The following is a 72,089-nucleotide window of genomic DNA, read 5'->3' on the forward strand; positions in this document are numbered from 1 at the left end:
CAACGACATCCAGGAATCAAACTTCAACCAAAACTTGGCTAAGGTGAATTTTTTTTCTTTGTTTTTGTTGAATATGTTTCGTTTCCCAGTGTCTTAGACTTGGTTAATTAGTCTACGATTCAAACAGTTGTTCAATCATCTCAAATTCTTTGGGATTTATAAGCCAGAGTTCTGATGAATCCAATCTTCTCCTTCTCACTGCCAACAATAATAAAAATCAATAAGTAGATAAAAGCTTAGATCTAAACTTTTAATCACTATGAAAGATGGATAAAATTTATGGCTTGAATTTTTCGAAGAAGATAAAAATAGCTTCGTATCATCAAAGAATCATCACCTCCATCCATTCCATACGATCTCTATCTTTCATCCCAAATTAAACCAAATCACATACAGGTTGGAGAAGATAGGTTCCATCCTAGAAGAGAGGATGCAGAGAGAGAGATTGGGATATTTTTGTAATTTATCTGTCTAGAGGGCATTTTGATAATTTGAAATACAAATTTTAAATGACTTACATAAAAATAAAAATATTTAGATAATTTTATAACTCATTTTAACAATAAATTTAGCTGTGTGTAATTTATAATTATGCATATGGGTATCATGTAATTTCGGAGATAATAGTCAATGAGCAATTTATAATTATGCATATGGGTATCATGTAATTTCGGAGAAAAAAGTCAATGAGCAATTTATAGTTTACTTTAACATAGTAGGTGCCGTGTAATTTTCTCAAAGATAATTGTTGTAAACTATCAACTTTATTATAATATTTTCAATTTGGGCCTACATCATATTATTGAGTTTAAGATCTAGTAAGTTTATCACGCATGTCAAGATTCTAGGCCTGCTTTACCAAAAAAAAAAAAAAAAGATAATAGGCCTGCTAGGTACCAGAAGATTTCAAAGGCTAGAAACCCCATCCGCGGAGAAACCAAAGCACTTGGAGCCTTAGAACATGCAAAGTTTGTTGAGGTATTTGACTCATACCCAATTTAAGTTGAGGTACTCAAGTTATACCCAATTTATTGTTGAGGTATTTGGGTCATATTCAACTTATGTTCTAATATGAGCCATCAGATTAGTTACTATCTAACGATGTAATGGGCCTTTGTAGGAGAGTCCAATTACCAATAGAATTTAGTATTTATAATATAATACTTTGTAGGAGTCCAATTATCTTAACAAAGTTAGCATTTTTATATTGAGAATGAAAGGATTTTGAAGAGTGGCTATAACGATTACAAATTTGGCAAAGCGAACAATTATGCTTAGAAAACCAAGTATAAAGAGAACCAACCGACCCACTAGGTTTCCGGTCATTAGAACAAGAACAAAACCAACCAAACTATCGATCATTAAAAATTGAGGTTCTATGCAAGTGATCAACAGCACAATGTTTCAAGAAGAGCAAACGCTAGAGGGCACCAAAGCTACCTATGCACTCACATTAGAATTATGAAGCAAGATAGAAGATAACCAAATCCTTTCACTTAAAAGGAGACATGAACATCTCTCGATCGCAAAGAAATAGAGGAGACTTGAGTGGTCATACAGGTTACAAATGAAGAAAGTCTTAGCACCTAAGACCCCCATGGTAAACAAAACTAGATCTTCATCTGACACTGGCCGAGGCTAACTCATCAACTATAATTTTGATTTTGAGAAAAGAAAAGTAGATAAAAGAATCAGATCCTTTCTTGATAGGATCTTACTTCAGTAGTGTGCTTAACATGGTGGTGCTTGTAGTGCCCATCGTTGGATGCACACCACGTTGATTCTATTCAATCTCAACCATGAATGTATGCAGACCATGGCTGTTGGATCTTGAAAATGACATATGTCACATTCAAGAATTACACAGGAGATACCCACACCACAGAAAATAGATGTTTTCTAATACCAAATTCAATGTTATATCTCGTTTTAAATGAGAGATAGAATTAAATCATATATAATTATTATTATTTTGATACTGGTACATTTTTAATAGTGGAAATAAAATGAAGTCCGCAAGAAATCATATAAAATATTTTAATCTAAGGATTGGAAAAGTTCAATGAGCACCCTTGAATTATAATATTTTTTTACATAACTAGTTAATATTACTCATTGCCACTCATTCAAAGATTTATCCAGTGAGAGTAGCAATTCTTACTTAAAAAAAAAAAAGTGTTTTGAAACCGAGTCATGCTTCAGTGGTGTGCAAGCATAGGGAAGAATAGGGTGGAGATCAAAACTTGTGGTTGAGATTTCGATCTTGACCACTCATTTCACATATTATTACAAGATAATAATATGGATCAAAAGATAAGAAAAAAAAGCATGCGAAACTGCCAATGGTAGGATAGTTGAGCGGTTAATAACCCAAACTCCCATGAGGAGGTCTCGGGTTCACACCTATTCAGCGGCACATATATTAGTAAATCCCCCAACCCATTAACATCAATTTGCCAGCCAAAAAAAATACAAAACAAGTGGTCGAGATCGAAATAATCCTCACCGGTTGACTGCACAAATGCGCAGCACAGAAGCAATTCGCTGCGATACCATGGGCGAAATAGGCAGCCACGATTCCGAACAGGTGGAAGTAGTGACAGTTTTTTTTTTTGGTAAAGTAGTAGTGACAGTTCATGTGCTTATAAAGTCCATGCCTTCTGCCAGAATCCTTATAGGTGTTCAGTTGTGGGTTTTTCAGATCTTTTCGCTTGGTGGTTGAATCTATTTAGTCTGCTTTTGAGTTTGCGTTTCTGCTGTTTCTGGGAAAACCATGGCTGCCAATCTCATGCGTGCTCTTCAGTACGATCGCTATGGTGGGGGAGCTGCTGGATTGAAGGTGATTTTCATTTTCCTTTCTTTTCTTTTCTTTTTTTTTTTTCCAATTATTTCCATTTAATTTGCCCTGTAAATTCCCTGTGTTCATTTTTGTTCAATTTATTTATGCTTGTCCAATTTTCGTAAAAAGAGACTTCAATTGGTTTATATCAGGACGACGCCATCTTTAGTTTCATCGAGAAGATGCGATATATGACCCTTTTTAATGGTTCAGCATAATGAATTTGTTTTCGTAATTCTGAAACAGATCCTTCTGTTCTTCGTAGTGTTCATCCATGTTTTGGTTTAAGAGTTTTATTTTGCAGAAGATCATAGAATTGCTCTATTTTGGAAAAATTACCAAGAAATCAGTAGACACCTAGGTTATGTGGAAAAAGCACAGTGTGTGTCTGAAAAGATACTCCCGAAGTGCGCTTTTGACTAGAAATCTTCTCATTTAAAACAAATCCATGAAGAGAACACAGACCAATAGTAGTCAAGGCTATGTTATTGACCTGAAATTTTCAAAATTTTTAATTTAAAGGAGAATAAATCAATTAAAAGAAAACCAACCAACGGTGGTTAAGGTTATTGCTATCCAACCAGCATTGATAAATATTAAGCTTTAGAGAAAAAGATTCTTTTTGGTTTACGTTGATTGTACCAGATTCCTCATGTGTATCCAAAGCCACATGCTGGAAGAAAAGATAGAGAAAAAAAGAAATTAGAAGAGGAAGAAGACAATTCAACTTTCTCACCCTGCAAACTCTTTAATTTATTATGTCTTTGTCATGCTTCACCTAACCCTAAAGGTTCATTAAAGAGCATTTTCATTGGGAAAGCCTCCTTAGGGAATTGCTTTAATGAGGGTGATTCTATGGCCATCCATTCCGTTGTCCCTTCATGCATAAACTTGCACACATATTGTCCCTTCATGCATAAACTTGCACACATATGAAATCACAGTAATTAACCAAGTAACATGAAACTTTACACAACTTTCTTCTTCTCCAGACAACTGCTGCATATTTTACTGCTGTATTTTGCTTGGTAAAATTGTATTTAACCACCGGTTCAGATTGGCCAAAGAAACTTCAACAACCATAGGCAGTTCCAGAATGAGTGATCTTCCTTCCCTCACTTACCTTCATCCTTATGTGTTCAATATGTAAGCTCCATCAAATCAATCTTCTCTAATGAACTGGAAACTTTGAGATCAAGTCTGAAAACATTCTTGAAGTTCCTCTGATGCATGGTTGATTTCATGGTGAGGAATTTAGGGATAAATCGTACAGCTTACATCTTGAAGTTCATTAAGCACTGAACCTCCAATATTATGTATGATATACATTATTTAGATAGTGATAGAAGAGTCACTTAAAAGTCCATTCAAGATCAGCTGACCTAGAAGCAAGGTCATTTTTTCAGATTCTGGTAACAGTATGGTGATTTACAGAGTTGTCCTGATGCTGTGAGAAATACTGTTGATCAGATTCAGGTTGTAGTATGATCCAGAAGTCTAGAACGGAAATGCAAAAGGATATAGACTTAGGATTAATGAAGCTATCTGAGTGCTAGTGATGGAACACAGCAGAAAGAGTAAACATTAACAAAATCATTAATCAGCACTGAACAGAATAACCAAAGTCTTACCAAAAATAAATAAATGAATAAAGAATAACCAAAGGTAAATGCATGTCCAGATCTGACCTTTATCTCTGATAGAAGGATACATAGTAGAATGTATAGAAAGATAAAAGGTTAGAAGGCTAGGTATCCACCTAAGCCTCACCCAGGATCTACTAGGTACATTTTTGAATACAGATAAAGCTTTCTTTAGAAAATCTGAACTTCTTATAGCTCATGATCGATGGGTCGTGCTTGGCCCACTGATCAAGTGCTCACTTGTTAAACGCTGGGATGACTGGTCACGGATTCAAGTCCTTGAAACAGGGTTAAAGATGTGTACATTTGATCTTCCGCAGACCAGGGTGCTGAGTGTGGGTGTCTTATGCACTGGAGGTTAACATTCCTGATGTGACCAGGTGATGTAACCCAAAATTTAGGGTTTCTTTATTTGGTTAATTAGCCCTAAAATCAGGGTTACTCCAAGATCCTCTCCTTGTGAACCAGCAATTGATGACCAACAATTGTAGTTGAGGATCAAATGGGATGGCTTTTGGAGAAGAAAAGGGAAAGCTAAAAATTAACCACTTGGGATGGCTTGGGAAAAAATTGTAATTTGATTATGGAAAGGGGCTAGGGTAAGTTAGGATTTTAATAAACCTAGTTGGTAATAGATTTGGTGCCAATTAATGGCTGTGGGATACACAGGGATACCCTAGGTAGGTTGTGGGGGAAGGGAAATAGAACTAGGATGTTGTGGCAATGGGAAGGGAATGTTTAGGGTTTTAACAAACCCAAATGAGATGATTAGGGTAATCGATATGGGACCTAAAGGGAAAATGGGGGACCTAGCGGTTGCTTATAGGGACAATTGGATGAAGGTATGGGCTTCGGCTGAGGTTCTTGATTGATCTTGAAGAGGTTCTTCAAGCTCTTGCGAGAATATAGAATCTTTCTTTCTTACTCTTTCTTTTATTTTCTTCTTGCTGTCTTTTCTGATTTCTTTCTTTTCTAATACTGCCGCAAGATCAAGAAAAGGGAGAAAGAAAACTGGCGGGAGGAGGGGAAGGGCTGGGGAAGGTCCAACGCTGATAGGGGAGGGGTTCTAGGACTGCTGCAGGTTAGGGGAGGGGTTGGGGAGAGTCTGTGATTGGGGGAGGGCTGCTGTAATTCCAGAATTAAAGTTAGAGAGGGTGGGAAAGTCTTGCAGTTGAAGGGGAAGGGAGGGGGAACTCTTGCATGAGCTACGGAAAGGGGAGGGGGCTGGTACTTAACTTGGAACGAGACTTGAGCTGCTGTAGTTTCTTTGACTAGGTGCTGCGGAAGCTTGAAGAAGGAAAAACTTGAAATGAATTGTAGAATTGCATCACACTCAGCCGTGGGATTCCTCCTAGGAACCCACGACTTACTCTTCCTTCAATTCTTCGATTTTATTCAATAACTCAAGACTAATTCAATTAAATATATAAAATTGGATATGGACTCAAGAAAATATAAAGAAAATGTAGATAAAAATAATAACCAAAAGAAGTGGGAAAATGACCAGACCACCCCTTGTAGGGTTTGGCTGGCCCACTTGGTTCGCCAATGGGCTTGGTTCTTGGCCCAATTTACTGTTCCGGGAAGGGAGGTAGCCAGGTAGGCTTGCTTTCATCCCCAGGGATCTGGTATATGAAACGGTACATAAACTGCAACTGCAGGTTTTCAGATTCTGTCAGTCTGCTAGGATCTGAAATCTGAGCTGGTCTCCCTCCTCCTCTGGTACGTCTGCTTATACCTTGCATCTACATCATATGCTTATCTTGATGGTTTGCCTCTTTGGAGCCATTTTGCTGGTCAAAATGACCTTTATATGGAGAGTACTGCTCTTTCAATTAGGGACATTTCAAGTTTCAAAATCCTCCATTAAATGGCCCACCATTTTATGAATTCTGTCATTTGTATTTAAAGAGTTAATTGAGGGGCAAGCCTTGGTGCAATGGTCAGCTGATCACAGTGGTAGCCTGTATCCAGGAATCGAAACAGCCTCTCAGCAAAAATTGTTGGGTAAGGCTGCACTGAAAAAATGCATGCTCAGACTTTGCTTGTGTGGAAGCCTTCAGCACTAGGTCGCCCTTTTTCCTATTTGAAGAGTTAATTCAAGTTCCCCTGAACTTCCTAAAGCAGGATCTTCAACCAAATTTCAAAGAATATAAGCTTATGTTGGGGAAATTAGACTGGCTGAAATTAAAAAGAGATGTTGAGAACTCACGTAGAAAAAATTTGAACGTCATCAGAGCTGGTAGGTGGCAGATATATGCATCATCAAGAGAACCTTAACCATAAAGTATTCATGTTTTCACTGCAACATCAATCGGTATAAACATATGGTGGGGCCCTGGACTATCTGACTTGTTTTTGCAGAGGTTTGATGGATTTTTCTCAATTTTGGTGGTTCTTGCTTAGGCTTTCTAACTTTTGTTTCCTCCTTTCGTAGCATGTGGAAGTTCCAGTTCCCGCCCCAAAGAAAGACGAAGTTTTGGTGAAGGTGGAAGCAAGAAGTCTAAATCCGGTTGATTGGAAGATTCAAAAGGGCATGATACGACCAATCATGCCAGGCAAATTCCCTTACATTCCAGGTAAATGCAGAGGACTTTTCTGTTATGCATTTGTTTTAGATTATTTATATTCTGCTACTGGTTTTCATGAGGGTTGGAATGGCAATGACTGTCAAATATTTCCCATTTGTAGTAAACTGTATGTTTTGTTATGAGCACTAGAGTTAGATTTCTCATGCAGAATGGGATCTGCATGATTTACTTCAATTGTGCACCGATCTTGCTTCCCAACCATTACAGATGCTACGTGTCTGACTATTTTGAAACTGTCCAATCCGATTCTTAATTTTTGATACTTGGTTTCCAATGCACCAATGCAAACCCAGGTACATCAGTTGAATGAATTTACTGGTGAAACGCTTAGTGGTTTCTCTTAATTTATGCTAGTTATACTTTAGTCATGCTGGACTAATTGCTTTTATTTAGTGGCTTAGAAATGTCTACTTCACGATGACATGCAAATGCCAGCTAGACCTAAGATGTGGAAGATAAAACCAACCCTGGTTGTCTGGTCATTTGTTAGCCAAGGAATAGACACATTAACTCTTTTAAGGCTCAATGTATGGAATTAGAGGCAGTCAGAGATGCTCTTCATATAGCATGCTCACTCCAGCTCTCTATATGTCAATCTTCACAGATTGTCAGGTGGCTGTTAGGGCTCTTCATGGGCAGGTGCAATCTCTTGATTTGCCAAGTGACAGCTTAGGGAGATTCTCAAGTTAGCTTGTAATTTTCAGTTTGTTCAGTTTAACTATGCATAGATCAAAACAATCTTTATGCAGATTACCTAGCTCGTCGGTCTAAACAATTCAGTTTTTCTAGAGTTTGGTGGCAGCGCCCCCCCCCCCCCCCCCCAAAATAAATAAATAAATGATAATAATAATAAAAGAAGAAGAAAAGGAAATCTTTTGAGGCTATGCTTTATGTCATTTAATACATTCAACAACTTCCTCTGTTCATGGACAGGGAGGTTTTAACTGTTCAAGTGGACATGCTAAGTAAAACATATGATGGGTTAATATTCATTTGGATAAAGTGGATGTTATTAGAATTTCAGCCACAACATGAATACACTATTGGATGAGCATCTGACACTATCGGTACTGTTGATTCGGAGGATCTAACCTCTGTCTCCAGGGTCATTATGTGTTCCCACTACTCCAAATATATAATAAGCTAATCATATATGAAAATAAATAACATTAATATTGCTAGCTAAAGATTTTCCTTATGTGTGGAATTGGGGTTGGTTGTTAACCCCTATGAAAGATTAGACTACGCAAACTTAGAAAAGCTTTGAGACAGGGTATGTTACTCTATGATTGTATCAAATTAGAGTTGTGTAGGCCAAGAAATGCCATTTCACTGGCAAATGAGAAAGTAATATGAAATTGGATGATGTTTGTCAGCTTAAGGGAAAACTTTTGAGCTTAAAAGTAATTCATAATTTCAAAGCAGTTGCTTGAGTTGAAAAGTATCTATTTGGTTCCTTGTACGACATTTTATCCTTTATCCTGGCTTTTATTCTGAAATTCAAAAATGAAAAGCACCAGAAACTTTGTCCTGATATTCACTCTTGATGAAACAGCTACTGACATAGCAGGAGAGGTGGTACAAGTTGGTCCTGGTGTCATGAATTTCAAAGCTGGTGACAAAGTTGTAGCTCTGCTTAGTCACTCTGTGAGTAATCACTGTCATTTTATGTACAATCTAACTCTTCATTTTGGAAGGATCAATGTGTAGCTGTCAAGATGTTGACCAGGTGATGTCTTCGTGCCACCGCAACAAGTGGCCAGACACATCCAAGGCGTCATCTCAGGCATATGGGATACCCAAATCAGATTGTCCACAATAGAAAGAAGGCATGGAAAGGGTGGAGAGTGGGAAGAAGAAAACCTGAAGGAGAAAATGAAGAACAAAAATACAAAACCTATTTAGAGCTGGAATCAGCACAAGGCATGGGTTTCAGGAATATGGTGCTAGCATTCATGACTTGGCCTTGGCTAGGTGTCCCTTGGGTATCCAGTTGCCTGGCAGCAGCCATGGATTACCATGGCACCATTGAATTACAAATTTAACTTCAAATTGGAAAGAGGAAAAAATAATAGTACTTTTAGCATTATTTACATTTGAAAGGTCACTAAATGGGTGGTCTTGAGTCATGGACTACCTGTTCGGGAAACTATGTCTAGCAACTTGAGCGGCTACCAGTTGGGCCTCTACACCTGACAGCCTAAGCTTTTTGAGGTGGATAAATCAATACTACCCTACCATATGTTTTATCTGGAGGAAAAGGGTAGTTGACCTCATAATTTGACCTGGCTCTCTTTTGTTTCTTAGTTTATTATGTGTTTCATCCTTGTTTTAGTCCTTCCACGATAATTCTTTCTTTCTTTCTTTTTCTTTTTCTTTTTCTTTTTCTCCTTTTTTTTTTTTTTTTTTTTTTTTTTTTTTTTTCCGGTTGTTGTTGTTGTTGTGGGGGTGGGGGTGGGGGAGGGGGGTGTTGGTGTTGGGTGGAGGTGGTCCTGAACCTGTACAGTTACCTAATGATGTTCTCATGTAATGTAATGATGGTACCTTAATAATTCATCCCTCATGAATAAGGAAAAAGGTCCCTTTTCGGAGAAAGATGGAAAATTGATCCACTTGGCAGCTATTCTACTTGTATACTTCACTTTGTTACATGACCCCCTGTTGTATTTCCATCATGAGGATGGAATATAATTGAGAGGACATGTTCCACATGGATGGAGAGTAAAGCTCCTTCATGATTTCTTGTATATTTGATGATTCTTATGAATCTTTCTATTGGCAGACGGGAGGTGGGTTTGCTGAGTTTGCTGTGGCCAAGAACAGTTTGACTGTGAATAGGCCTCCTGAGGTGTCAGCAGCTGAAGGAGCAGGTTTACCCGTAGCTGGCCTCACTGCACTGCAGGCCCTCACCCAGTCTGCTGGGATCAAGCTCAACAAGAGTGAGAAGCCAACAAACGTTCTAATCACTGCAGCATCAGGTGGTGTTGGTCACTATGCTGTTCAGCTGGCAAAACTTGGGAACGCGCATGTTACTGCAACTTGTGGGGCTCGGAACATTGAATTTGTCAAGAGCTTAGGAGCAGATGAGGTTATAGACTATAAAACCCCAGAAGGGGTAGCTCTAAAAAGCCCCTCTGGTAAGAAGTATGATGCAGTAATCCATTGTGCAACAGGCGTTGCTTGGTCTACTTTTGAGCCTAATTTAAGTGAACAAGGAAAGGTAGTAGATATTACTCCTGGTCCTACTGCCCTGTTTACCTTTGCAGTGAAGAAGCTAACCTTCTCCAAGAAGCAGCTGTTGCCTTTGATGATGAATGCTAAGTGTGAAAACCTTGAATTTCTTGTTGGGTTGGTGAAAGAAGGGAAGCTGAAGACAGTAGTGGACTCAAAACACCCTCTGAGCAAGGCTGAAGATGCCTGGGCAAAGATCATGGATGGCCATGCAACAGGGAAGGTCATTGTTGAGCCTTAGGAGGAATGATGTTTGGCTTTGTAACTTATGGTATGTCACTGTTTCTGTGAGTTGAGAGTTACTTGTGTAGATGTTGCGTGTAACAGAGTTAGGTTTGCACGAAAATACTCTTCACATCCTATTGTAGAAACAGCATGTGCATATGGGTTTTCCGAGTTTGGTTGTGTCAGACATGGTTGATTTATATTTTGTAATATTTTGTTAATGTATAGTATAAATCTTTAAAGAACTGCACTATCATGGCCCAAGTAGAGCTACCTAGTTGGAAAACAGAGATCTTAAATGTTCTGTCGTGGGTGAAATGCTATGGATGTGCATCAGCAGATGCATGGCAATGCATGAGATGATATTTGAACGATTTAAAACCTTGAAATCTCATCACTTGAGTTTTGTATTGATAAAGCAATTAAAAGCCTTGTTGGTCAGAAGAGATTTTATTGCTGAGAAAAAGAGAAGGCAATACTAAACTGTGCACGTAGTATACTATCATCACAAGGATTACAAATTCTCCTTCAGCTTATAAAAATGAGACTACAAAGTAAAGAAGAATATTTCGATAGAACCCAAATGACTCAGAGCAAACCTTTGTTGCAGCATCTGTTGTTAACTCTCTTTAAAACCTGAGCAAGTCTCCTGGTTTCAGGTTTACTCATTTTGCCCTGAACGTTTCTTTTTCCTTCCGTGCCTGCCGTCATAAGCCCGTGATTTTCCCCTTTTTGACCCACTAAAAGATCGCTTTTGGCTACGCGCATCAAGATCTTTGAGAACTACAGTTGGTGATGTGAACCAGAAATCCAAACCCGTGAATACAGAAGAACCAATTACCATCCCATGATCTCTAGGAGTACATCATTGACCAATCAAGGAGTTTCAAAGACGTAGACGATTTTATGTCTAACGGTCAGAATTTAAATTATGGTATCCAGTAGAACACGTAGGTCTCCCAGGTTGATTCCAGATGAGTGACGGAAATTGCAGTTCATGCAGTTTTTAAGTCTAAACTCCTGGCGGGTGAATTCATTTTTGAGTTTCTGTTTCTGCCTTTCAGGGAAACTATGGCAGCCAAGGTCATGCGCGCTGTGCAGTTCGATAGTTATGGTGGTGGAGCTGCCGGTTTGAAGGTGATTTTAGTTTCTGTTTCAGGCTTCATTCTATTTCTTAGTTTCGTTTTGCCATTTTAATCCCTGGATTCGTGTTTGTTCATTCTTCTGAAGATACTGCCTTGACTAATCCATCGTTATTGCTGTGAGAAGGTGTAGCCAGATCAAACTGGATTTTGCTTGGGAGCAGTGTCTATGTGGCACTGCTCCCAGCAGCTGACGCTCAAGATTGAAAGTTAGTGCTAGATTAAGTATCAACCATAGATTTAAGGCACATGCAAGAAAAAAAAATATTAAGTGGGAACAATGCCGGTTTTTTAGCCTCTAACTCGAACCACATTCGGTTCATTTGAAACCATGCGAACAAGCTACTCAGAAATCTTCTTTTCATACCCCTCTTCTTTGGCTTGAAATCTCTGACAAGTTCTTCACCTCAGTGTTGGCTTCTAAAAAAACAGAGTCGCCGGAAAAATTTCAAACCACAACCGTTTGATTGCACTCAAGAGATCTCGTTTTTTTGAGGCATTCCGTCGAACAATTGTTTTGCGGTATCCATCAACCCACATCTCGCATAGCCGGTGATCATGGCGTTCCATGAGTAAACGCCAGGGAAGAATCCCAGTCCCTCCATGATCGAATCGAAACAAGAAAAAGAAGAAAAAGAGGAGCGGTGATCATGGCGTTCCATGAGTAAACGCCAGGGAAGACTCCCAGTCCCTCCATGATCAAATCGAAACAAGAAAAAGAAGAAAAAGAGGAGCGGTGATCATTGCGTTCCATGAGTAAATGCCAGGGAAGAATCTCAGTCCCTCCAGAATCGATGCCAAGAAAAAGAAGAAAAAGAGGAGCAGATAGAAGAATCCGATTACAACTCTCGCACATACCCCCATACATGCTTTTTGAAGATGTTTTGAAGACGGATCTCAGAAGATATATATCTATATTATATATTAACATCTCGTTGGTTTTGGATTTGTTACGGCTTCGAGTCTCTCGTTTTTGAGCAACTGATTCGAAGGTTTCGTCTTCGTAGGGTTCCAATGTTTCTATCTGGCATTTTATCAAACAAGCTCTTCGCGGTCTCTATATCCCCAATTTTGAAGTACCCATCAATCATCGCGTTCCAGCACCCTCATCAAGCATCAGGCGAGCCTTAAGAACACAGTCGAAGGATTCATACATCACAATCCCAGATTCATACATTTCTTTTTATATAATGCATTTTCCTTCAAGATCCATACGATTCACCATGGACTTGATCTCCGATGGCTCTATTTCATCTTTGATCTTGAAGAGGACGTTGTGTTCGATGATTAGTGCTGACATTGTCGCCGGAGAAGTTGAAGATGATGACCGTAAAGCTTGAGACATGGAGGTGTTAAAGTTGAAGTTAAAGTTGAACCTGAGAGAGTGCAGAAGGAGAAGAATGAGGTTTTTGTTGATAACTACAGGTTTCTAAATCCAAACTAACAAGAGGTAAAAAAGGAAAAGAAAAAAACAGCCGGAAACAATCGGCGGTGGAGGATTCCAAAGAAGAGGGGTATGAAAAGAAGATTTAAGAGTCGCTTGGTTCGCATAGTTTCAAATGAACCGAATGTGGTTCGAGTTAGAAGCTAAAAAACCGGCATTGTTCCCACTTAATATTTTTTTTCTACATGTGCCTCAAATCTATGGTTGGTATTTAATCTAGCACTTAACTTTCAATCTTGAGCGTCAACTGCTGGGAGCAGTGCCACGTAGGCACTGCCCCCAAGCAAAATCCGATCAAACTGGTTCAGATAGATTATTACATTCCATGTTTGTCTATAGAGTTTTCCTGATCTTGTATGTTGTGGTTTTCTTTTCTTGTCTCATGGAATAGTTATTATTTAGATTTCACAAATCATGATTTTTACCACCTAATAACTTGCTAGTTTTAGCTGTGTGGTTGTGAAACTTTTCTCATATTTGGTTCTTGCTTAAGCTCTCTAGCTAACCTTGTTTTCTGCTTCTGTAGCATGTGGAAATTCCAGTTCCTACTCCGAAGAAAGATGAAGTTCTGGTGAAAGTGGAAGCAGTAAGTCTGAATCCGGTCGATTGGAAGATTCAGCAAGGGAAACTACGACCAATACGTATACCAAGCAAACTTCCTCACACACCAGGTAATCCATATGTTTTTGTTTCTCAACTCTTCTTGAAGAGTTTCTATATGGACTAAGTTGTCGTCATCCTCCCAGAGAGGAGCTTCATTTATCGCCATTCTACAGTCCACAAACCGCTCCAGGAGGTTTGCTACAACAATAACAACAAGCCTTATATCAACTAAATGGGGTATGGATCCCATACATTCACGCAAAGTGGAGATCTGTCCCCATATATACCCATATGGGTAGCTGATCCAGATTTAAACATGTATGGGGACTCTTGCAAATACTGACTACGTAAATTAATAATTAGCTGTTTGTATTTGTTTTTGAAGTACTGTTTGAACCTTATTTTCGCCTAAACCAACGCCTTAAACCTTAACCCATACCTAAAAATTGTAATTTTGATATGAAACATAATTGAGGCCTATTACACTCTACCTGTTCATATTAGATCTTAGAATCTGGTTCTCACTGATTTTCCATAAATTCTGGAGTACATTATTGATGTTTGTAAGCTTAGAGGAATACTTTCTGAGCATATGTAACTCATCATTTCTAAAGAGTTGCCTATGTTGAGTAAGCACATCCATCTGATACATCATTTACATTATATCTTCTGTCCTAACTTTTTGTCATTAGTTCTACCCAAAAAAAAAACTTTTTGTCATTAGCATTCTGAAATCCAAATTGAAAACTGAAAAGCATCAGAACTGTATCCTGATATTCACCCTTGGTGAGACAGGTTTAGACATGGCAGGAGAAGTGGTAGAAGTGGGTTCTGGTGTCAGGAAATTCAAAGCTGGCGACCAAGTTGTAGCTTATCTTCCAATGGCTGTGAGTAATCTCTGAAATTTTCCCTTCCTTTTCGAATTATAAACTGATTCTTTAATTTGGAATGATCGCATGCATAGTTGTCAAGATGTTCCCTAGGTGATGCCGAGGTATCAGACACGTCCAAGGCAAACCACCCATCTTAATCACAAATGGAAAACTAGGCATTGGAAGGGTGAGCGAGGAAAAATGATGAACAAGAATACGAAACATTAATAGAGCTGGAATTAGCAGCAAGCAATAGAGCTAGTTTCAATGGTGCTTGACTTGGTAACATACTCTCGCCTAGGTCTCACTGGGACTCGAAGTCGCGATTACGACTATGAGTTTCACCTGAAATCAGTAAAGAAACTCTGTGTGGAAAGAGTGGATCATGCCCTTGTACAAGAACAATGAATTAAACGTGACGTACAGTGGAATCCATGTGACTAATCCCCAGAGAGTCGCAGATGTCATTGTATAAGGACATGATCCGGATCCGTCTAGAAACTTGGGTGGTCAAAACAGTTGGGCTTCCCCATCTTGGCAGCCTAACCTTCTGGGACGGATAATTCAATACCACCCTACCTCATGACTTGTCTAGAGGAGGAAAGGCTAGTTGGCTTCAAAATTTGATCTGTTCTCTTTGCTTCCTTTTTGGTTGGTTCCTTTCATCTTTGTTATAATAGTCTAATTTGCGGTCTCTTCTTATGTATGAATGTAGAGAGGAGGTGCACTTGCTGAGTATGCTGTGGCCAGTGAGAGTTTGACAGTGATTAGACCTGCTGAAGTATCAGCAACTGAAGCAGCAGGCTTACCAGTAGCTGGCCGCACTGCACTCCAAGCCCTAACCCAAATTGCAGGGATCAAGCTCGACAGAAGTGAAAAGCCAACAAATGTTCTAATCACTGCTGCTTCAGGTGGTGTTGGTCACTATGCTGTTCAGCTAGCAAAACTTGGCAACATACACGTTACTGCTTCTTGTGGTGCTCGGAACATTGAGTTTGTCAAGAGCTTAGGAGCAAACGAGGTAATCGACTATAAAACTCCAAATGGAGCAGCCTTGAAGAGCCCTTCCGGTAGGAAGTATGATATAGTAATCCACTGTGCAAATGGCATCCCTTGGTCTACTTTTGAACCTAATTTAACCGAGAAAGGGAAGGTAATAGATATCACTTTTGGTCCTAGTGCTATGCTCACCTATGCAATACTGAAGCTAAAATTCTCCAAGAAGCAAATCTTGCCTTTGATATTTGATGGCAAGAGTGAGAACCTGGAATTTCTTCTTAAGTTGGTGAGAGAAGGGAAGATAAAAACAGTAGTTGACTCCAAACATTCTCTGAGCAAAGCTGAAGATGCCTGGGCAAAGAGCATGGATGGCCATGCTACAGGGAAGATCATTGTGGAGCCTTAAGTAAGATGTTTGGTTTTTGTCTATGTTATGGTGTGTTTGTTGGTTGAAAGACACCAGTTTCTTGATATTGAATGTATGTAGGGTGTATTATACGAGATATATATTCTCCAGTTTGGTTTCAAATTTTGATTTCCGTTTCCCCCCTAAAGATCATTTGTATTAAGAAAAACATGAAAATGGAACCATCGCAGTACTCCACACTCCAAATCCTCTTTCTCTGCCTATGGCAATGCCATCAGCAGGCTCAAAGATTTGATACTACTTGTACCAAAAAAAATCTGCTTGGCTAGATATCCACATCCTAAGTGCATCATATGACATTTCCTGCACAATTCTCTACTGATGTTGTTAAGAAATCAGCTATCAGGTTTGATACTCTAAAGCAATGCCAAATCTTTCAAGTTATCATGTCAAGGAAGGCCTTTAGATCTTTCCATCTTTGTTGAACATACCATGGCAACATATGCGACTGAGCCATTAACACCAAAGCTATAGAATCAATTTTCTCCTTCTCATCTCGAAGAATACCCCTTGCACCTGACAACCCTAGGTTACATAGAGAACTGCCATATATATTCAGATCTGCCCACTCATGCATTGGCCTCATGAAATCTATTTCATCCTATTTCTGTAATTTACATGGCATAGATTGATGCTTCTAGCATAGTGGTGGTAGCCTCTTATATAGAGGCAGTAAGACCAAAGTAGTGGTGGGTTGGGACATTCGTCTCTCCATTCTATCCCTCGTCCCTTCTTCCCCCCTCTAGGCCCATAGGCCTTCAATAGACCCTCTGGACAAATCTGGAGACAAGAAAAGAGTTATTAGTTACAACAAGAGGTGGAGCATGCCACCAGACTTTATTAAGCCCAAACAGATGAGCACCAGAGCAATATAGTTAGCGATCACATCATAGGTTCTAAGATATATAACTAAACATCACAAAGATAAACAAAGAACTCAACAGTTTAATCTCCCAGACCAAGCTAAGACTTGCCCAATCTAAAGAAGAGTCCTGCCCTTGTAGGGCCAAAATGATAGCTTGCAACACGTGCAGCCTAGAGGTATGAGAGTTACTAGCCAACAAAAAACCATCTCGAATTGCTTCTAACTCGATCACTAAAGCTGATATTCCCCTTCCCACTTTCGCCTATGCCCCCACAAAATCTTCCGTTGGGTCCTAAATAATAGAGCTATGACCAACCATCTAGTTGTTGGGATCCCAAGACCCATCTATGAAGAGTTGGAACCAACCTTCCTCTTCAATGTGAGTAGATCCGAGAGTAGCCTCATCCAAGGTAGAGTCAACTAACTTGCAACACCATCTTTGGATTTCAGAAATTAAGCTTGAACTTGATTTTAAAGTGGCTAAATAGAGGGAAAATAACCATTAAAAAGAGCAAAATTCCGGGATTTTGAGATTGCCCAGCATAATGAACTCCAAATGACATCTACTTCCTCCAAGTTATTTGAGTTTCTAAATCAAGTATGTACAAACTCCATCTAATTGAAAATAGAAGAACCCCTCAAGTCAGACGCATCAATTCTAAGAGATGAGAATCTCTAGCATGTGCGCACCTAAGTAATACATGTGAAAAAGTTCATAATCATTAGCACAGACCAGACATAAATGGGAGATTGCACCTAGCCAAATAAACAAAGAATTGCTTGATGGAAGAGCTTCATGAGTTGCTCTCCAAATGAAGTGTTTTATTTTGGGCTAAGTGGGGATTTTCCAAATCCTTTTCCATTGTTGGGATGCACTAGATGAAGATGCCACATTGCCTTGCAAGTGTGTAAGAGATGCTAATAATAGGCAATTCTAAACAGTGAAGTTTCCAGGTTTTGTCTTATCCCAAATCCAAGAATCCTCTGTAGATGAGGATAGGATTTGAATTTTGAAAATGGCATCCATTTCCCGATGGAAGAAATTAAAGAGCGTTTAACAAAGAAGTTTTCCATTGTAAGAGCTGCCAATCAATTAAGTCATTTTCCATTGCGGCATAGCATGTCATTTTGATATAACGGATGAGCCCAATGAGAATTATTCAAATGGTTTTTTTTTTTTTTTGGATAAAAAACTAGAAACTTTCATTAAGTAAAAAAAAATCCCACAAAGTTATCAATCATAAAAAAAGGTGGAACAGTCCACCAAGTCCTAGAAAGGAAAAGCCTACAAGCACCCTTTCAAAGAAAATCAGCCCACAAATTCTGACATCTAGGACTATAGTGAAAGTAAACATAATTGAAGTCTAAAGATAACCCAACTATCTCACGAGCTAAGCTAAGGCTCATCCAATCCAATGATGAAGGGAAACCTATAATGCTAAAGCAGCAGACAAGTAATTAGAATTGACTTGCATGTTTGAGATCCTCAATGACCAACCAAGAAATAAAGCATCCCTCATAGCCTCAAGCTCCATAACTGATGAGGAGGTTCCATAGCTTGGATTGTATTGAGCTACAACAGAGTTCCCACTCAAATCCCACACAATGCAGCCCCTTCCACCCTTATTTGTCTTACTATCCCACGACCTGTCCACTTTAACCACAAAAAGATCTATCTCCTCCCTCAAGTTGAAAGCAAGACTCAATTGATTTCCTCTCGTTTGGACTAGTTCATTCAAGACACTTTGAATTGCTACACAAAGGGGGGGGGGGAAGGAATTAGTCATGGTATATCTTACACAAGCCCCTAATCCCCGATATAAGGCCGCATTCCCAGTAATTTGTATGCACCAAACTAAAAGCAATCTATAATTGATCCACCCTATCTTTATCATCACATCCTTTAAATTTTTCTTGGAAGCCATCCAATCGTGAAAATGAACTCCCTAAAACTCCAGTGTCTCAATACACAAAGGAGAGAGTTTTCAACATTCTCATGCATGTGGACAAAAGAATAAAGCATGACTCACACTTTCAATACCACTTTTACAAACCAACCTGGAGGAGCTAAGGTTGCCCTTCTTGCAAATAAGTAGCCTCATGAGAGGATCTCCATAAGAAATGATTGATTTTTTAAAGCATGGGATGTGCCAAATTTGGTTCCAAAACAAACTTGAAGAAGAAGATGAAGCAATATTACCTTGTGCAACAACCATTGCTAGACACTAGAAGAGTATGTAGATTTCACAGTGAATTGTCCATTCTTGGTTTTATACCATATCCAAGAATCATGATTCTTGGGTGTCAATTTCAGGGATTGAAATGGGGAGGATAGCCTCAATTTCTTCCACCCACCCACCCATGTGAAGAGTGATTGGAGCAATGGAAGATTCCATTTAAACTCCTTTCATTGTATCAAATCAAATACGCATGCCAGGCCTTTTTTTTTTTTTTTTGTTGGGGGGGGGGGGGATTACTTATGCACTTGAAAAGTAACGATAAGAGCCAAGGGTCTCTATAAATTTGTATGTTTTTTCATCATTTGTTGGATTTTTGTTTTAAAATAAAATAGTAATATAATATACTATTTAGATAAGTTTCAAAACATTAAAAACTCTATCTCCCTAGTTTTGTTTTAGGACTCTTGCTTAATTCTTACTCTATAGGACTCTTCTGGATGTATAGATTCCAATCAAAGGGTTTTGGCAATTCGGCATATATATTAGGTAATTTAATTTATCATATGTGTTTAGTCCCACATCGGATGGAGCTAATGATTATATGGTTTATATATACATATATAGCTCCTAAGTGGGGTGTATGCCGGTAGAGAGCTAAGTGTGGATCACGCGCATGCACCGAGCTGGACCGAGTCGGGCGTGGTTGCTGTTATGGTCTGTAGACCCTAGTTTAACCAGGCCATGGGGCACTATAATATTATATAAATAATATTAAGTGTCTATGATGGGACTTAGGACTTGGGGACGTGGGTCGTGGATCCTAAAAACCCGGTTTTGGGTTTTGCTATAGGGAGGTGACTGATCATACAGTCATAACTCTCTGAAGGTGACCTTACGTACAAATATAGCTCTCTGAAGGTGTCCATGCGAGCCTATAAATAGAGGTGAATTTCTGAACAAAAGTCTCACTCTGATTTTGGTGAAAAACAGAAATTCGTATTCTAGAGTTAGAAAATTTCTGTTTTGTTTTCTTCATCATGTGCTGTGTACTACTTTTGTATCTCCTTAGGAAGTAGTATCTGTTGGAGTGCTAGCCTTTAGATCTAGGAGTCGTTGTACCTTGGAGGTGAGAACGTCAAGGTCAAACCCAGTCTATATTAAAGGGGGCGTTCAAATACCGTAAGGAAAAACTCTACCAATCTTCGGATACCCTAGATCCACACTTTATCGAATGCCTCTTCCTTAGAATGAATTCTGGCAACCTTCCGCTCTCCTCAATCCCGGATTTGTTAGAAATTAAGGAGGTAGTTTTTTCACTTGGATCCCACAAGGCCCCAGGGTTTGATGGTTTCAATGGATTTTTCTATCAAAAATCTTGGGATTTCATTCATGAAGACATTGTGAAGTTTGTTTCAGATTTCTTTGCCTCTAGAATCCTTCCCCACGGGGTCAACCACACATTGTTATGTTTTATTCCCAAAAAGGATAACGCTTGCATTGTGTCGGACTTCAGACCCATTAGCCTCTGCAATATGTCTTATAAGATCATAGCTAAAATCTTGGCAAGAAGGTTGAGAGGCCTCCTTTCTAGTCTTATTTCTCCTTGCCAAGGGGCATTTGTGACCAACAAACAAATCATTGACAATATTATGGTGGCCCATGAAATTTTTCACTTCATGAGTAATACGCGTAGTAAGCAAGGAGTCAACGGTCTCAAGCTGGATATGTCCAAGGCCTACGACAGAACTGATAGGACTGTAATAACCAAGATTTTTCAGTTCTTAGGCTTTGACAACATGTGGTGTAAACTCATCTCTGAGTTAATTTCCTCACCCACCTTTTCGGTCAAGATTAGAGGATTGCCTTTTTCCTGGTTCTCTAGGGCTAGAGGACTTAGGCAAGGATGTCCCCTTAGTCCCTACCTCTTTTTATTTGTAATGGAGATTCTCTCACGGCTTCTCAACGAATATAAATCTCTGAAGCTACTAAGTTGAATCAAGGTTGTGAGAGGGGCCCCAGAATTACTCACTTGTTTTTTGCAGATGACACCTTTTTGTTCTGCAAAGCGGATACTGAAGAAGTGTTAGCTCTTAAAGTGGTCCTTGAACTTTTTTCAGACCTAACTAGTCAGGAAATCAACTTCGAGAAAAGTGGGGTGTTCTTCAACCGGAATGTTTCAAGGAGTAACAGAAACACGTTACTTTCAATCTTGAAGGTCCAGGAAATAAAACGAGAAACAATATACTTGGGATCGAATTTAATTCCGAGAAGGGCAAAATCTAAGACCCTGCAGACGATGGTGAATCGGATGTCTAAGAAAATGGCAATATGGAAGGCATCTAATCTATCATTTGCTAGAAGGGGAGTGTTAATGTAAGCATCAATCCAATCAATGGCGCTCTACCAAATGCAATGCTTAAGATTCCCCAAGACAATGTGCAAAAAAATAGATGCGATCTGTCAGAGGTTTCGGAACGGACATCCGAATAAAAACAAGCAAATGAATCTCATCTCGTGGGGGAAATTTTGTCAACCAAAAGAGATGGGAGGAATGGGCTTTAAGAAAATGGAGGATTATAACTTGGCAATGTTACTCAAACAGGGATGGCGATTAATCAACAACCCGGAAGCTTTATGGGCTAAGACTTTCAAAGCCAAATACTTCAAGGACCGAAGCATCTTTGATCCAGTGATCTCAAAAAAAAAGGGGGTCGTGGGTTTGTAACAGCATCGCCAGTGTTATCCCTAAGCTAAGGGTAATGGTGGTTAGAAAGATAGGGGATGGACGAAGTACTTCCTTCTGGTTCGATCCATGGGCTCATTCTCAAACACAAAGCATTGCAGCAAATCAGGACTTTGGTAGATGGTCCAGACAGGCAACAGTGGCGGATATGGCAGAAGCATTCCAAAATCGGAATCAAAACAGGGAGATATTTTCAAATCCTTTATCCTCCTTAATCCTTTCTGCTCCTCTATCAAACTCTGAAGACTCTTGGTCTTTGCTAATCTCTCCAAATGGAGATTTTACTGTTAAACAGGCCTATAAGGAGATAGTTAAACAAAGGTTAGGGAACCACGACCAACTTTCAGTGAAGTGGTGGAGACAAATGTGGAAACTCCCCATACATCCCAAATTTAAAGTATTCTTTTGGAGGGTGTTAAACGCAGGATTACCAGTCTGGGCCAAGCTTGCTCAATGGTCAAATATAAGGGTGGATTGTGCTATATGCAGAAAATCCAACGAAACCATATGGCATATATTCATCTCATGTGACTAGGAAAAGAATCCATGCGGCTGGACCATTGGGTTTCCGAACTGAACTGGCGAAATTCATCGCTCCTGAATCAATGCATCAATATGCTTTCACAATTGAGTAAAGACAAAATGTGATGGCCATGGGTTATGTCAGTATTTATAATTACCTGTTACTTCATATGGAAGGCAAGAAATGAGAGGGTATTTAATCATAAACTACCTAATCCAATGGTAGTGTTACATAACACGAATCATTGGATTCATTGGATTAAGGTGTTGAAGCTACAAACTAATGAAGATAGGGATTCATTAAATACTCAGGAACACCAAAATAACAACACTCATTTAGTTGATCTAGAAGATAATTTGTGTATGCATACTTTACAATTTAACAAAAATATTTTGATATGTGTAGGGGTTCCTTACCAGCAGCTAAGAGTAACAGGTTGGAGCTTTGGGATATCCAGAGACGGACATCTACAATCAGTCAATTTTGGAAAGTGAGAATTTAGAGGAGTATTGGATACTATGCTTTTTGGCCTACAGTTAGGCATGCATATTGCGAAAGGGAAGAGGATAAGGATAGATGAGATCTGGACTAATCATCATCAAATTACGAAGCTCTTACCAAGGCCTTCAATAGAGAAGTGGTCTCTAGAGGAACTACCAAGGTTAATGGACTTAGCTGACACAACAAAATTTGTGAAATATGTTGACTTCCCTAACCCAGTGCTCTATCTGTATTTTGAAAAGTATGCATATTTTGCAACCACACAGCCGGATGGTTGTAGTAGTATATCACGTACAATATGTAGGTGCTATCAGCACTGACTTTCCTTTAATTAAAGTTTTTTCCTTCACCAAAAAAAAAAAAACCTTAAGGAAAAGTACTGTACGTACACCTCAACTCACCTTATTCAAGTTCGTGCTGGTTTTCCTTCGCTTCTTCTGCTACATTCGGGTAAGTGATTCTGACATAAGGTATATTTTATATATTTGTTTCTCCTTGATTCTGTTATTGGTCTGTCTATACTGTGCCTCTGGTCTTCTGGTTCTAACATCATTACCCACAAGTTTAATAGAACTGTCTATATGGAATGAGCAACAGTCTATATATAAACAAATTGATCTTTTTCCACTATGCATTTGGTTCTGAGATGATGTTCTTTACATAATGGGGATGAGAATATATTTTCAATTATTTGATGTCATTTTTTACCTAGTCAGAGGGGGGGTGTTGAATTGGACATCTACAACTGGTTGATTACTTATTTTATAGAGATGAGAGAAATTCAACCAATCTATTTGACATGTATCAGACAAGGTCATCCAAGATAAGGTTAGGGCCAAATTCATTAAAATATTAAAATTAAGGTTGTAAATTAGAACAATAACTAATAATCTTTGGGATACAAAACATGTATCCACCATCTGACGAGTAAACACTCAGACAAACATGAGTCTCATCCCATTGATAATTCAAACCATTAGTTGATAGCATCTCAGGTCCCCACACTTCAACTTGCAAGCTTGACAGAAGTCTCTTGCTAACGTGTAAACAACAAGAGTCAGTTAATGGAGAAACAGATCGTAGGGTTGGAGATAGAATCCAACTGGCTATCTGCTTGGAAAACTCACAATGTCATAAGTAGTCGTTCTTCAGATTAGGGACCCCAAGCGACAAGAAATGTTGAATCAAATTTGATCCAAATTCCAAAGATAATCGCACTAGACCAATAATCAAGATTGGTCGGTAGACAATACTCACCTCAGTGACACACCTAGATTGCAATAGTATATCATCATTGAATTACCAAAACGGTAGAAGACAACTAGCTTTGGCCAAATTTGAAGAGTTGGCTGAAACCATTTGTGGACAAGGCAACAAATGTTGCAGCTATTCAATGGATAGAGCAGCAACCGACCAAGCAAACTAGTAGTCCATCAATTAATCAACCAAGTAGCCACTCCCAGAAGATGTTTGCGCCAAGGCAAAAAACCCACAACCAGTGCACAGACCCATTGCGCTCCATGGGTTTGCAAAAAACTCCCTAGAAAAAATTTTAGCATGATCAACTTCATATCTAATGACTTGAATCCTTAAAATGATGTAAAAAATGATAGTAGTTTTCCTAGGGAAACATGTGAAGACTTCAAGGCAACATATCCAAGAAAAACTAGGTAGAGATTAAAGAGTTGATACAAATTTGTGTGCATAGCCCGCGACTGGTAGGGTCAAAATCAAGCCATAGAGGCGGAGATGCTACATTTTATAAAATAGTAAGTCGACTCGTTAGGGTTTCCACCGCTTGTTTAGTGTTTTGCCTTCTTGTTCTTATTTAAGGCTACATGATCCAATTAGCTTCATTTTGCATGTAAACATTTGTAAAATTTTAACTATATTGTGCCCAGCTATTGTTAATAATATTTATGTCTCTGCAATTTTGTTGTAGAAGATAGAATGTGGCACAAGATCTAAAGGTTGTAATCATCTTGCAACTATAATCATAGTCGTTGGATCCCAAAAATAACACATGTCATCTTTTGAGAACTATATGGGAGACATACGCACAATAACAAACAAAGACTACTTATTATGGGTATTTTCTATTGAGATGGAAGAAGTTTTAAGAAAATGAATAATAGGCAAGCAAACTTTTTTGGCATTTGGATGTGGCGTACTAAATAGAGTTTGTGATTTTATGTTGCGTTCTTTCAAAACGTCACATGTTTATTCTATGAAATCTACAAATTAACTCTCTTTGTATCATTATCACATGTATTTTTTGAGTTTTAAAGTTAACTTAATTTTTTGTAGTCGATACTTTTGATTCCGAATGCTCTACCTGCAGGGGTAAAGGATTGTGCTCCTCTACTACATATTTAAGAGGGGGTCTACCTCTTAGTATTGATAAAGTGGACCATGGGGGCTCCTTTCCTAAATATGTGGTTTAAAAATGTGAGGGAAACCCAACCCTCTACCATCGTGGGTAGACAATCCCAATTCCTTATCTATTTACTTTTGTACCACCATTAGGAATGATACCTATCTATGGATGTGTTTCTAGCAAAATAGTGACAATCTTTTATTTAAAGACAATAAGAGCAAAGAGGTCTCTGGTTCAAGCTTTCATCCCTCTGCACTTCTCTCGTCCCCCTTCCCATCCACTAGGCCTATGGGCCCCTAATCTTTGTGATTGGTTTGATGATTACACAAAAAAAGGGTAGTAATAGAAGAAGACCCACACTCCTAGATAAAATACCTTTATAAAATATAGAGTTTTTTTTTATTGGTAGCCCACTTAAGTGGGGGTGGAACTCTAGTCTACCCACTTAAGTCTGAAAAATTACTGGTTGTCCACTTTCAACATAACAAAAAATGACTTGTTACCCATTGTTAAGTTTTCTCACCTTTTCTGTTGACTTTGAATTTAAAATAACATTATTTCCTGAAGATAAATAATATTACCAATTTACCATAACTCATCCCTCTCACTCACTATCCCTCTCCTACATACCCAACCCTTAGGTGGGTGAAGGGATTCTCCCTTCATCCATCTTCTTCCTACGCCTCCCCAGAAATTGCCCATCACAGCTGGAAACCATCACAAGCCCACCCCTACGGCAATCAACGACCCATCTTCTTCGATCCTTCTATAGCTTATCGTTTTTGGTCGCAAGTCGCTGGCAGGAGGTGGTGGTTTCCGGTGGAGATGGGTGGTTTTCGACGAGGCGTAGAAAAAAGTTGGGTGAATCCCTTCACCCACTTAAGGATTAGGTAAGAGGGACAGTATGAGTGAAAGGAATAGGGGCATTATGGTCATATTACTTACCTTAAAGACAATAATATCATTTTAAATTCAAAGTTAATAGAAAATGTGAGAAAATTTAACAGTGGATTGTTGAAAATGGGCAACCAAGTATTTTTTCCACTTAAGTGGGCAAACCAAAGTTTCACCTCAACTTAAGTGGGCAACTGAAAAACTCTAGAGGAAAAGATCTATAAATAATATTAGAAAAAAATAATAAAGAATGCACTTCCCCTTCTACCCTAATGAAAGGGAATCATAAAGTTTTGTTTAATTATTTCTTTATAAGGACAAGACAACATAGACAGTCTTAGAGAGATACAAATTAAAATAGTTATAACAGATCCAATTAAATAGGATCTCAAAAAGGTGACAAGCTCAAAATCTATACAAAAATAGATTTTACTCATAGAGTTTAGCATATAGTTAGACATAGATAAAACATCATCAAAGATTCCACCACCAAGGCTTCGTTGGGATAGTCAAAAGAAACTCCCCCTCTACAAACTCAAAAAGGACAACATATAGCTGAAGGTGAGACACTTGTGCCTACTAAACACCATAATAGAGAGCAAGAGACAAAAATGTACAACAGATCATTAGAAGTGATAAAAACCCCCCATACGCATTGCTCTAACTTTGGCTAAACTAAAGATTCATCCCTTGCACTTCCTTGCTATCCCTTAGGCACTTGCCAAGACCAAAGTTGGATTAATAAAGTTACTCCAATTCTCAACACCTAAACTTTGTATAGAAGACATAGTAGTACAAGTCAAACTCTAGTTAGTATAACCCAGGATATCAGATGTTAGGAAAGACTGCATATTAAGGGAGCTATCTTTTGACCTTGAAATTTACATTTTTTAGATAACAAGTAGTTGTTACTATCAGAAAGATCCGGCAACATGGGTCCTACTTCCAACCATACATGTCGCATAAATAAATAAATACATAGATCTATAGGTGCATAGCACTGTAGGCGGCATAGATGTACGAGGTCTGTGGTTCGATCCTCCATTCCCTCCACATCCCTCCTCCCCTACCCCCCCCCCCCCCAGAAAAAAAAAATCCCATTCCATCCCCAAAAGGTCCAATTGGTCAAAAAAAAAAGAGACATAGATGTACTCCCAATGGCCCCGAAGCCCAGATTTTACCAACCAAATCACACTCCAAAAAATAGATGCATGATTGTTTCTTTAGACTTATTGCACAAAAAATAATGCGGGCTTGTATCATAAGGGTATTCTGATGAAGGCATTAAAATGGTAGAGGAAGTCTTTTACCTAAAAATAAATTCAAAAGAGAAATTTTTAATAAAATTTGCTGCCTCATCCCTCTTCTCATCCCTTGGGTTTATGGGTCCCTACTCCTTGTTTATGGGTCCCTACTCCTTGTGGCGGGCTTAATGGTGACAAGAAAAATAACAATAAAAAAATATTTATGCTCCTAAATAGAATATCTCCTCTACAAAATAAATGACCTACAAAAAGATGCACTTTTCCTCTGGCTATAATGAAAGGGAATCATAAGGGTAATTTGGTGAAGACACTAAAGGCACCTATATAATGGGTAAGAGAATTGTTTTTGGCATTCTATCATTCTTAAAACACACAAAAAAGACCAAAATGCTTTGGCAAATTAGGTTGTTATTTTGTTCTCAGCAAACGAGACGGCTCAATTTTTGTAATTGAGAAGGTTTTTTGCAAAACAATTTTGACATGTTTTGTCATTCTCAAGATCAAAGATAATTCTCACTAGAAATGAAAAAATATTATGCTCAATTTAAATTTCCTTCATACATAATTCAACTCCTTCTCGCTTTCACAAATAAATAAAATATATCAAATACTTTAAACAAGAGATAATTACTGATGCCCCCCCTAAGCGATAGCTTAATTATTACTTTATCATTAAGTTTTACTAATATTACTATTAAGCTTTACTAGTTAACTAATGGCATGGAATTTTCATTTTTTTTTCAGAAACACCAAAATAACCCTAAGGTTTGTTACTATCTATTCATCTCATCAAGATTCAAAGTCTATGAAATCCAAAATGAGAAGAATATAAAGGTAATATTTCATATGGTTTTTCTAAATGAGAGTGATTTCATCTTTTGTCTTTTGAATTTTAGTAATAAGGCCAAAATGGAGAAACCTTAATACCCTCTAATACTCTGAGAATGAGGGGGAAGTACTAATTTTATAAAGAGTAATGTTTTATTAGTAATTAAGCTATAATAGAAGTTTTATGTATTTTAAATATTAAAGTATGACTTAGTATATTACAATTAAAAAAGATTGGACTTATTTAATATAAGTTAGAGGAAGAAAACATATTTCCTAAAACTTGCTGGCTATGGGGTTCGAACCCATGCGCACTTATGTGCAGAAGATCTTAAGTCTTCCCCCTTAACCTCTCGGGCAAACCAGCTGACTGATCAAAAAGCACTCTATTTATTTATAATTCGAAATTGTCAACTAAATAAATCCCTAGGAAGAAAGATTCACTAAAAGATAAATAAGTTTTTTTTTCTTTCTCTAAAAGATCAAAAGTAGAATTATATTAACCTCTCTAAAGCAAGTCTAGAGGTATTAAAACCTGTTTGAGACATCAACGGAGGTGGAGACTATCACCACACATGATTTAACTATAACTTTATAGCTCCCCTCGCAAGATAATCATCAAGAGAGGGTTGTCTACACGATTAACAAAACAAAAAATAGCAGACTCAAACCGAAATTTAAGAGCGTTTATATCACTCAGAAATTGCTGACTAACCCAATTGATAGACTGGGTCATCCCACTGAGGGTTAATATTGCAACTCCACTATTCAACGCTACTAGAAACTTTGAAATATGAGGAATAGAAGCCATATGAAGAGCATTGCTAATCGCTTCACACTCCATCTGAAGCACCAAGAATCCTCTACTTGATCTCGATTTAGCCACCACAAAATTGCCTCCCAGACCCAAAAAATGCAGCCATAACCACCTGAGTTTTAGGCTGATTCCCAAGCACTGTCGCAATGGAAAGTGAAGTGATAATCCAATTGACTTGGATGAGGAAGCGACACTGTTGCTTCCATATCTACAACTCCCTGCATAAACAAAGAGGGCAACAGGTTAATTTCATCCAATAACTTGGAAGTAAACTTCATTGAGCTATCTATGTTAGGATATACATCCCAAAATATGAAATTGTTTATGGAATTCCATATTTCCCACATCATGGTGCTCCATAAGGAGAGCACCCAATATAATTGGTTGGATTGAAGGAATCTTGTTATAATAAAACCATACCACTCTTTCAGAGTCACCCCCATTAACTTTTGTTGTATCCAAACGCAATGCAAAAGCTCTCCACACTTCCCTTGAGATAAAGAGATAAAGAGAGAAATAGGAAGGAGAGAAGGATAAGAATACACCGCAATTTAACATGGTTTGGTTTATGCAAAGGAGAAATCAATTACATTCCTGATTTCTTAACTATTGAATTCCTCCAGGGCCAGAAGTCTATCAATCTTATCATGGCTCCCCCCCAAGGAGTCCTCTCTTTCTATCCTAAAAACTTGAGCCTCCTATAACAGAGCTCCTCCAACTCCTCCGCCAAATCAACCAAACACCCATCTAGTACTGCCGTATTCTCATATCACTGTAGGAATCCTCCCCCTTCTTCTTCAACAAATACATCTTCAATTGCTAAACCAATTGGATCCCCTTCTCAGGTCCCTGCAACTATTCAGACCCAATGAACAATACAAACCCGATCTGAGTCTATCTGATCAACAAGAAAATGTCAATTTGTGACTAAAGACTATATTGTTCCCCTCTTCCCACTTGAATCTAGTTGGACCAAAAATGGGATAGAACCAGTACAAATCGCCAGGTATCTTTTCCATAAAGATTGGAACCACCACTCTGCAAGCCCGGCCAGAGATTAACAATTTTATGAGTATGTCCTTATTGACATTGATTATGTCATTCTGAAACAAAACTTTGATCAACATGACAAATCTTTGGTGACACATACAACTGTCACCATCACACAAATCATCACTCCCGAACAATAGGGAAACTATCCCTTTGACCTAAGGACATTCCCAACTCCTTATGGATCCATCCCCAAATATAATTACTATGATTATATGGAGGCATGGACTCATGCTTTCCTCTTTCAGAATAGGAAGGATTGACATTCATGGTTCTTCGCCTTTGACCACAAGTTCACAGGATTGTTTCCGTTGTGGTTTCACCACTGGTGGGAAGTTTATGGTCCTACAATAGAAATTTTACCAAACAAAGTAGCAGAAGCTTTCACCCTCTTCTGCCAACACACAACTGCAATCCCCATTCAACATGATCTCCTTACGTTCTATAACCATTGCAAACTTGCATAGATTATGTACTGGGTCTACAACATCATTGAACAATACACACAAAATCCTGACTCTTCTGTCAACAGTTGGTCTTTCCCTACTCTCGCCAGGAATTTCCACATCAAATAGTGGGACGCTTGCAACACTAGCAAGTGCGAAAATAGGCCCTTATCAAATCTCTGATTGGGTTAGAACCAGTCCCAACAAATGCATCTTCCTCAAGCTCACAGAGATGAGCTCTTCTCTTAGCCCAACAGGCTCAACTCGACGCCCAACTAGCTGCACTGGATTCAGCCGATGAAGATGATGAACAAGATAGCAATAACAATGATTCTCACTCCATCTCTGCATCCCTCAACCAATGCCAACTTGCAGGTTATGCTCAAGATCCCTTCGCTGAAATTGACCTACTCACCCAAAATCAAGAATCCGTTGCCTCATCTTCTGTTGTCTGAACATCAACAGAACGTCAAGAACGAGGTCGACCTCGCACCAAAAAATAAGTTAAAAAAAGAGTTGTCCAGTGTCTAGGACTTGAAGATGGATCTGTCACGCCCTCCCAGCCGGTACCCTATCTGGCATACCCGAGAGTGTGATCCACAGCCCGAAGATCAGGTATCGAGTGATCAACCTCCCACATAAACAATAACATAATCATGAACAATCATAATAAAAGTGCGGAAGATAAATCATAGATCCAATAAAGAAAGAATGAATCATAAATGAATCAGAATAATAGATATAATCAGAGTATCAAACAGATAAGTAAAGTGAGGCAAAAATCCCACTTTACAACTAGCGGAAAAGTAGCTCTAAAGAGAATAAACTAAATAAAATCTAATCCCAGTAGCTAGTACATTGGGTAACTAAATTGTTCTCCACTTTATAGACAACATCCTTGTAAGTGTAAATCTCATAAATGGCACAAGGACGCTTCCACTCAATGGTCGGACTAAGCATCGTACGGAGCATAACCACTCGCGGGATCTTCGTGAGTAATTGTGGTAACCGCAATCACCTTCCCGGAGATATGCCTCTTCGCCTTGCGCTTCTTCATAGGGACCGTCATAGTACTCAAGCACAGCAGGATAGTCTAACAACATTGTACAATAAAGGAATGAGTTTCAAAGAAACTCGTATAAGGCGATTAAAAATCCATAATAACATAAATGGCAGGATTCCAGAACAACATAAATGCAATATGATATGAGGCAAGCAATGAATGAATGAATCTAACTCTATGTATGCTGGTCTCTATTGGCAGACATGCTTTAAGTCATAGCACCGTACTTCTTTAGGAAGGTCCACTCACATCCTCAACCATTTAAGGTATCTTGGATTCTCTCACGGATCATTTCACCGATCTTGAGCAGCCGATTGGTAATGGGTCCTTCATCCCTCAGGACAAACCATGGCGGGGGGTTAAGTCAACACACTCTCTCACAACCATTTGGTATAAGTCTTGGCGCATGTCGGGGTAAAACCTAGCCAAATGCAAGTCTTCTACTTAGTTACATCAAGTCGATCCAGATACTTCCATTCCTCGTCCCTGACGATCCTTTCCGGTATCCTTCACACTAGAGTCCTCATAATCCCTGACTACGGACTCATCAACCCTATTGATCATCCACATATGGTAAACGGGAAGCTCTCACGTCCTCTCACGGGTTGGTTACCGGTCTTAAGCGCCCGTGAGCCCAAGTCTAACCATATGCAACCCTACCAATAAATGGCCCCCACAATGTGATTCCTGTCCTCTCACGGGTTGGTTACCGGTCTTAAGCACCCATGAATCCCCATTGCTACCACGGGTCGTTCGGTCTCAATACCCCTCCGATTAGGGTCGACATAACAGGACATCCTAGCCAAACACTACTAGACAATCCTAGATATGTCATCCAACAGTTTAGGAAGGTGTCCAGAGGGCATCTCCGGAAACATCCCATAATATTCCCGTAGTAGTCCAAGAGCAGAAGTGTCAAAAGGACACCTCTCCTTTCCAAACCATACTTAAGCATACACATGCATCAATTCATATCATCACATATATGGTAACTTCATATATGGAAAGAAATCAATAATTACAATCACTTTTATAACATTGGTAAGTAAATCATACATGAATCAATTTAATATGAATAAGTAATGTTACTGTAATCAAAGTTATGCAACAGTAGTATATCATTGTAAGAATCTAATTTAGGAATCATATCTATGATATTCAAATATAGAAACTAGATTCATGCTATCTATGTAATTAAGGAAATAACCATCCTTACCTTTTATAACTCGCAAAGGAATCCTAAGAAGTCAAGTAAAATCTCGGCAAACTTGAGAAGAAGGTCCTAAACAAGTATATACAACATATTAGGAAAGATCCCTAACAGAAAAGATACCAAAACATCCAACATAGACCAATTCTGGAGTTGCTTTGTACTCATTGGTCGAGTGGATTGGTCGATCGGTCCAAATCGACCAATCGATCGACCAATGCAGACGATAGCCTATAAAATCGGAGTTTTAAGATATGAAATCCGAATTTGGTGGTTCAAAAGGGTACTAATCAAGGGGTAGACTACATCAGTAATATTCTAACATATAGGGGACCTCAAAACACCAATCAAATCAAGATATCAAGATCCAAATTAGGAAACAAAAAGTTACCATAATTAAATCAACCATGGATCTTGATGAATTTGAAATAGAAAACAAAGACAAGAACAATAGGAGGATGGATCATTGCTTCAGGTAAAGGTATCATGAAAACATACTTAGATCTTCAAGGAACAAGGCTTAGAAGCATAAATCTAAATAAGGAAATAAAACCTACCATATATGTAACTACCATGCATCATGAAGAACACATAGTAAGGTAGAAGAGAACACTAGAGATCTATAGATTATGGATCATGGAAGGAAAACACAGTAATTAACTACTAACATGATCAACATAGAAGATCCAAAGAGATCGAATTCAGATTAGAAGTTTAACAAAGATTAGATCATGGTTTGATCATGATTCCTTCAAAAGCTTGCAATGATCATGGTTAAGATCATTGTTCTAGCCTCAAATCCTTAGGATGATCATGAGAACATGTTCGAGAGATGTTTGCAACAGAGAATGCAGCATCTCTTCTACTGTCTCAACTCAAAAAGGAAAGAAAAACAAAGATGGAGGAGAAGAAGAGAGAGTAGACATACCTTTTGATGCAAAAAGAAGAGTTTCGACGAAGATCCGTCAAGAAAACACCAAGGATGCAAGAGAGATGACTTGCAGAGGTCTTTGGTTCGTTCGAGAGTTTGGAGGCAGCAAATACAAAGTGGACTCGAGATTGGACTTAAATAGAGCAAGAACAACCTAATTGCCAAAGACAACACTCATTGGTCGAGTGGATTGGTCGACTGGCCCGGTCGACCAATCGACCAATCTTGAAAGCCAAGACCAAAAACGAGGGAATTGAAGGTCCAGATCAAATCCAATCCTAAAGGGGTTTTGCACACGAGTCAAGTGACTTACCTAATAGGTAGAAATGCCTTCAAACCAAGATAGAGAGCACTCCAAGTCCATCAACTAATTAGATCTTCATCAGGATTCAGTTTCCAAAAATAGAACCTCATCATCAACTTTCATGGATTCAAAGCCAGACACCAAGTCCTCCACTGGGATGGCCCAAAGCTGACTTCTTACTTTACTTCGGGTCATCGGACCTACAAATAACAAGGTTTCCGGGTCAAGGTTATGGCTGGGTTTTACAGATATACATCAATCATGACGTCAACAAAAAATGGTATGCTAGCCTCGGCATCAACACATGCCACCTTTTGAAACACGGTGCTAAAACTGTTTTTTCCGTTAACTATTCCGGGGGAACGTGGGGGGCATGGCCAGTTCAAATTGGGTCCAAAAAATCATTACTATTCCGAGTTGATGAATAGTCAAGCCATAACCCGGCCAAATTAAGTAGGGTTACTTTTGACCAATTCGTATGGGATTGAAATGCCCTAATACGGTTGGAGCAATAAACCAATCCAACAGTCAAGCACCCATCGACAGATCCAATGGACGTCACTTGACCGCATCATGCCACTATCAATCAATTTTCGGTGCACTGTTCATGATACTATTCTAGACACTGTTCATTAGTGGGCCCTACGTCAAATTGAATGTGAAAATTCATAAATCAGCTGTTCATGGACCCTACCTCAAGTTGAATGTGAAAAATCAGAAATCAGCCAACTTTGTACGTGAAAAATCAGCTTTCGGCGCACTCTTCAAGGGATTTATTGTACGCTACTGTTCACCTGTGACACAAACAACTCAACAACTCATCTATAAATTGAGAGCATCCCCTTTGGTTCAGGGGACGAATTTTGGATGACTTCTTCCCTCCCATTGCCTCCCCCTATATCTCGTTTCTCTTGCTTTTAAATGTAACACCAACCCTGCGTGGTTGAAGCAAAGTCGGAACCTGCATGTTCCACGGATCCTGTCTCCTCCAAAGTCGGAACCTGCGTGTTCCACGGATCCTGTCTCTTGGTAATAGATGGGTTTCGTTATCGGCTTGTAGACCCACTTTATTATCTTATGCAAGACCCACTCTGAGATGCGAATATTAATACCTTCGTGTTCAGAAAATTATATTGATCATGTATTAATTTTCAGTTCAGTCTAATTATACCGTTGTGGGACTCACAAGCGATGTCCGACTTCGACCAAAATATCAATTGGAATCTAACCTCATTTAAACTATTCTTTAATTACACTCGAATCATTTGATTAAACCATCAAACCAACCATCAGAATCTTTTAATAATCTTAAAGACTAAAACATTCACACACAATAATAAAATAATAATATAAAAAGATGCGGGGCATTACATCCTCCTCTCCTTAAAATAAATTTCGTCCTCGAAATTTGCATACTTGATCAATTAAAAAGTTGGGTAGATGCCTAATATCCTAAAAGAGAGGCCCTAGAGAAAATATTCAATTGGACATCAGTACAAAGCCATTAGTAGAGTTTGCATTCTCAAAAACATTTTTAGGTGTCTACCTATACTTTTTTTTATTCAGATTTTTCAACCAGACCCCAAAACTGATTAACTCTTCGAAACAAAAAATTCAGCGGCTATAAGTTGATAGTTTCTATACTTCAAGTATTTTGTTAAATATGAACATGATGAACTCAGGTGGCAAAAAGTGCATACAAAAATTTGAACACATAACTGAAGGTTTTGAGGAGGACATCATTGTCATGGATGCTGAGGCAAAAGGAGAACGAGTTCTGTTCACTATCAGCAATCTAAAGTCGGCTGTACATTTTGCTTTCTCCCACCATCTCCTTTGTTATCCCTCCTATCTCCTTCTATGGCTAGAGATTCTCATGGATCCACTTGAAGTAATGTAGACACTTGCCACTTGATGAGGATGATGTGTGGTTGTGATGGTGAGTCCCAAATGAGCAACCTTGTTAATTCCATGTTAAAGCAATTGAATGGGAATCCATGAAATCATCTTTCTTCAAATTGTTTCAAGGAACTGTTGGAGGACACTGCAAAAGAACAACATCGTCAAAATGAACACCGGGTGTTGATTGGTGTCTTTAGAACATTTTCTATCTTTGGCTTTCCCAATATGCCCAAAGCAACAATGAACTACACCAACTCCTCAATCATATTTGCCTAAAGAATCACCATCAACTCTGGTGGCGATTCTAAAAGAATGTTGAAAATAAATTATGTCCTATGCACACTTTTGACATCCAATAGCCACTAGGAAGGCTTTAATAACCTTACTCTCTTCACTAAGATGTATTGGTCATTGCCAACTAATCCAACCCTTTGATGATGCATCTATTGATCTTATAAACTCATACAACAATACAAAATATGACATTTGAATAAAAACAAAGGTACAATAGTCAAGAGAAAGATATACCACAAAAAAAAGAGTACATGCACTTAGATATTATTATAATATAGGAGTGGTGGCTATTACATATGAGTCCAGATCGTTTCCCCTGATGGAGGGTACTCTGTGCTTCCCTGATGGCTGTTGACTACAAATTACAGAGGGCACACAGGGTTAGGGTGATGAGATTTTTTTTTAAAATGTTTTATTATTTTGTACATATGGCCCCATATAATTTGTAGTTGTAACGCCATCAGGGGTCAGGAGAGATGATCCACACTCATTACATATACCACCAGAAAGACTTGAACCTTTTACCCTTTCACTAAGATGTGTTGGTCATTACTAACTGAGCCAACCCTTTGATGATGCATTAATTGATTTTACCAGTTGATACAACAATACTACAAGCTTTATCCCAATTAAATGGGTTTACTACATGGATTCTAAGCTTCTAATTCAACTCTATCTTACGCCATACTAGATACAAGGAAGGCCAAGCTATGCATATCCTTTCTTCTAATTCATTCAATTTGAATTAAATTGTTTTTCTGTATAGGGGCACTATAGGCCTACGCGTACCAGCTCAAATGGTTTTCTCGTAATTTATCATTTATGTGAACTACTCCCATAAACAAGAAAGAAAAAACAGTAAACCCATTAAAAAGCTTCGTATGAAAAGTATCCATAAGTCATTCTTGCGTAGTATGTTAGGTGAAACTTAAATAACAATTCTTCTTAAGAATAGAGGATAAAGAGACTAATGGAAAGTGATGGAACTGTAGACGAAGCTTCTAAAATTAAAAGAATCTACAACTCATTATACTTCTTTAACTAAAAAAAGCATTTAAATTTGAATTACGTACCTTTGCTTGGAAGGAACCTCTCTTTTTTAAGTTACAAAAGATAAAAGAGTTACAAACATTAATTAATTAGTCAGTTCGATTTCAGCCTCCAAACCGAATCCAATTAGATTACAATTGATTGATCCAAATCCGATCCATTTTAATTCCATTTTGTCCGGTTGATGAATATGGCTTGGAATTTGTTTTGATTCCGGTTTGGGCCTTAGAGGACCGATTCGGTTCGATTCGGTCTTAACCGGGCGGTCCAAAATTGACACATTGAAGTGTGATAATGAAGATACATATCACTTTTGGACTTGAAAAATCGAATAAAAAAAAGAATGTCACGCGTAACACGTTATTTATTTTTTCTTTTTGGAAGAACATAGCACGTTATTTGAATTGAATGGTTTATCTTTACCACCTCGGGACTGGAGTCATGCGCGATACCACAGCTGTGAATGGCTAGGATCTACTGTGTTTGTGGGGCCCACCCCTTGAGGCATTTCAAATATGATTCTATTTCCACCCCGATTCACACAGTTCACGTCTAGAGTGGATAATGTGATTCTTACCAAAAACAGAAAAAAAAAGAAAGAAAGAGGGTGATAATGTGATTTGTCTTCTATCGAATCAACAAGATCTTCAAACAACGGGCCCACTCCATGAGAGACGTTTCTTACTGATGCTTATTCGATGGTTCCAATTGAGTATGTGGGACACGTGTCATTATGTTGCTAGACATTCACAATACAATTTCCACCATAGTCGTACATAGGGTTAAGTGCGGCGCCTCGCTCCGTCTCAAACTCTCAAGACTCTCAACCACCCCCAACAGCCCAATTCCTCCTTACATTAAATGACAAAAGCAACCTTGATTTGTTTACATAATAACACTTGCAAAGTAGATTCCTTTATTCCCCAACCACTAAAATAAAATCACAAAACGACAAAGCAAAGCATCTTATTAGATACCTTTATAATCCTTGACATTTTCGTAATTATGGACTAATTTCAGGGGTCAATAGTAAATTTTGCTTTGAGGACCCCATTGACGTTTCCTTCCCCACCACCTCTTCAGCTATTCTCCATTGTGAGTTTTCTGGCTTTCTTTATGTATTATTTTTAGAATTATTTATTCTCGACCTTGTTTTCTTCTTCGTTTCTTCTGCTGGAATTCGCTCTAATGGCGACACAGCAGAAATCTTGTTTGCTTCTTTCTTTCGATTGTTAACCTCTCTCTTCAGCGGAAGCAAATTTATATCTTCACCTGCATTGCTGATCAGAAGCTTTATTTTGATTCTCTTTTCTTCGATCGATACTGTTCTGAAGTATCTGTTCATGTTGGTTAGCGTATATGGTGAGTTCATTCTTTTTATCAGTATTCTTTTCTAATTCTGAAGACACGACTGGATAGTTTTGATTAGTTTCCCCATGATTTGGGGATTCTTCATAGAATCGGAATGCAGGCAGAGTTTTGTCCCAACACTCTTTTTGCTTTCGGTCTTACATTTTCTTGGTTGAATTATCTCATGTCTTGTGTTCTATTGATCTTTTGTTGACTTTTTCCTGTTGATTTGAATACTTCATTCGATACAGTTCCGGCGAAAAATAATTCAATTTGTTCGAAAGATTAATTCATTAAGAAATATTTTACATTCTTCCAAAATTTTGAGATTTAGAGGATTGTTTATTTTTTTTCTTTTTGGAAAACCAGTCAGTTGTTTTCTGATGGTGTATGAGTGTATCATAAAATAATAATTCCTTTTAATCTTGAATTCCTGGTTAATTACTCGTAGGTTTGAAAGATTAATGCTTTAAGAAAGCATTTTACATCGTTCAAAATTTTTGGGATTTATTTGGAGAATCTTCCCTTTGGAAACTGAGTCAAGTTGTTTTCTGATGGTGTAATGTAAAGTAAATTTGTTTGAATCTTTAATTCCTGGTCTTAGTAGTGAGGTGTGGTTTATTCTTGTTTCAATGAACGTGCCATGTAAATGGAAATTCATTTTTATGGAGATTCGAGATCGGTTTATTTGTGTTTTGAGGGGGCATTCAATACGGTCATAAATTAATGTATGTTACGGAAACCCTTTAGGATCCTTCTGTGTTTTTAGCGGTAGTTCTTTGTTGATGGTGTAATCTCCCTAGAACCGTTCATTATCTTTTTCTCATCCTACTTTTATTGTTTCAATCTGAAAGATTTTGTAACTTCTATAGAAATATGTTAGCTTGTTGAGTTTTCTTGATATATTCTCATTTTTCACAGCTCAGTCGACCAAGTTCTTGAGAGCTCTGCTGATCACTCCACAAAGTAGATGGATCAGATGTACATCAACTACTTGAATTTTCTGCGGATAAAATTGAACGTTTCCCCTACTGGAGCTTTTCTAGTTGTGTTGTGGATACCAGTGGTTTCTTGTAGATGATATCAATTGATTGCAGCGTAAAAAGGCTGCACTGAAGCATGTCGATCATCTTTTGGGTGATATTTAATCACTCACACCATGAACCGTTTGCTTTTCAGAACATCTTAAATTTCATGTTGCAGTTTATCTGTAATCTCTTCCTAAAATCAAGTGAAAGCCACTGCATTGGCACTGTGGAGCCTTGTGTCTGGAGACTAGAAGTTCACTGAGGCGTAGCAATTTCTTACTGGATACATATCTAATAATGGAAAGGTACACAAAAAAGGGGAAATGTGAATTGGTAGTCTCCTGGAAATTCTTTTAATTGGATTTTCTGCAGTTTGTCTTTGATGGATTTACAAATGTCTTGCTAACAATTGGTTTCAGATATAAACTTATGAAAGAGCTTGGAGATGGGACCTGTGGAAGCGTATATAAGGCCCTCAATCTAGAGACAAATGAAATTGTGAGTACTGGGAACCACAAAGAAGAAAAAATGATGGTTCAAATGCACCTTTGGAATTTAAAGTAGAACCATCTGTGTTATGTTTCTTTAGCACAATAATCTAATTTTTTGTGGTTATTCTTGAACCCCAAGCAAAAGCCCTAACTCGTATTGTCTGATTATGATTGTCTTATCTGCACTCTTTCCCTACTATATTCTTTGAGTTCAGAATATCAAATTGTAACTTTTAGTTCTGGGAGTCCACTTTTAACTGGTGCATGTACTTTGTTCAAAGGTTGCTGTCAAGAAAATGAAGAGAAAATTCTACTTCTGGGAGGAGTGCATGAATCTACGAGAAGTTAAGGTATGATGATAAGTTCCTCTTTGATATTATTAATGTACTAGGCACTCCATGTTTCACGTGATCGTGATAAAGTATCTCTCTGGTTTTTGCAGTCCTTATGCAAATTGAATCACCCAAATATTGTCAAGCTGAAGGAGATTGTTAGGGAAAACCATGAGCTTTTCTTCATCTTTGAATACATGGTGAGGGCTTAGAAATGCATATTTCCCCCATTTTCTGCGGAATCGATTCATATTGTTGATTCTATGGTCTGTTCATGTGTTCTCTTTCTTTTGATCAATCTCTGGGTTGACAGAAAGTTGGAATGATGAGATTCTAACTCAACTGGTTTATATGAAATACAACAGAAAAATAATGTATTTGTAATCAGATTGTTTCCATGATGATTGGCTAATATTTATCTACAGCGACAAGTTACTTGTAAAAAATTAACTTTATGCACCTAGTGGCGTTTGTATATGCTTAGTGAGCATATGACATGGTGGCATGACTAAACCTTCTATTTGCAAATGTACGTGGCTACTTTCAAATGCAAAATGTACATTGGACTGCTACAAGATACAAATGAAACACTCAAAGACATTGACAACATAAATATTGGCATGCAGCCATAACCCATAAAGAGCATTATTGGTCACAAGGTTGTACATGCTCAATCAGTCATCCTTGTGGACCAGATCAAGCTGCGTAAACCTATCAGGTGATCAGTTGAACAAACTTCTTCCCATTTGAAAGGCCATTGAAACCATGGGTTTTGGAAACCATCCAGCGATGCTGCTGCCAGGATGTTTTGGCAAGAAATATGTTAGAAGATCCCATACATTCAGGGCTTTGATCACTTTTCCAATTTGTGAATCAACCCTTAGGGATGGCTAACCAAAAAAATTAGCTGGGCCAGGTCAATAGGGCCAATAGTTGTTGGATTTCCCAAACCCATATCAAGGGGCTATTTCAATCCTTATAATTTAAGTTAATACAACAACAACAGGAAGAAGCTTGTCCCAACTAAATGGGGTCAGCTACATGGTTTCTTGCCTTCCACTCAGCTCTATTTGAGGTCATGTTAGATTCAAGGCCTAAGCTATGCATATTCTTTCTCTTACTTTTCTTGAGGTTATCATCTTAGGTCTACTCTTAGCTTTTCTAATTCCTTCAATTTGGATTATATCACTTCTCCATACATGGGATCTACAGTCCTTCATTGAACATGGCAGTGCCATCTCAAACAATTTTCTCGTAGCTTATCACTTATGGGAGCTACTCCCAGACCAACTTGAAATGATCATTCCTTATCTTATCCTTCCTAGTTTTGCCACTCATCCATCTTATAATTAAGTTAATCAAGTCTTTAAATGAAGGGTTGTTGTTTCTTTTGAGTGTCTCAAATTAAGAGATAGCTGGGCAGAAATGAAGGAACCTATTTAAAGGACCACATTCACCTCTAAGAGAATCCACCTGTATGATGCTGTAGGTGGGGGTTACAAGATAGAACCTTCAACTGGACTTCTAGACGAGAAGTTGAAGACTTCAAGAGTTTCTAAGTATGTTAATTCTTGGTTTCCATTTTAATGTAAAATTTTCAAAATTAGTAACTTTATAAGTTTTGGAGCAAGCTTATGTGTTTTATAAATATGTAATAGGCTGTACACTGCCTCCTGACAATTTTGAAGGTAACCGAATGAAGCTTTTGCTTTGAGTCTTTTATTCTGTAGTCCATGTTTGAGTGATAACAGGGGAGGGGCTAGGGGCCTTGTTGTGAAAGCGAAGCACCTAGGGTTCGGGAACCTTGTTTGGAGAGGTGAATTACCTTAATAGCTCCTACTTTCTATTTCATATATCTTTTATTCTTCTCTGGTTGAGTCCTTTGGAGTTGAGTTTGCACTACTGCAGTTGATTGAAAGAAGACCTTGAAACTCTGATCATCCTTAATCAAGCTGCTGTGCTAAACTGCTGCTTGAACTTCCATTCAAACAGCTGTATTGACTGAGGTTTTGTTGATTGCTGCAATTCTATGGACCTTTTTCTCCCTCATGCATTCCACAAACCCTTCCAGGTTTATGGACTTTCCATTCCATCTCATCTTCTTTTCATTTGGTTCATTACTTCCCTGCCTATCACTTATTTCTCCATTGTATGCGCACACATTTTTAACTTCTGTCCATCTTCATAACTTGAAGTCCAACCACCAGAATCCTACAAATATTGCATCATCTTTTATCCATTCATCCAGATCCAGATTTCATTGGCTAGTTTGGTCTGCAGCCACCCAATTACTAATTTAGTTTTTCAGGTCATGTGACACAATCAAGCTGTTGGAATCTTATGACACTTGCAGCAGTGTTTCATCTTCTTACAGGCTTCACTTGATCCTAGCTTGTTCTGGTTTTACAGCCCTGACAGGTTCTTCCTCATTCCTTACGATATGCTTCTCAAATGTCAAAATCTGGTCCTTCGTGATGTAGTCCACTTCACCAACCAAGAAGGAGGCCATGTCAGACATTCTTTGTCTCCCACAACTTCTGAACCACACAATGATTCTGGAATGGTTTTGGAACTTGTTCCTGCTGTTATACCTGTACCCCGTGATCTGCATCAAATACTTTACAAAATAGCGCCCTATGTCTGGTAAAGACAAACTGAAATCAATTCAGAACCATCCCTTTCTTTCCTTTATGGGCCCCATGTCACCAAAACGTGAGGAATAGGCTTGCATCATTAGAGGAGCTATTCCTTTGGCATTTACCAGTTCCCTTTCTATTAGTTTTCTTCAACCTAGTATAGACATTGTCAAAGTATATTCTATGCAAATTTAACTAATAGTTGCATTCTTGGAATGTCTCTTTGGATTACTACATCAACTCACTTGTTTTTTTAAATGGTTAGAATGTTTTACAGAACATCTGGAAGGATTAATATGCTTTACATGGTTTATCATTATAGAATCTGATACAAACTAGGTAAAAGAGCTTCTCACTTCTGGAAAAAGATCTCTAGCTTCTCTAATATCTATGCCCTTTGATGCCCGGGCAGGTTATGCTGCTCAGATACCAAAGTCAAACCCCGGCCCTCCATTTCAAATGGCTTCTAGTCCCCAGCCGCCCCTCTTGATGGTCTCACGCCATCCTCCCTTCCATCCACCCCTTTACTTCGATAGGACATTCCCCTCCCACCTTAAATGGTCTTGTTTCCCTTTGTTCCTTTGTATCCTCTCCCCCACAACCCAACCCCTGCCCGTCCCCCCAACTTTTTTTTCTTCCCTTTGTTTAATGAATTTATTTCTTCATCCAAAAAAATTAAAAAAAAGATAGATACTTTTAAATTGTCTTGTAACGTTATGGTATAGTTCTTTGGTGTTATGTGTCTTCGAGTTCAATTTTTGGATTAATGATGGGAAACAATGCTAAATTCCAAATGTAAAAATATTAGGATTTGCAGGGATGTGGTTGGATATAATAATTGTGAGGTTTTTAGAACACTAACTCAAATGTATTCTCATTTTAGTTATAACTGATCCGTTATTTTTATTGCTTCTCATATATTCAGGAATATAACCTATATCAGATAATGAAAGACAGGCAAAGACCCTTTGCAGAGGCTGAGATACGAAGCCTTATGTCTCAAGTGTTGCAGGGACTCGCATATATGCATAAAAATGGATATTTTCATCGAGACCTAAAACCTGGTATTGAAACCCTTTCATTAGTATAATTATAACATTCTTTGTTCTATGCTGAAAGCTGATTCCCTTGTACACTGAAATTGTATTTGACTAAACATTTCTTCTATCATCAAGAGAATCTGCTTGTGACAAATGATGTGATAAAGATAGCTGATTTTGGACTAGCAAGAGAAGTCACATCAAGGCCTCCGTATACTGATTATGTTTCTACACGGTGGTGAGTTCCATTCAATGCACATCTTAGTTTCCTCAATGTTCTATACTGTTCATTCAGATGAATGCGCATGTTTAAGGGTGGCTTATTGCGTCTTACAAATATAATTACTTATGTTAGGTACCGGGCACCAGAAGTTTTGCTGCAATCAACATCATACACGCCTGCAATAGGTAAGTATTATCTTTTATAGTGTTTGAATGCTTAAGATGCTTAATTTCCTTGTATTTTAGAAACTGTGATGTGATGTTGACAAGCCACTGGCATATGAAGAACCAGGCCCTTTGTTCAACAGGTTCTTTAGGTCAGAACAAGCCCATGGCCTGCTTGTTAGGTGGTCAGTGGTCATTGAACACGAGAATCATGGGGTGGCACAGAATTCCACCTTTCTTCTTCTCAATCTCTGTCATCCATAAAACCTAAAATACTTCTTGTGCGGTTGGGATAGTCCTAGCTGAGGGGCACTAGCCTGGGGATTTTGTTCAGACTTAGGCTCCATTTGGTGTGGGTCCCTTGCAAAATATTTTCTAGTTTTGGTTCATATTCTGAATATTGAGTGTATTGGTTACAAGAAGCATCTAAGGAAAAGAAACAAATGGAACTCCTAACTAGAATATAAACCCAAACTGACTCAAACTCTGTCCCCTGTTTTCCATATAACCTCATGATGTAACCTAAATTCTAGGCTTTTGAGGTGTGAAATTAAATCCCCAAAGTTAGGGTTACTCCAGGATCCTCTCCTTGTGAACCAGCAATCACACAACTAATATGGGAAGGGTTAGGGAAAATTATGTATTCAACCGGCCTTGATGGGATAGTTATGGGATGGTAGGGGAAATAATAATATTAATATGCGATGGATTTAGTGTAAATTAGGGTTTAACAGTCATGGAGATGGGATAAATTTTGGGTTGATTAGGGTATTGGGGAAAGATTTGGGGAAGGTTTGGTTAATAAAATCTGAATAGGTTGGGTAATTAAGAAAGGAAGGGATTTGGAAAATCAGGGTTTTAAGAAAATCAAGTATGCAATGGTTTTTGGGAGAACTATGACTTTGGGTTAACCAGACTCACCTTGGGATGGAAAGGGAAGCCTGTGGTTGGGTCTAGGGAGAGTTTAGGGATGAATGGTTGAAGGTATGGGGTTGTTTCGAGGTTCATGGCTGATCTTGAATGGGCTCTTGAATTCTTGGATGGATCTTAGGCATTTTTGTTTCTTTCTTGATCTTTCCCTCTCCTTTGTTTCTTTTCTTTTCTTTTCTTTTCTTTTCTTTACTACTGCTGCAAGATCAAGAAGGGAAATAAGGGTGAGGGAGGGTGGGGTCTGCTGCCGCAAAGGTTAGGGAATGGTGGGGGAGGTAGGGCTTACTGCTGCAAGGTTCAGGTGAAGGAAGGGCCGAGGAGAATAGGATTGGGAAGGGGGCTGGGATGGTACTTGTTGGGAATGGCTGGTTGCTGAGTTTGAGTTGTAGAGGGCTATCACCAAGAGGAAGAACAGTGCCGAATTGCAGAAAACTCACAAACTTCTCAACCCAGGTCGTGGACTACGCTTCCCAAGATTCCAAGTCTTCAATTTTATTAATCTTCAACTGCCTTCTTAACAAGGAGGTGGGGGCTTTAAATAGCGTTACACTTGGAGGGAAAAGACTTGGATTCAAACAAGAAAATTATATTGGTCTCAACTAGGGAATCCTTTATAGACCAGGATCCCCTTTACTACTCAATGAATAAACAACCACTAAAAAGAAATCTTCAAGAAAACAACTTGCAAAATTAATAACTAATTATCTAGAAGGATCTTACTTTAAAATTGATTACAACTGGGACAGCTACTCTAACCACTAAACCAATTGCCAAAAAAAAAAAAGTAGATACGGACCCACAAAAATATAAAGAAAGCTATTGGACTCTTTTAGTGTGCAAGGGAGGTGACAAAGAGACCAAATTACCCTCCTGAGGGTTCAGCCAGCCCACTTGGTGGGACTGGTTCTTGGACTCAATTTGCTGGTTCCAGAAGAAGGGGGGGGGGGGTAGTCCTGCTTACATCACCTCATCAAAGAAAAATATGATAGTATAGAAGAAATAAAAGAAAAACCACTATCATCCTCCACTAAACCAGAAACACAGGCCAGCTTGGTCTCGTGCAGATTTGGTTTTAGTTTCCGTAGTCAGTTAGATTCGTCCATCACTGCATAAAAATTAAACACATTGGTCCATTCTTCGTCCAATCCGATGGCATGGTTTACTGCTGGCCTTCTTGCATGAGTTCTCCATCCTTGAAGTTCACTCAATCAGATTTCTGGCCATAACAAGCTTCTTTTGCCCCTTTCAATTGCATCTCTTTCCTATCACTTTGGTTCTGGATTGGTTTTTCTGGACCCCAATGCCTAGGAGACTGGGGACTCTGTCATTATTATTTCCAAAAAATAGATTATTTATTGTTAAACAGGGTAGTAGATGACATATTTTCTTGGTTAATAAATTTGCCAATGTTGCTCAAGGAAAGAGTACAATCCTGTAAAAGTTTAAAAGCTTGTGGGTTAAAATCCTCAGATATTTGGAGAAGCAGTTTCATGAATTCATTCTGAATTTTTTTTTCCTTTTTATCTTTTGTAAGATTGTTTTGCTTTTACTAACAGACTGTAAGTTCTTGCAGACATGTGGGCAATTGGTGCAATATTAGCTGAGCTTTTCACACAGTGTCCTATTTTTCCTGGTGAAAGGTGGCATTCGTAGTCCATTCTTAGTTCCTTATAAGAAATGATGATAATTGTAAATCATTCATTCTCAATTGCTGATGATTTCAACACTAATCTGCATTAGTGCACTTATCACATGGTAGAAACTTCATACCATGTAGACTTGGATTAGATGGACTGCTCAGTAGGTTAGACACTGTAGGGATTCAATACTCACGTTTGGCAAGTTTTTGTGTCACTTTGGCTTTCTTATTCTCTACTTTATCCCTCCCCCTACGTCTACCATTGCATCCTTTTTTTATTTTTTTTGGGGGGGTGGGGGGTGGAAATAAAGATTAGTGTATTCATATCAATGGGAAGAAAATAATTTCTGGCCAGTTTGGTGCCGAGGCATCCAGGCTCTTTCTTGCATCCAAGGATACAACTATCGACACTTCATGAATTATTTAGATTGGTTTTTGTTTATCTCTTGTTGTTTTATGAGAATTGTATTTCATACTCTATGTTTGGTTTTCTAGATGTTTGTTTCTCATAGTTGCATAGTTGTATAATATTGTATTGATATTGCAGTGTAATCATATAAAATTATCATTTCTATATTACTTATGATTGTAAATTGTACACCTCCGCAACACTTGACTGAGGGCCTTGTTTTCTAGGTGCCCCTTTAATGCGTTGGATACTTTGTCACCTTTACTACTACTTGATTATTTGGTGCATTCGTCAATTCTCTTTAATAGATAATAGCATCTTCAACATCTTAAGCACTTAACTACCTTAATGAAACTATTCTTGATTATTTGGTGCATTTGTTAATTCTCTTCAATAGATAATAGCATCCTCAACATCTTAAGCACTAAACTACCTTAATGAAAATATAAAAGAATGATTTGCAGGTTGTAATTGTATGATGGTGTTCCTTTATAGTGATTTCCATTTTTTAAGCAGGATAAGACTAAGATGAAGGTATTTATTATTTACCATAGTATGACGTTTTGTATCATTTTTCTTCTTTGACCAGTGAAACAGATCAACTTTACAAAATATGTTGTGTTCTCGGTACCCCAGATTGGAACACTTTTCCTGAAGGGGTGAATGTTTCACGCTTCATCAATTTTACTTTTTCCAAGGTGAGGTTTCTTTCAGATAGATTATTGAGCTTTTTGTGATCTCTTCTATCTTGTAACAACTCTTTATCTGTAGATTGAGCCTGCCAATCTTTCAGATATCATTTGTAGTGCTAGCTTGGAAGCGATTGATTTGATCACGGTGAGTGTTTTCAGTGCAGCTCTCTGTTTCACTTAATTTTATAGTTGCATTCGAGGAGTCTTTGCCAAATGGTGACACATCCAAGGCAACCAAGGTGCCTGGAGGCCTAGGCAAAGACTTGACAACTATGCTTAGTTCCATGATCCTGGGTAATTCCCTTCCAATTTTTCACATTTGGTGTTGCCTATTTGACATTTTTGTTTTAGCAACTGTGCTCGTGGGACCCACAAAGGAGACCAACTGCGGAGCAAGCTCTTCAGCATCCATTTTTCCATGTAACCTTCCTTTCCAAGTTTTTTTGAGCATATTTTATGCCAGTCACTCTAATTTGTTTGTAGTGTTCCTTATGTGAGTGCTCATCCTGCTTTGTATCATTGAAATAGGTGGGTATGTGGGTTCCTTACCCACTCCGGGACCCTTTTCAACCAAATCCAAGCCGCAGGGGTGAGTTTTTTTTGAGGGTTTTGGGAATCCCTACATTTATATCATTCAAAATGCTCCAAACATTCTTTGCTTAATGGAGCTAAATTTTCTCTTCCCTATGTTTCTTGAACTTAGTAGGATCTGAACCGAAGCTTGAGTTGAATCTTTGGGACTTCAACACTGAACCAGATGATTGCTTCCTTGGCTTGACCCTTGCAGTGAAGCCCAGTGTCTCGAACTTTGGTAATGGAAATATTTACCAGTATCTGGCTTTAGACAGTGTAATGTAATGATTTTTATATCAAGCAGCTTTTTATCATCTGAGTGCTTTGCATGGAACATCAGTCCTTGAGCAAAATTCTGTTGTTGAAAGCACATAGAGTTGATCAAGACCCAACACTACAGAACAGTGACCAAATAATGACAGAATAACAAGTAGAATAGAAGGGAATGGAGGGGAAGTAATTGGGAGAAAAGAATCCCAAACTAAGGATCTAATGGTAGTTCCGACTACAACCCAAAACAAAATAATGATACAAAAGCAGAAAATATGGGAAGAAATTAGGGTAGAAAAATTGCTAGACTTAAAGATATAATAAAGCCAATGAAAGACGAAAAAAAGAAGAAAAAAAGCCATGGTAGAAAGGAAAGTTGGTTGCTGGATTATTAACAGAACCATTGGAAAGAAGAAATGGAAGATTGAGAAGATGGGAAATAGGAAAAAGAGGAAGATGGCAGGAGGGGGGGGGGTTGGAAAATATGGTCTGGTTTCACCACCCGCCCTATGTATGTGTCTCCACATTGGTTGCTTGATTTAACCAGTGTCAGTAGGCCTAGTAAGGCCCAAAACAACCCCCTGGGCTTGCGGTGAGCAGGCCTGACCGAATGCCCTAGGGGGGTAGTTGGGTAATTTTTCATACTCCCTTGGGTGGCCTAGGTCTGGTCAGACTCCCTGCCTCCTAAGGAGTAGAACTATTTTTAATTTTCTTGATTACTTCTGTTTTAGTCAATTTATTTAGGAGTCTGAGTTGGAGTCTACTTATAAGTTACAAGATTCCCTCTAGATAATTAGTATTTTATTTTGTTATTTTCCGTGGTCCTAGTTAGTTTGCAAGTGGTTAAAATTTTACAAGTATTTTGAATAATCCTTTTTTTGTAGTTGAGTCCAATTAGGTTTTCAAGTTTTAGTCCAAGTCCAAGTTCTTTCATGTAAAGCTATATAGCTTCCATATACCCTTGTAAAATTTAGTTGAAGTTGAATGAAATTAAAGCTTGGAGTTGTGGAAGCATCTCACGGCTTGGGCTGAAGTTTTCAGGTTAGTATTCTGACTTTCCAGCAAGATCATCAACTCAAGAGCAAGCAGCCAGTGATCCCCTAAACTTGTAAGTGCACCCTGCCCCTTCCCCCTCCTATCGCAAGCCCCAAAGCCTGCTTCCCCTACCTGCGGCAGCCTTAGAGCCCTTCCCCCTCCCCTCCTAGCCCTTGTGGCAGCATCCCCCACCCTCACCCTTCTCTCTACACCTTTCAGCAACCTTCCCCTTCCCTTCTCTCTCTCTCTCTCTCTCTCTCTCTCTCTCTCCCCCTCTCTCCCTCCCTCTCTCTGTCTCTCCTTTTTTCCCTATATTTTTGAGTCTTGTATCTGAAAAACGGAAAAGACAAAAAAAGAAAGGAGAAAAGAGAAGAAAGAGAAACAAGAAGAAAGAATCAAGATTCTTGAAGAATTCCAAGGTCCCTTCAAGAATTCATCAAAGATTGAAACAAGAATCCTTCCCCCTTAGCTGTAAGACTCTAGAACCCATCTTTGTTAACCTTAACCATCCCAAGACTCAATCATTGACTTCCCTTACCCTAGTTCATCCCATAGGATCTTTTGGTAACCCAAACCCTAGTAATCTCAAAACCACCAGCCCATCTTAGTTGTTAAAACCCTAAACCTCCCAAAACTAAGATACACCATATATAGCCCATTTTGTTCACCAAAAACAACCCAATTATTGAGGCATCCCATAACCCAGAGTTTACCTTTTCTTTACCCAAAACAAACACATAAATAAAACTGTTAGGTACCTGAATGAGGCTACTTAACAAGGTGGAATAACTCAAGAAGAAAAAAGGGACTTTGAATAAAAGTTGAATAAGAAACAATATATTCTACCAGCAGTAGGTGATTCCTACGGCTACCCAAGAGCAATAGCTCTCACATAAACTTTCTCAATGCTCAAAACATGTCTCTTCTATTCTTCCTTCCCCATATTTATAGCAATTACGTTCCTACAATATTAATTAACAGAATCATCCCAATTCGAATAGGACTCTTCAAAAGTAACCTGAATTCGAATAGGACTCTTCAGAAGTAACCTGAATGTAATATGACTCTTCAATCTAATCCTAAAAAGTAACCTGAATACAATAGGACTCTTCAAATCTGCCAATCATTTCCTTCCCTAGAATTTAGGGATTTGCTTTCCCTGTTGAATGTAGACTCGTGATACTAGGGACCTATCAATACTCCCCTCCAACAGTTTCACCTTGTCCTCAAGGTGAAAATCTGAAAATCTCTTCTGTTTGGGGTTTAATGGAGTGGGCTTGACCCAAGGGGTTTTTTGGGGGGGGGTCTTTGAGCGCCGGGGCGTTGGCTTTTCGCGGTTTGTTTGGGCCTTAAGTTTGAGAGGAAACATAACTGATTGAGGCCCAAATAACACAATCTTTGGCTCATAGGGATTGGACCAAACCCACAAACCGGTTTGAGGTGAACCGAACCAACCCCAAAAACCCTAATACTCCATCGTCTTCTTCCTTTCGCGGGTAGGGCGTGCAACTTGCCGTCGATTGTACCTGGCGTCTTTCTATGCTTCTTCACTTCACTGCATCTCGATTTTATAGCAGAATATTGCTCCTCCACTCTGGTCCGGTAGCTATCTTCACTCAATCCTATCTTCATCTTTTTGCTCCACGTTTGGTGATGCGTGACTTCCGTAGCCGGGGTACTTCATCCTTCATTCGATACTTCTCAACCTGGTTGTTGTCTATCTCCAAATTTGATGTCGGTTGTCTCCCGTCGCTAAACTCATACCTCAGGGCTTTTTTGAATCCCGTCCAAGAAAATGCCGTCCAATTCTTGTGATAGATCCAGTCAAGTGCCTCTCCTTCTAGATGTTGGATCGCCACCGCCAACCACTGCTCTTCCTCGATCTGGTTCTCCCAGCAGAAGAGAAGAACCTCTAAAATCCATCTCTGAACTCCTCCTTTACCAGAAAACAAAGGTAGTGCCATCACCTCCCTGGATTGTTACAGCTCTGATACCATTTGTTAGGTACCTGAATGAGGCTACTTAACAAGGTGGAATAACTCAAGAAGAAAAAAGGGACTTTGAATAAAAGTTGAATAAGAAACAATACATTCTACCAGCAGTAGGTGATTCCTACGGCTACCCAAGAGCAATAGCTCTCACATAAACTTTCTCAATGCTCAAAACATGTCTCTTCTATTCTTCCTTCCCCCTATTTATAGCAATTACGTTCCTACAGTATTAATTAACAGAATCATCCCAATTCGAATAGGACTCTTCAAAAGTAACCTGAATTCGAATAGGACTCTTCAGAAGTAACCTGAATGTAATATGACTCTTCAATCTAATTCTAATAACCTTAACGCAGAAGGACTCTTCATGCTTCAAATTTGCCAGTCATTTCCTTCCCTAGAATTTAGGGATTTGCTTTCCCTGTTGAATGTAGACTCGTGATACTAGGGACCTATCAAAAACCATAACCTTTTATTAGCCCATTCGGTAGCTGTTTCTAATAATAGAGGGTCCTGGAACTGGAAGGTTAAGCCAGACCCTGGGTTACATCATTGCTGCTACTATACCATAAGTGCTATTTCATCAGTGAGGAAGACTCATTTTGTTTTCCAAAATCATGGGCCTCCCTTCTTCCATTATTCTGAATTGAAGTACAAATAAAACTATAAAAACCTTGAGTACCATGTAGCATGCGATCTAATAAAGTCTACTCAGTAGTTTACTCTCAAAAATAGAAATTTCTGATTACTTCAACTAATGAGGAAAAAAGTTACATTGACAATACAACTACAAAGGTGCATATTCCCATGGTACCATAAGGTATGTAGACCAGAATGTGACTCGAAACTATGGGACCATTAAAAGAGGCAAAATATGAGCCATAATATAGTGTAAGTGTGTCATGAAAGGATATGGTTTGAGCTTAAGTGAAGTACAATGATACATAGTCATCAAGGACGGCAATTTGTCTGTGGCATTTTTGAGGATGCGACTATGTGGCATTGGTGGGGGTCCAAAAGCCAACATTTAGCATTATTACCCAAGTAGCATAGAGGCCTAGGCCGCCTTGATAACTATGCTATGATGGAATATGGGCCTAAATGTTGCTTAATAACGCTATTCTATTTCTTCTCTCTACACTAGTGCATCCTTGGCAATGCAGCAGGGTGGTCCATTCTTATTTTATGATTTCTACCTACAAATTTTTCTATGTCATCATTGATGAAGAGATTTCTTTTCTTCAAAAAGATATTGAGAATGAAGTATTCATGGATTATATGGATAGGTCTGGTGCTTAGATTTAATATGGTTAGGTTCATCAATGTCTAACTTGTATCATCTTAGCTTGCCTGTTCAATATATATTTTCATGCTTAAGTACAAATTTCCCCTACTCTTTGTTTTCCTTTTCCATTTATATTGATTGTATGCTTAAGTACTAATGGAAACTTTAGAGTAACTTGTACGTATTCTTCATGTTGTTTGTGGTATTTTGCATTTTTTTCTGATGCTGTGTGCTGATTTTACTTTTTTGAGTACTATGCCAATGTTGATTTGATAGTCTTCTCTTGAATATATCTCATGCCGCTTGACTATTGGCTCACTTCATGCAGAAATGGTTCATCAGAGCTCTCAAAATGCTAGAAAGGTGAGTCTGCGGTTGTTGTAGCCGTACAGCTTGTGGGTTTGGTTCTGTAGATAGTATGCTCACCACCATTATCTTCTGTACTGTAGAATGTAGATAATCAAAAGGAAATACTAAAAGCTGTTCTGCTAAACTGAAAACTATAACTTCTTTAATGCAGGAATTTCTGTTTTGTTCTGGCAATCCAAATCATTCAGATGAGTCATGTAAGATTTTTACTCCTTAGCTCTTTACTCATTTAGGAAGTAGAAAAACAGCTGTTGCATAACTGGCGAAAGAGGGATACTTCTGTATCATTGGTTCTCTTGAACCAATCATGATATGTATGCAACCAGTGAAGATGATGTTGCATGATCTTTCGTGTCCCTCATCTTAATTTAAATTTAAAATCCTGAACTTACCATCCTGTTTTTTGGAAATAAGTTGATCTGGCAAGATTACATTTCCTAGTCCAGTAACCAGTTTTTCCATGTGGAAAGATGATGTTGCAATTTTGACTATGTAGATTTCTGGGAGATAGCTTCTTTCTGAAGTCGGGGTAGTGCTGTGGATATCATGAACCTCCTTAGACCCCAGTGTAATGGGAACCCATGCACGTACAGTATCATTTGTTTATAAGAAAGTTTGACTTGTTTTTCGTATGACCAACTCCATGTTGGCTGACTTACTATACAAGAAGTGGCCTTTGTGGTCTACTCATCTACAAAAGTAAGTTCTATCCAATCTGCCATATTGGTGGATGTGCTTCTGGCAGGAATTGTGGCAGCCTCTTATATAAAGGCAGTAAGACCAAGGAAGTCTCAAGTTCTAGCCTTCGTCCGTCTACATCCCCCCCCCCCCCACCCCACCACACCCCACCCCTCCGCTGGGACTATGGGCCCCTGACCAGATTGATGATGACCAAAAACAATTTTCTGCCATGTGGTATATTGGTGCCATACGAGAGAATATGTAAGAGATGGTTAATGTTAAACATTTAAACCCCAGTTCTCGGAATTTTACCCCATACTCCACACAATCCCAGCCTCTCCCTCCCTTTTGTCCTTTCTCAAAATAAATAAATATATAGTGCTAATTTGTCTCTTCTTGTTTGGTCTTTTAGTGTTGTGGCCCCTACTTTCTCTGAAACAGAGTGGAGATGACGTAACATTGATGTCTTCGTTACCATCACCGTACATGATTAGCAGGTGAATACAGTTCCATCTTTTTGTAGATACATAATTTTTGGGTTTGCTTTGTTATCATTCTTGGCTGTCATGAATATATTAACATTCTTGCAACTGTTAGAATGGTAAATGTCATTCAAATGACTTAAAAAAGTATTAATACTAGGGGTGATTCTGATGAATTCTTTTGATCACACTTTTATTCACCATTTTCTGAAACTGTGTGCAATGAAAAAATTTGTGTGGAAAGAACCTATTTTCTTGTAATTTTGCCTTGTCCTTTCCTAGGATACGTTGTAAATAGATATTAATTCCTACAGGATCTGCCTAATTTGTTCTAGCATAGCGTGTGGTGGTTTATAATACTGGTTCATAGTCCATCAAATTAAATTGTCTGTTTCAATGCTGACCCATCCACAAATGTGGTTGTGTCGAAGGCCTAATTCCTTCAAATTGTATGTGATGTTATTACCTCTGTTTACTGTGGTTGCAGTCAAGTTTCTTGTCCAACAATTGGGGTTCCACAGCCAACAGGATTCACAAAGGCATCTCTGCAGCCTAACATCCTAGACCAGTCACCAATGGTTGCTGCCTCCTCACCATTCCAGCAGCGCTACTACCTTTGATCGAATCCCTAGAAAGTAATTTTGGCTTTTGGTGAATCTGGTTGAAGATTGTTTCATAAGATTGTTGGAAATGGTTCAATAAAAATGGGGGAGGAAGTGGATATTCTTAACTGGTGCTCAATTCATGGGTTCTACCAGTGTTGCCGTCCTTTTTAGCTCGGTGCTACTGAATTAGCTTAAAATGCTAAACCTAACTCTCATGTAACAAAAAACATGCAAGCCCTCAATTTCCAGAACTATTTATGGCAGGAAAAGGAGGGAATAGAAATATCAGTTGCAGACTGGCCTTCATCAATCTTGGCAATGCAGAGTGGGATGCAATGCAGAGCCTGAGATTCAGATTCTGTAATGCAGTCTAGTTCCTGTTAATAGCAATGCCGAAGGTGGGAATGACTGGACTAAGTGATGAGAATGCAGTTCAACAGCAACGTACATGCTATTGGGGACTTTCATGTGATCTCTGCGTTTTTATTTTTCTTACTTAAATACACAATCTTTTAAGTAAAAAACTACTTTTTTTGTGGCATCCATTTGAAAGGTGGAATGGTAACAACCATGTTCTCCCTGATTAAGAAGTTAATTCAGGTCTTACATTTTATGCTGTAAAATATTTTTTTTTTCTTTGCTAAGATACATTTGATGTAAATTATTGACAAAGACAAACTTAGATAAATTCTTTTTGTCTCCCTTCTCTTGTCTATTGCACAAGCTAAAAAAACTAGTCATAAATACAGTCTTAATGACCTCTTAGTTACGATTGATTTCAATAATTCACTTAATTCTCATCCTTGTTTCTCTCAAGCTTTGGCTCCGAAAAGTCTAATTTCCTATACCGACGAGCTTCTTGCGATGGATTCAAGGCATTATTCTCGATTATCAAGAGGAAAGAGTCATTTGAGGATATTGACTCACAAGATTCATATTCATATCGTTGTGCATCATCAATCACTCTAAGGTATTATGTCGCACCCTTTGATAGGTGTTGCGTCTAGAACTTCTTCGAGAGCTGGATACTGAGATGACTGCCTTAAGAGCTCTCCAGCTAAGTTGGAATAATTGGGATGCCTGCACTCACAAAGAAAACAAGAATGGTCCGGCCAAGTTTGGGCCGAGGAACCGTCTCCGACGCTCAAGTCAGTTTAGGCAACAATAAAAGTTCTTGAGAGAATTCTCAAGAACGTAATGAATAATTACTCAGATGATTTCTCGTACCTTTCTCCATGTAGGAGGTGGGTTTATATAGAAGTTACCTGGAGGCGGCGCTTCCTTGAGTTTCGGATTGACAATTGAAGAGCGAGTGGAGTATCCTTGGAATAACGGCTCCTTCTTTGTCGCACCAGATAGAGCCGTTATCTGTTGACTCATCTCCCCAATTCTCTGAACGGCTTTACTGAGAAGTTATCTGTAACTAACTCTCTTGACTTGGCCGTCTTCAACGTCTCTCTTGGACTTAGTCAAAATGGGATTCTTGGACTTATTCCAAACATGTTCCTTAAAGGAGTGGATATGCTTCTGCCCGAGAGGGCTAATATACTTTCTCTTGAGGAGGCTTTCTCTGTCTCTCATGAGGGAGCACTACTACTCCCGAGCACGCAGAAGATACTAGTCCCGAGTGGTATGTGTTATCTGCATAAGAGGATTCTCAGAATCCTCTCAAGATATTTCATTACCCTGAATGGGGGTGTACGCCTGTCCCGAGGGGGGGGGGTCCTCGAGACATATGTTCTCCACAAGAGTAGGTAATCTCTAATACATTTTCAAGTTGTCGATTGTATTAGACCTATTGAATCTAGACCATGTATGAGTACTCTCTCATGCTTAAGAGATTGGGTACTCTAGAAGCAATATTTGTAAAGGTTTCTTTTATTCTTTAACAAGATTGTTGAAGGTATAATTCTCCCCCAGGGCTTATTGTAATGAAAGATAATCATTAGGGCAATTCTCTCTAAACTTAAGAATGAGTGGACATAAACTCAATTCAATCAAACCATTATAAATTTTGTGTTGCTTCTTGGGTTGATTGACATAAAACACTTGGAAAAAGCAACCACTGGTACTACCCATGCTTCTGCACAGCCGATGTAACCGCACAAATACCACAACTTGTGTTAGAGTCTACACCAAACTGTCTTTTTCCTGGAAATAGAGATGTTATACCTTAAAATGATTTCTCAAATAAGATTATCACCAATGAAATTTAAGAAATGATATCCTCAAAAATTTGTCTTCCTGAATCATATTTCTAGTAGGAGAGATAGTATCTCCATCAGCTAAGTCAATCAAAGGTTAACAATGCCAAATATCAAGCTATTTTAGATCTTCTCCTTGGTCAATCAATCAACTTCTAATTTAGTAGAGGGGGTTAAAAGCCCAACTTCCCACGGGAGGTCCTGGGTTTGCATCCATCCGGCGGCACCTATATTAGTAATATTCCCCCCACCCTATATATAAACTCTTCGGATTCAAAAAAAAAAAAAAAAAAAAAAAAACCTTCAAATTTGATGTGATTTTTTTTCTTCTTCTTTTCGTAAGACAATTTGGCTGAGATTGATTCCCTTCAAATCCATGATTTGAACCTCATAAGATACCTTTTAGAGAAAATGATATGGTTTCCCTTTGAATGCTTTACCTTAGAAAACTATTTCATAAAAATCTTTAATAAATCATAATCCATTTACCTTAGTCAAATTAATATCCTCTAGTGGCCACAAGTCCAAATTACCTCCTTGTAAAGCTTTGCAAATTTTCGTCCAAGTCACTTAATGGTGATTCTTACCAAACTTTGGTGGCTATAAGTCAATTGCATCGTGGTCATCTTCTTGTGGTAGATATGGAAGCTGGGTTTATGTTCATCTGTTTTTTAGAACAGCTCCTCAGTTAATTAGCACTATGAGTTCCTTTCGTGCTCAGCTTTTTGAGGTTACATCTCTACCTAAATTATCCTCTTATGCCTTTAGGGAAGGTCTCATTCCCCTTCAAATGGAGCACCAAAATATTGTACATTGCTTCTCCATTTAAGATTTAACAAGTCTTTGAACTCTTTAGTTTATTTTCTAACTTGTGGATGTTGTAAGCACAGGTTAAATAGTCTAGTGGGTCGTTCCACCAATGTTTGTAAAGTCCTCCTTTGTTTAGTCGAGTGACTACTCCTTAAATGCTTTTTCTTAAATAAGATTTCACTCTATCTGACTAAAAAAGGAATTTCCTGAAAGAAAATGAAAGTCACTCCTAATAAAACATTTCATTGTGGCCATCTGAACATGCCATCTAAACCAACCAAAATATAAGTAGAAAGAACATATAAAGTTTAAATCTCTTCCTCCCTAAGAAGATTGTAACAAAGAATTTAATAGGATTAAACATAGAAATACATCATTTCAAAGAGAACTTACTAATTTTCAGGAACCCTTCTTTGATTTAAAATTTAAAATTTAAAAATTTAGGTTGTGCTCCTCGCCAAAAAAAAAAAAAATTAAAAAATTGGTGTATTTGTTTACTTGTCAGGATGTAGTTGTGGGTGTGCCATTATCTCCGTAAAGGAATTTAATTGAGCAAATGATAATGCGAATTTTCTGTTTGTTTCAAACCAATGGCACAAAGGAAGCAGATTGAAGAATATCGTTTTTGCGTTTAAATTTGGATTGAAACAAAATAAACCAAGTTTATTTAAGATTCATTCAGACATACTTTAATGCCAAAAATATAGCACCTCATCTAGATAATTGTGTTTTTACACTCGAGAAATAGGTGGTTCAACCTCTTAAACCTATTAAAAGTAATTCTTCATGAGGTTTTTGAAACCTCAAATTAAAAATTATGTCTCTTACAAGAGCTGAAATTCTGTAGAGAGGAGAGGTAAGATCTAAAATTATACGGCCCTCATTTCCTTCATTTTTTCCTATATTTATAAATAATTGATATATCTTTTGCTCTAACAAATTTTTGATTATATGAAATTGCATCTTCCTTCTTTGGACTTGCATCTTTCCTTTTTTGGATTTGCTCATACTTTGAATAGTGTGCAGAAAAAAAGAGTTAGATTGGATACCTAAGACTTTTGAGGTGGCATGTGGTTCTCTTGCTTTGGTGCTTTTTTACTTTGGTTGTAAGGCCATTGAGCAAGCTTTATCGATGGACCTTGATGACGGGGTGCCATCCCCGTGCTCCTGCTCCTCTCCCATTGGAAGTTATGATCATATGAGGATGTGGGTGGGCTTGTATGAGGGGAGAATGACGATTGATGGGAAGGATGATTCAATTCCTTATGTACCTCCAGCATTGTTGATGGTGTGAAGAAGGGAATCTGTGATCCTGAGCACTTGTCTTATGAACGTGACATGTTGGAGTAGGCTCTTGTTGGGTATGTGCTAGGACCCAAACTGACTTTCAATACCATGAGAAATTTCATTTAGTCAAAGTGGGTGTACGTTGGATGAATGGAGGTTTATGGACTTGATAGTGGCATCTTCATCTTCGAATTTCAGGAAACTTCACTAAGCAAGCAAATAATGTTTGGTTGGGGAGAGGGGAATACCTCGGGTGTGGTAGCGAGTTTGGTGGAAACTCGTCTGCATTGGCCACTGCAGAATGTTTCATGAACGCTTGTAGTTCACCAAGTGTTGTGGTGCTAGTAAGTGCAAAGGATGGATTGCTGAAGCAAGTTTTGTTGGAATAGAGGGGTGGTGGTTTGTTCCATCAAGACATCGGCTGCGACTAGATGTAAAAGTTTTGGCCATGACTATAGATGTTCTCCATATGTGGAGGTGGAGAATACCAGGAGGAACCTCATGAAGGTGACATGTAGGGAGTGGAATCGCAGGGATGGCAAATGGAAACAAACTGACAAAATAGGGGCAAGTATACCGTTAGCCAAAGGGATGATACTGGTGATGTCTAGATGATAGATGACATTGGTGATGGAAGTTATTATTGCAATAGCAGTCTTGAGGATGGCTGATGTGGCATTCTTTAATTTTCTTTCATTTTTAGCAAATCGAAGGTCCGACTCTAAGGGGGTTAATAATGGCATGATCGGAAATAATGTTGTAGCCCTGTCAGATGTTATTGAATCCCATTCAAAATTACACTTACGGTTCATGTTCCTATTGGAGATCCAATTACAGGTGTTGACCTTGTTGAGGATTCTTCACAAAAGACACCTTCGAATTCGCTTGTAGAGAATTCCGCACCCTTGCCTTTAATGGGCAACGGTTATGGAATTTTCTCATAATGCATCTCAATGGTTATTGTGAGATGACATCTTTCCACACCCAAGCTAGTAGGGGAGCAAACAAAATGAAAAAACAAGCCAAGGGTGTGCAAAACGGCGGGTCAAATGGGAGAAGGTTTAACTTGCTATTTCGGTTAGAGGAAGAAATTGAAAGTGAGAATTCTCAGTCCCTTGATGGGTGACGAATGGAGAGAAGCCTGGGTAGGGGGTGACCCATGAGAAGCCCTAAGTCCTCCTTGTCCTAGTGATGTGTATTGGTGCATGGAATCCCCATGGTTTGGGTGATATGGGGAAGCAAAGAGTGGTGATGGATTAGGCCAAAGAGAACAAATTGTGTTTGCCTAGTCTTATGAAGACTAGGGTGCACTGTGAAAGTTATTTGGAGGTACACACTAGTGGTGTTGCCTTAATAATTATGATTTCTCTTCGTGTGGAAAACTTTGGACCCTATGGGATGGATCAATTCTTCATGTCACTTGCAATATGATGACTTTGCAAATGATGCATTTGAAGGTTTTAGTTCATCACACTTCCAAGAGATTCCTTGCCATGATGATTTATGGCTCGAATAATGAGTAGGAGAGGGGTGTTATGTTTGTGGTCATCCTAATTGTTTCAGTCATGCACTTCACCTTGGATCCTTATGGGTGACTTCAATGCCCATTGTCACCCTAAAGAGTGCAAAATTTACACTGTGGTTCATCCTCCCCCTTATAGCTTGTATGGCAGACGCTGGTTTCATTGATTTGTGATGGAACGCTTTTAGATCTACATAGAGTAAGTACAAAGGAAGTAAGTGAATAATTTAAAAAATCGACAGTGTGCTAGTTGACTCAACTTGGTTGTTGGAGTTCCCCTCCTCCGGCTTGCGGTTTCATAACCTCAATGTCATGGATCATAGCTTGATGATTGTCACCTTATCTGATTCAGCTCCTTTGGGTGGGTGGTGGTTCTTTTTCCTTGACCATTGGATTGACCGCCTTGGTTTCCTCCCATTGGTGCAGGCTGTTTGGAATACTCTTGTCTAGCTTTCCAATGCACATTTTGCTCTCTCACCTGTATATTGAAAAAAGCGTTAAGAATTGGAGCATACACCATTTCCATAACTTAGACCAGGGAATATTGGACTTTTTTGCAAGAACAGGTTTAGTTGTGCATAGATTCAGGATCTCTAGGATTAGGCAAACAACAATCCCCAATGCCGCAGGAGATAAGATCCCTCATGCTGGCATGGGAAAATCTAAGTTACATTGAAGGGCTAAGGTCTGATGGATGAAACTGGGGGAAGGTAATTCAAATTCTTCCATTCCTTAATAAAAGGGAAGAAGGAATGTGAATTAGATCATTGTAGTTTGAAATAGTGTGGGTGATTGGGTTAGGAACCCCTCTGCGATCAACAAGGAGGTTGTTTCCTATTTTGAACAGATGGCAATGGGATCTCCTCAAATTATTTGCATAGAGCTCAATCTTCCATTTGACATATCCCTTAACAAAGTTTCCAAGGTAAATATGCTCCACCCTTTCACAATGGGGGAAATTAAGGATGTGGTTTTTAGAGCTAATGACTATAGCTTGCAAGGCACTAAGGGCTTTGGTATGGACTTTAATAAAAAGTGTTAGGATATTGTGGGTCTAGACCTCTGTAGGGCCATCCTTCACTTTTTTTAGCGGCCATACCTTCTAGATCAAATGAAGCTCTCGAGACTTATCTTGATACCTAAGGGTAACTCTCAAGACTTTCGGTGACTATCCCCCTATTGCAGAGAGTGCACTAAACTCATGGGAAATTGGAAGAAGTTGTTGGCTTTAGTGTTGATTGGCACTAACCAAATTGCTTTCATTTCGGAGAGCCACATATCTGAAATGTCCTCTTTTGTTAGAAGGTCATGCAGGGTTGTCACTTGGACTTCGAGGCCCCTAGATTTCAGGCCAAGGTGGCTTTATAAAAGGCTAATGACTAGGTAAAGTGGTGCTTCTTATTTACACTCTTTTTGAGACTAAACCTCCACCCTCGTTTCATTAGTTGGATAACTCAACATGTAATCCAATCTTTTTTTGTGGTGTTGATTGACAGGGTCTGCTCCTTCCCTTTATACACTAATTGAGGGCTTCGACAGGGCTGCCCTCTATCATTGATTCTATTTAATTTGGTGCTCCAAGTGTTTACAGATTCATTAGCCCCTCCGCTACTACATTGGGATCCTTTGAGTATCATTCTTTCTGTAAGAAGCCATATATCATATTAGTTTGTTTCATAGATGATCTTTTTACTTACGGTCAGGCTTGCAGGGAAAATGCTATAATTATTCGTAATATGCTTCATAACTTCTCCAACCAATTATGGCTCTTTGCCAATGAGGGAAGTCAACCTTAATTTTTGGAAATACCCCTATGGAGAATTGAGCCTTCTTCTGTTCTAAATTGGGCTTCACCTTGGGTCTCTTGGTGAAGTACTTAGGGGAGTCATTGACTTCAAAGAGACCATTGCCCTCGGATTATGCTGGGATTGTGATCAAGGTGGAGGACCAGCTTAGTCCATGAAGGCAAAGACTCTTTCTTAAGTAGGGAGATTGACTCATGTTCATTCAGTGTTGGGGGGCATCAATGGATCTTGCCTTAACCTCTTTCGAATTTTGCAATGGGTTATCCATACTCTTGAGAGGATAACGGCGAAGTTTCTTTGGTGGGGATATTCGGATCAAGGCCCTTTTAAGGTGACTTGGTGAACTATTTGCACTCCTAAAGAAGAAGGGTTGGTGAGAATCTATGATTGGAATAGCGCTACTCTAATGCGACAGTTTTTGTCACACCCCACCCATCTAGTACAGGACTCATCTGAATGCCCAGGGATGTGATCCACAATCATATAGACCACTACTTTTCTATAAAAAAGTATAAGTGTTGTAGTAGCACTCCAGACATGCACACAAGTCATCGTGAGCATCATGATAATGCTTAGCTGGAATTTTGTACGTCTCTGTCGATGCTGAGTATTCCTATGTCGTCTAGTCATCATAACCTACAACACAGTCTAAGAAAAATGTTTTGGTAACGTATGAACTCCAACGAACATAGCAAGATCAACAAACTCACATGGCCATATATAACATTTACAAATAAGTATGCAATGCATTGTGGGAATGCTTCTATTTGTCTTCCGTGAGTTGGAAAACCACCTTCCCAGTCTATTTGTGTTTGAATAAGATATCCTTCTAAAATCCATCAAATCGGGAGAGTCACCTTCTTCACCATCTACGTCCATGGATTCGGATTCCAATCCGATGGTATCAATCTATGGCCCACAGTTGTTTCCTACTAGAGCTTCGGGTTCTCGAACTTGCAAGTAGGGTTCTCGAATTAGGATGCTAGGGGATTTCACAGATTTGGGAGTTGTCATCGGAGAAATGCTTTGTTTGGGTAAACTTTGTTAAGCATAGATGGCTACAACAACAATCGATGTGGTCTCTTCCAGTTCCATCTAACTGCGCTCTCGGGCATATCTAGGTCTAACCAATTCAATAACCAATTCAACAACCAATATCCTAAGTGTCCAACACAAACCCTATTCATAATAAGTGTAGACTCATTGATTGGCAATGCTCAAAATTTCATATCACATGTGATTATACGAAACCATAATACATAAACGCTAGTTTCATCTTCAAATAAATCATGTTTGAGGGATTGATGGATATTAGGAATGAGTTAAGTTCTTCAAACCTTGAGTCAAGGTTAGGGCAGACTTGGGCGAAGCTCGGGTTCCAAGGTTAGCTAGTAAAGGGTTTTAAAACCCATGCAACTTTATTTCACTCCTAATCTTTTTTTTTGGTAGAATTTCACTCCTAATCATCGAAGGCTTTGGCTCCAAAGCCTCTCCCCCACTCAAGTTTCCACTCTATGCTTCCTCTCTATGATGTCCCCCTGGCTTAACACTTCTCCTTTCTATTACTCTATAATAGTGTCTCCCCCACTCAAGTTTCGACTCTATGATTCCTCTCTATGATGTCCCCCTGGCTTAACATTTCTCCTTTCTATTACTCTATAATAGTGTCTTGTAAAACGGCTCCGGCTACCTCCGTTAAGAGTTGGTATATATCACTACTCTGTTTGTCTTCTACATGGTGGCAAACTCTATGCTTCCATGGGAACACAAGGCCATAAGTCACTTGGTCATTCCTCCTCCTTTGCTGATCTTGCTCAGTTGATAGCTATCTTGCACCTTATAATCCTTCGTTTCCTAGCAGCCAAGCTTGTAGTATTTCTTATTTACTTCATATCTGAGCATCAACTATCCACTTATCAAATTTATTTGAAATTTGAAGCTTGAGCAGGGTGTTGGAAATGAGTCTCGATTCTGGATTGTGCACCTACCCCTCTACCATATTTAGTATGAGGATCTACTTCTGAGGGTCGACAAGGTAGATCAGGAATAGATCCACTTTTAAATATGTGATGGAAAAGTATGAGGAAAACATTATTCTTTAGAAGATAAAAGATTCCAACACATCAATAATCCATCCACATCTTCATCTTCTATTTTTCATTCAAGATAATCCATCCACATCAGGAAGCAGACGTGAGATGAAGCTTTCAACAAAGAAGGTCAGACACCTCCAAAGTCATGAGACAGGAACAGATGAGGCATCACAATCTACCAGTTATCTCTTTTCTGCAACTACAACTTGAGGAAATACATATCTATTGTTCGTTACGAACAACGAATGACGATTAACAGTTTATCTCATTGACAATGAATAAATATTAATGGAGTCATGAGATATTATTTAATAAACTTATTTATAATCGAACCAGCAAAATTTTTCAGAGATCGGTGGTTATTTAATTCAAATGCAGCGGACTACTTCTCCTCCGTTTCTTATTGAAGCTTCTTTTATAGCTTCCAGGATTTTTGTTCCGGAGAACCTCATGCAAGTCTTTTCGTGATAAAAGAAAAAGAAATTATTTAAATTTCTAAGTGTCTCAATCGGCCAATCTACTTGATTCGGCCACAGTCTTATCTCATTCCTGAAACGAGTCTATATATATTTATTATAAGGCAAGAAAACATTGTCAAAGTGCCTCTAGCGTGAGCAAATAAAATATAGACCAATGAGTAAGATTTTTGTTTTCTTCACTTAGAATTTAACACTTCTTCTTTCCATTATTTTATCTCTAAAGTCTTGTAAACAACCCTGGCTATCTCCAGCTGGAGTTTGTATATATCACTATTTTGCTCGCGTTCTATTATGGTGGCAAACTCTATGCTTCTAGGGAACACAAGGCCATAGCTCACCTTGTCATTCCTCCCCCTTTGCTGATTTCTCACAAGGAACCTTCTCACTTGGCCTTCAACATTTTCTATTGATGGAGAATAATTGCCCAACAAATTCCCTGTTATCTTCTACTCCATTTAAAATTCTCTTCAACTCTTCCCAGTTGTTTCCTCTGAAAGATGGGGAATATTATAGTTATTTATTTATTGGGTTTGATCTTCTTTGGGATTTGCTTATATTTGGTCCCATCTAGGGTGAGATGCCCCCCCTTTTTTTTTATTTATTTTTTTTTATTTTTAATATCAATATGGCATTGTTAGGCCAATTTAGATCATATCAATTATATTCTATTCCAAGGTATAGTTTGGTTGTTAAAAAGATTAATGTGCAATGTCATGATGTTTAAGTTCAAGTCTCATGAATTAATGTGCAATGTCATGATGTTTTAGTTCAAGTCTCATGAGTTATCTTTTTGGTGGGCAGGCTTTTGAAGCAGTGATGACAGCCTCTTATCAAGGCAATATGACAAACAATATCTCAAGTTTAAGCCGAGCTCCGTCTCCCCACGTCTTCCCACCTCCCCCTTTTCCCCGTTCTAGGGCTTATCAGCCCTGCCTATCATGCAATTTCCTTTCGTTGTCAACTTATGTTGTAATATCATGCTCTCGACATGGGTATCATTGTCATTTTCTGTTTAGCTTAGGAAATGGTTGTTTTATGTAGTTGTTTCAGGGGCTGTAATGTAATATGTCGTGTTGTACAAATACCCTTATTAGGGTTTAGGGTTCAATTTACTTGATCATTTCTTCTTGCGTCTCTAGCGTTCTCTCTTGACAGAGCTTTGTTTCTAGGGTTTTCTAGGTTTCTTAGATCTCTTTGGTTTCTCTCAAGATGGTGGAGCTTTGAATTTCGGCTAAGCATGGATGAAGGCCTGGTTCTTGGTGTATCTTCATGCTTGGTAAGATCTCAACAATTAGAGCGTACGTGGTTCTCTATCACTAGCTGTGTCTTTGTATGCTCTTTTTTTTAGAGTGTTAAGAGAGGTATGTATCCTGTTGTAGACATGGGTTTGGCTCCTCTTTAGGGAGAATATCTTCCAAGGAGTGCCCAGTGAGCTCCGAAAATCTGCTACATGTCTTATACTGATCCAACAGTTAAAAAAAAAAAAAAAAAAAAAAAAAAAATTCAATTTTAGTTTAAATCAAACCCGAAAGACTTGATCTAACCTAAATCTGATTTGGGTTCCCATCATTTTTCTTTCTTTCAAGTCCACCTTCTTCCTCCTTGCAATCTATAAGTATAAAACCTGCTCCGGGAATGTCTTCTTCCTCATTGCAAAGTTGAACAAAAGTGCATATTCAAGTATCTTTATTAGAACATGAAACAAGCAAACATATCACGGAAGAAAAAAATCCTCTGCTGTGCACAACAGGCTGTGCACATCTCTTTGTTGTGCACAGCAGTGCATTTTTGTACCAAATGATTGGCTGATATTAAAATCTTAATTTTAAATTTTAAAAATCCTCAATAGTTTTGTATTTACTTTGTTTTCAAAGCCAATCATTTGGTATATATGTGCACTGCTGTACACGGCAGAGACTTGTGCACAACAGATGATGTTTTCCCACATATCACACAGTTAGAATCTCTTTAATTCCTGACAATCTCAAAGAGCCCAATTCCATCGTTATACCCTAATGTCTAGCAGGAAAGAGAAATTGAATGGAACCCTCATAAGAGTGAGCCGTTAAAATCCTCCACAATCAAATCCATATAACCCGCTCTGAAAATGAATTAGAGATCATTTTATAAATAAATAAGAAGAAGAAGACCACCCACAAAGTAGATCTCAAACAGAAACAATTAAGAAGAATGGAAGGGGGGGGGGGGGGGGAAGAGAAATGGAAACAAAGGGTTCGACAATTCTAAAGGAAATAGAAAATCAGAAGTGAGTGAGATACCAACATATTTGCTTCACCGAAGTAGGATTCACACTTGCAATCCGCTATGAAGAAGAATATGATGGATTTGAAAGAAAGGAAGACAACAGAAACCCAATTCGGATCTAGGTTAAAATCAGGTCTTCTGAGTTTGATTTACACAAACTGAAAATATAATTTTAACCGTTGGATCAATATAAGACACGTGGTAGATTTTCAGGGTTCATTGGACACTCGCTGCCAGACATTCTTCTTCGAGAGGAGCCAAACCCTATAAGCCCTTCTTTAATATTGGTTAGTGCAGGATATTCGAGTTGCAGACTCATCCTTAGATGTAGGACCTTTGGTCCAAATCAAGTAAACACTGTTATATTTCTTGTATGTGTGTAATTTCGCTGCATGTTAAATAATATTCTTAACAACTTACTATATTTCAAAGTAGGAAAATCTTCCTTTCCTCTAATAATTTCTATGGCAAAATGAGTTTGGTGTTTGTCCATCAAATATTTATAAGGGCCTGTTTGGTTATATGAATCTAAAGATTTTAAATCTCTGAATTCATGAATCTGAGAATTATACCCGTTTGGTTGTAAAAATCTTTAGATTCATGAAATCTAGAGATTTACCTTTTTACACTAAAAACGTGAATATGTAGATTTATGGGTAAGGGGTGAAATCCAGAGATTTCAAAAAAGCTATACATTTGCACATTCACAAATATCACGTCGATCAAATAGTTTTTTAGAATGAATCCACAGATTTCATTCCACAACCAAACATCTAATTTTATAAATTATAACTCCATAGATTTGAAATCTCTAGATATTTGAAATCTCCAGACTCATGTAACCAAATAGGCCCTAAATTATTCTAGAATAACTAAAATTTAAGTTTAATTATCATTGCATGAATTTTCAGGTTTAGATGACTGTAATATATTGTCATTATACAATTGTCAGCTAAGACCCTGGTCATATGGTTGTTAAAACCGAAAGTCCTTAGTCATGAACTACGGCAAGAAGGTGACACACAAGAAACCCGGGGAGATTCCAAGGGGACTATGGGAGATTCTTTGTTGTCTATGAACATGTGTAACAAATGCTTGTACCGCTAAAGAATTTCCATCAGCCTAGAAAAGAATTTCCATTTGCCTAGAAAAGAAAAATTAATAAACCTTCATTTATTTAAGAGAATTTTGGAATTTGATGATAACATAAACTACCTCCGACAAATTTGACGCATGTAAAGGATAATGATGAGAATTCTACTCAAAGTTGGTCTTTACAAATGCATTATCAAGATCCCACTCAAACTCAAACTCAAAGAAGCACAACCTAGGATGCATGCTAAACTCTAATCCATCTTAACTGTTGTTTGTCTAATTTCTTCTTGGAATTGCGTTGGTTTTCTAAGGTCTACAGCTAATGGAGATGTGAATTATCAAATCGTGTGAGTTATATCTAACTCAGTGTATTGAGTACTCCAATGCCTTTTGGGAGAAGACAACTTAACTCGTTGGGTTCCTTCTAGGTGAACTTGTACCATTGCCATGAAAGCTAAGGAAGAAGAAAAACAAAATCTAATTAAACTAGATAAGTGTAATTGTCATTTGATTGATGATTGATGTTGTAATAACCCCCATATTCCTAACCTGAATTGCAAGTCCAAGTATCATGAGCATTGAACCGAAAGAAGTTGTGGACCATCCAAATTGAATCTATTATCTTTTTCACCTCAAATGTATAGCTTTTTTGAAATCTCTGGATTTCACCCCTTACCCATAAATTTACAGATTCACGATTTTAGTGTAAAAAGGTGAATCTCTAGATTTCATGAATCTAGAGATTTTTACAACCAAACAAGTATAATTCTCAGATTCATGAATTTAGAAATTTCAAATCTCTGGATTCATGTAACCAAACAGGCCCTAAAACAAACCATGAACCTTTTAACATTATGTGTTCCAGATTGAGCCAAGATTTTAACTAACGTTTTGACCTTCCAAAGCCTTCTAAAACAGTGTGTGAAGAGCTTTTAGCTTTCTTCACCTAAAATTCCTTTTGACCGAAACAATTAAGGTTTATTCCTTAATTATTCTGTATTTTTTTTTAAAAATAGTAATTTAATTTCTATTATTATTGTATGAATTTATTTGCGGGTTTATATGATTATAACACATTATTCATTTATCATCTACCCTCACCATATCGGATTCACATCCTTTGTAATTCATTTCCCTACAATTCCCTGTAATTCCCTCTTAGGATTGTGCCATGTGGCATTTAAGTGATCCAACGATTACCCAATTTAAACTAAATTTGAATTTTATTTAAATCCACTCATAAATTTAAATTTTATTTAAACTCTAGTTTGTTGGGTAACCGTTGAATTACTTAAATGCCACATGGCACAATCCTAAGAGGGAATTACAGGGAATTGTAGGGAAAGGAATTACAGCGGATGTGAATCCCACCATATCCCAAACGATACACGAAAAAATTGTGTGAATTAAAGTCAAGGTATTTGTTTGATTTATTTCTTCCAAAAAAAACTAGCAAAAGAATAATTTTCAACTAATCAAAACGAGGTTATAATATGAAAGTTGTTATATGGTTGGCTAAAGCTGTTGGTCCGAGTTTTCTTTCAGTGCTAATGAATGAGATCTCATTCACTGTAGAAAAGGAGAGGACGGAAATAGATATAAATAGGGCATTTTGAAACACACACAAATTTAAGATGAATTTACTATATAATTGTCGAAAAGGAATTTCAATTAACACATTTATTTTCTCAGTTGGCAAAAGACCAACACTTTTATATAGGAAGTCGCTCCCCCATATTAATTGTATATAAACTCTGTTAAGGATGTAGTCGATATGATATGCATAAGTTGATTCAGATGAACTCAGATAGAGGAGGGAGAAAAAAAAAAGGATAATACGTCTAGGCGTCAATGCAACTCTAGCCAGGTAACCAGCTTTGAATTTAGTTAATTTCACCCATGGAAGAGAGAATCTATTTAGTTAATTTCAACCTATCAGGTTTGGATCCCTATTTCCACCTAAAAAAAATGTTCTACAGATTTACTTTAATCTTGGAATTAAAAATAGAAGTTCAAACTCTCCATTTGTCACACCCCACCCGCCGGTCTTAGTTATGCCCGACAACCCGTGGGTGCGCATTTGTCACAGGATCCACGGTCTTACCATCTATAAAAATAAATGCAAGAAATAGATAATCAAGAGTAAAAGCAAAGTTTAAATAATTAATAAAAAGGGATTAGAGGAGTCCAAATACTTCAAAGAATTAATGAAAGAAAAAAATTAAATGAAAATAATCAAGTTTCAAGATTAAGGAGTTTAGCGGAAGCAATAAAATAAATTAAATCAGTTTCTTTCTAGTTTCTTTCTCCAAAATTATAGTCTTCTCTTCTAAAACCGCCACTAAATATATGAATATATATAATAGCGGAAATAGAACGACACTAATATTATTATCTTTAGTGGCGGTACAAAAACCGCCACTAATAGTCTACCAATTATCAATATTTAGTGGCGAATGTTTGGAACCGCTACTAATTGATGTTATTTAGTGGGGGTAAATTACTCCCAATTAGTGGCGGTTTTGTGTTTACCCCACCAAATAGGTGTTAATATATATATATATATATATTTTAAATTTCCCGTGTTTTTCCATTTATTCATGTAAGACAGTACAAATACATAAATAGAAAGAATATTCAAGAAAATTAAAAGTATTTAAAGAACAAAAAAGTCAAATGAAGAGTTTAATAACCAAGACATCAATATTCAATATGCCAAATTCTTGCCCCAAAATAGTAGTCAAATCAAGCTCCAAATCCTCCAATGGAACCCTCATCCACTAGCATCTCTGAAATCAAACTTATGCAAGATCAAATTCTACTTTGCATAGTGAAGTGTCCTCGTGAGAAGTACTAAAATGCACAGAAGAGGTAGTCAACAGTTGGCCAAAACATGTATAGATAAGCATTCTTCTCACTTGGGCTTTGTCAATTTCTCTGCACATTTGAAATTCAAAATGTCATCAATGGATATAACCCCAAAAGAACACACTATGATTGGGAACATCCTTATGACATTCTTCTATCTTTTAGTGGTGAGCACAA

The 72,089-nt window shown here is 38.3% G+C and overlaps 3 protein-coding genes and 1 non-coding gene across 6 annotated transcripts; 3 read left to right on the forward strand and 1 right to left on the reverse strand.

The window, feature by feature from the left end:
* Positions 1 to 2,654: 2,654 nt before the first annotated feature.
* LOC148999258 (chloroplast envelope quinone oxidoreductase homolog) lies at positions 2,655 to 10,774 on the forward strand. Its single transcript, XM_089141323.1, has 4 exons — positions 2,655 to 2,839; positions 6,920 to 7,061; positions 8,629 to 8,720; positions 9,856 to 10,774. Exons 1-4 carry the CDS (start codon positions 2,774 to 2,776, stop codon positions 10,543 to 10,545), a joined length of 990 nt encoding a protein of 329 aa, XP_088997449.1. The 5' UTR covers positions 2,655 to 2,773; the 3' UTR covers positions 10,546 to 10,774.
* Positions 10,775 to 11,585: 811 nt separating this feature from the next.
* On the forward strand, positions 11,586 to 16,227 carry LOC148999259 (chloroplast envelope quinone oxidoreductase homolog). The gene is made up of 4 exons (XM_089141329.1): positions 11,586 to 11,666; positions 13,642 to 13,786; positions 14,514 to 14,605; positions 15,306 to 16,227. The coding sequence occupies exons 1-4, from the start codon at positions 11,601 to 11,603 to the stop codon at positions 15,993 to 15,995; spliced, it is 993 nt and encodes a 330-aa protein (XP_088997455.1). The 5' UTR covers positions 11,586 to 11,600; the 3' UTR covers positions 15,996 to 16,227.
* A 12,249-nt stretch (positions 16,228 to 28,476) lies between these two features.
* TRNAL-UAA (transfer RNA leucine (anticodon UAA)) lies at positions 28,477 to 28,559 on the reverse strand. Its single transcript has one exon. It is a non-coding gene; the product is annotated as a tRNA-Leu (tRNA).
* Positions 28,560 to 38,400: 9,841 nt separating this feature from the next.
* Positions 38,401 to 56,335, forward strand: LOC148999261 (serine/threonine-protein kinase MHK-like). Of its 3 annotated transcripts, none has more exons than XM_089141317.1 (18): positions 38,401 to 38,621; positions 39,531 to 39,942; positions 40,057 to 40,135; positions 40,410 to 40,478; positions 40,571 to 40,660; positions 44,022 to 44,160; positions 44,272 to 44,374; positions 44,492 to 44,544; positions 47,027 to 47,093; positions 48,091 to 48,199; positions 48,273 to 48,338; positions 48,545 to 48,613; positions 48,722 to 48,782; positions 48,897 to 49,004; positions 53,676 to 53,710; positions 53,868 to 53,913; positions 54,810 to 54,894; positions 55,367 to 56,335. In XM_089141317.1, exons 2-18 carry the CDS (start codon positions 39,935 to 39,937, stop codon positions 55,497 to 55,499), a joined length of 1,320 nt encoding a protein of 439 aa, XP_088997443.1. In that variant the 5' UTR covers positions 38,401 to 38,621; positions 39,531 to 39,934; the 3' UTR covers positions 55,500 to 56,335. The 3 variants fall into 3 exon arrangements, with proteins under 3 accessions (XP_088997443.1, XP_088997444.1, XP_088997445.1); XM_089141318.1 differs by having other exon boundaries at positions 39,536 to 39,942; XM_089141319.1 differs by having other exon boundaries at positions 48,900 to 49,004; positions 55,367 to 56,334.
* The last annotated feature ends 15,754 nt before the right edge of the window (positions 56,336 to 72,089 follow it).

The sequence above is a fragment of the Hakea prostrata genome, unplaced genomic scaffold (assembly GCF_041222555.1).
Source record: "Hakea prostrata isolate BN-2017 unplaced genomic scaffold, UWA_Hpros_2 contig_19, whole genome shotgun sequence".
In the NCBI taxonomy this organism is placed as follows: domain Eukaryota; kingdom Viridiplantae; phylum Streptophyta; class Magnoliopsida; order Proteales; family Proteaceae; genus Hakea; species Hakea prostrata.

Bases quoted from the DNA above. Each gene is read 5' to 3' on its own strand.
- LOC148999258 (XM_089141323.1), top strand. From the start codon at position 2,774: ATGGCTGCCAATCTCATGCGTGCTCTTCAGTACGATCGCTATGGTGGG. The intron at 2,840-6,919 runs GTGATTTTCATT...CTCCTTTCGTAG, and splicing joins GGGGAGCTGCTGGATTGAAG to CATGTGGAAGTTCCAGTTCC. The intron at 7,062-8,628 runs GTAAATGCAGAG...TTGATGAAACAG, and splicing joins CAAATTCCCTTACATTCCAG to CTACTGACATAGCAGGAGAG.
- LOC148999261 (XM_089141317.1), top strand. The intron at 47,094-48,090 runs GTGGCATTCGTA...TTCTTTGACCAG, and splicing joins CCTATTTTTCCTGGTGAAAG to TGAAACAGATCAACTTTACA. The intron at 48,783-48,896 runs GTGAGTTTTTTT...TCTTGAACTTAG, and splicing joins ACCAAATCCAAGCCGCAGGG to TAGGATCTGAACCGAAGCTT.
- LOC148999259 (XM_089141329.1), top strand. From the start codon at position 11,601: ATGGCAGCCAAGGTCATGCGCGCTGTGCAGTTCGATAGTTATGGTGGT. The intron at 11,667-13,641 runs GTGATTTTAGTT...CTGCTTCTGTAG, and splicing joins GTGGAGCTGCCGGTTTGAAG to CATGTGGAAATTCCAGTTCC. The intron at 14,606-15,305 runs GTGAGTAATCTC...GTATGAATGTAG, and splicing joins TAGCTTATCTTCCAATGGCT to AGAGGAGGTGCACTTGCTGA.